The 72089-nt window shown below is 43.2% G+C and overlaps 2 protein-coding genes and 1 non-coding gene across 3 annotated transcripts in view; 2 read left to right on the forward strand and 1 right to left on the reverse strand.

Moving 5' to 3' along the window:
- The first annotated feature begins 1224 nt into the window (after nt 1-1224).
- LOC105036394 (uncharacterized) lies at nt 1225-44293 on the forward strand. Its single transcript, XM_073251776.1, has 2 exons — nt 1225-1647; nt 43463-44293. The coding sequence occupies exons 1-2, from the start codon at nt 1315-1317 to the stop codon at nt 43931-43933; spliced, it is 804 nt and encodes a 267-aa protein (XP_073107877.1). The 5' UTR covers nt 1225-1314; the 3' UTR covers nt 43934-44293.
- LOC140855950 (small nucleolar RNA R71) lies at nt 12936-13040 on the forward strand. Its single transcript, XR_012139392.1, has one exon. It is a non-coding gene; the product is annotated as a small nucleolar RNA R71 (small nucleolar RNA).
- Nucleotides 44294-65221: 20928 nt separating the features above from the next.
- LOC140855254 (uncharacterized) overlaps nt 65222-72089 on the reverse strand; it is a 105466-nt gene continuing 98598 nt past the window's right edge. Inside the window, exon 3 of the mRNA XM_073251121.1 lies at nt 65222-65379. Coding sequence (XP_073107222.1) covers nt 65222-65379 — 158 coding nt within the window. The remainder of the gene's footprint in view (nt 65380-72089) is intronic.

The raw sequence follows: 72089 nt of genomic DNA on the forward strand, positions 1-72089 counted from the left end.
TCAACTCTGTTTCAATAAATCCCTAATGAATTGAAAATAAAATGCACAAATTGAGATATTCATGTTTTTATTCTAATTTCTAAACTAGAACCAGATATATCAGCATGTTGTAAATTGAATAAAATTACATAAATTTCTTAACAGCATGCTAATTAAAATTCATATCCATATATTCATGAAGACACATAAATAAGTAGGCAGAGATATATAAGGCTCTGATACCAAATGTGGGAATAATAATAACTCTACATTGTCTAGATAGAATGTAGATTGGATCTAAATACCTTCCGCCATAGCCTCAGTTGATTAGTAACTTTGTATCTACTATTGAGAAGAAATGCAATACATGCACAAAATTCTTTCAATCTACTGTTGTCGATCTTAGATGGATAGGATACTGTAAAATATACGTAGATCAGAGACTCTGTATCTTTATTTTTATAGTGGTTAAACCTCTCTTCATCAGAAAAATACTTCCACTATCTTAGAAGTAGATATCTCCACTATGCCCTCAATCAAAACTATCTAGTCAAACTGAGTAATCGGCTTATCTTGTAGGTTATCATTTTTGATTTTGTAAAAGAGAGTAGAAAGTAGATAGGAACTATAAGGTTATTTTATGAAATTTAAATTTTAAAATTTTAATAATCTCACATTGCATAAAAGTGGAGAAATTTTTTTTAAAAAAATTTATTAAAATGATGACATCTGTGCCCGTAGAGGCTCCATTCAACATATGAAAGAGCCTGTACCGCGAACCGTCAATGAATGCGCCATGTGGATCCGAGGAACGAGGACTTGGTGGGGGGCCCTCGTTATTTATAAAGACAAAGGATACACATGGGGTTGCAAGTTCTTGAAACTCCGTGGAGCTTTGACAAAGTCAAAAAAACAAAAGTTCAAACTAAGAAAACCCACCAAAATAGGCTTGTAAAATAAAATTTCCTTCTAGTGATGATAAGATCATTGTCGGATAATGAAATAGGTTTTTGATACAAAATCTATAAAGAAAGAAGCATGATCTCTTTTCAGGATGACGGCTATATATGTGCAAGAACTTCACCCTCCTTTCTTCAGCCAGAAAAGAACTAAAGGAGAAGTCAAAGCAATGGGACAAGAAAACGTTATAGAGAAACGGGTAAGAGTTGCCTACCGACACAACAGAAAGATGGCGACTGAAGTAGATGGTATGCATTGCATCCCTCTATATAATGTATCTTCGCACTCTTGCTGGTCCAACCAAACCCAAAAACGAAGCAATTGTGTGCGGAAGGAAGGAAAAGGCCCAGGGAGAAAAGAGGGCAAGAAACCGTGATGATGCCGACGATGTTGCTTAACTTTGTCTACCCACCCCCTCCGTCCCTTTTCCTCGCGGCCACGTCCGTCATCAGCTTCACCGCCCTCTCATTCTCGGGCATCTCCGAGGTCAGCGACAAGCATCTCCAGTACTCCAAGTTCTGGAACGCCAACCCTCCCCCGCGCGCCAACCCCATCCGCCTCTCCGGCCGGACCGGAATGCTCCTGCTGTACGCGCCTGCGCTCGCGGCGGCCGTCGCCTCCTTCGCCGTGCCGGGCGTCGTCACCACCACGAGGTCCCAGTTACTCAGCTTGGCTCTTAGCCTTCACTTCTTCAAGAGAGTTTTCGAGGTATATAAATCAAATCATTTTATATTCGATTCAATGTTTTTTTTTTTTTTGCGGTTTGCTATGGCTTCTTCTTAGATTCTGGTGCTGGAGATTTTATTTTTAATTTTGGTTCCTTTGATTCTGATGGAAGCCGATGGTTTCTGTAGAATATGTTGATTTAGATATTCTTTTTGCCTGAGAACTTTGCTGTTAATTTTCCAAAGTAATCATTGTTAGCAACCTTGATTTAATATCTATTCAACTGGAATCAACTCCTATAAAATCTCCAACATCTAGATGTACTTGCTGTGCATGTTCTGATATTGTCAATCAGCTTTGATGTAAAGTGATGATCTGCTCTTTCACCAACTGGACAATGTATTGCCATTCACTGTCCTACAGTTCTAAGCTATTTTAACTTTGAACTGTCCCTTGATTTGAAAATTGCCAACCTCAGTACAATTTGAACTTTCAAGGAAATAAGTCGTGGTTTTGAGAAAACTTGTTAATATTTATTATGATCAGAGATCTATCGTAATTTTCTTGGTCAACCACACCAAACTATTATCATTTGCCCGCTGCATATGCCATTAATGACCACATGATGTTGGAGCTTGCATTATTTGAATCATTATGTTGTATCACTTTATCCTGTGATGAATTTGTAATATCCTGTCTTCCTTTAAAAAGTACTTACTGGGTGTGATAGAACATCTAAGTTGCCAATGATGATAAATTTGCTTTTCGTCAAACTTTTCCCTTTCTTTACAAAAAAAATTGAAGCATAGTTAACCTTGAGGAAGTAAAATTGAATTTGAGTAGCATGTCTATTTTTTGTCTCTCCATCAAAACAACTGTATAATTGAATTTGTCTATTTTTGTCGCACTCAAATCATATATTTTAGATGTTTTTTCATGTTAGTTCCTGTGAGCTTAATTGATGAGAGGTGCTGTTCCATGACTATAGCATCAATAAAATGCTGCCACTATGACCACTGCCAGAATTGCCTCCATTCAAAAAGAGAAGACTTGGCTCATCATATCTTCCACCACCCACATCATCTTCATACAGGGACCTCCATCCAAGTTCTTACAGCAGTGCTAGGTTAATTGGCTCCAAGCATTTGAGGCCCAGCTCCCTGCACTTAGGCTTACATACCAAATCCATCAGCTGCTGCTTTTGCATGGCATTTCCCCTTTTCCTCTGTTGGCCATTGACAATGATAACTTTCTAGAAAAACAGTGCTTTTCTTGTTATAGCAAACTCGAGAATTTCTGCAATCTTCTCAAATGAGATTCAGTGGTTATCTCAAATGTGAGTTTGCAGGATAATCTTGTCAATCTTCTTCAAATACCTTGGTGATTAAATGACTTTAATTCGATGTTGAAATCATATAAATTGCATCAAAAATAAAAGGAATCATATTAAACTATTCAGTAATCATTTCATTGCTGTACTACTTAAATCCCTTAAGATATGCTATTAAGGTAATAGAATTTGTACTTTTGCCTTCTTCAGTCTTTTGTAACTGTGTTCCAAATTTCCAATGACGTCTGTTTTGGGGCTTGGTCTCTTAACATTTTGTCAAAAAATGGATTCCTCCTAGTGTATATTTTTCCCTTAACATTATGCATCTCCCTTGGTTAGCCATGTCGATTTAATCAGTCACAAAAAAACATCAAATTTGCTAGGATTGAGAGTATCTTCTTCGAAATGCTATTTTAGTTAATTGCCACTGCATTGCAAATTTGAGTTTTAAAGCATCATCTTCACTACGATGAGTCATGAAAATTATTGCCAGGTTTGAAGAAGTGCACACTAAGTTTGTGAATTTCTAGGAGTACTATTATCGATAGCAGGATCTGAGATAATTATGATGGTAATGTGGTGAGCAGAGGTCTATCATCAACTCCATCTGCTTTTGTTAACTGTTTCTAGCCAAATAAATAAAATTTGTGTCAATTTTATTTTTTTCAGCCAACTAAGTCTTATAAATCATGCCAAGTAAATAACTCAGGCAGGGTATGGAAAATTTGTCTCCAGTTCATTTTAAAAGATAAACATGTTCATTTTGGGGAAGAAAGATAATAACTTGGATATAAAGAATAAGGACTTCAAAATACACCTTTATGAATTTATCTATCCATGACCACATCATCTCTTTGCTGTCTTGCTGTCATTGTGCCCACATTGAAATAGATTTTTCTTTGAGGATGAACTTGTGACCTTCATCATGTCTTTGATCACCTTGCTATGTGGTAATTTCAAGAGCAGAGCAACATCTTTTCAGTGGAAGTGGACAGATTTTTGTCCCACCATGAAATCGTTAATCCATACACCTGATGTTAGTGTTGTGAATAGTGTCCCAAAGTCAATCGTCAGCCTGTTGACGGTTGTACTCTTTCTTGTATTAGTATATGAATTATAAATTAATAAAAGTTATTTTGACATTTTTCATCACAAATTATTTCATCTTCTAATGAATTCTTGTATTGTGGTGAAGTCCTTAGGACTATTTAGACTCGACAAAGGAGAATTTGTCATTTAGTCCTTAAACCTGTTCACGACCAAATGATACGTTGTTACCAAGGACAACAACGTTTATCAAGCAAAGGTCGTTGTGTGCCATATGGGTTGGTTGTCCTCTTAACCAAGGAGTGTGGAGACACTGGTATGGCATACAGATGAGATGTAAGGGTACATCTGCACTGAACGTGACCGACTTCGGAGCCTTTTCTGCTGTCAAGATTTGCTCCGATGGGATATGGGTATAATTGTCCCTCCGATCTGAGACCGCCACAGTGACTTGCAAGCAACTCACTGCACTTGGGCACTGGACTACCTGAATTTCTAATTTAGTGACGGAAGGCTGCTGGGTGTAGTCAAGTACTTGACTTGTTGGTGCGTGTGTCAAGATGGGATTGACCACTCCAGTTCAGGAGCTGTGTACAGTTGTGTTTCAATTTAGCAAAACCTTGGCCAGGGTAGCCCTAGTGAGGAGTCACAGGACTGTTTGAGTTGAGCACGATTCGGATGATCTGATCAGGGTTGACAGTTTAACCCTGAGTCGTCCTAAACACAGAGGTCGAAAGGATGAATTATACAGTAACCATATTCACGTAGGTTCTGAGTGTTGCGATTGCAACTATTCGACCTATCCGGACGTCGGGTACCATTGCTAGATGGTCACTTCGATTAGTATAGGAATTGGTTCCTGTGCTACCGGCTTAGGATCGAACCTGCGAGGTTACACACATTAGAGGTTCCTATCTGATCTGATGGCTGGTGAAGAGTCCTAAGTGTCTGGGATTCTGTGATCGAGAATCAGGATTCTCTGATCATGAGTTCCACATATTTTGGGTACCGGAGTCAAAAGTTCCACTGGTTTGGGACTTTTCGATCAGGGTTTCATATCGATAAATTTTGATGTCCGATTGCCCATCGAATTTGGACTCAGTATTTATGAGAGGTTTAATTAGTGATTTGATCGCTAATTAACTCAATTTGATTGAGTAATTATTTTTGGATCAAGTCCAATTGAATTGGATTCAGTTGGGTTTGATCGATTAGGTTAAGTGTTGACCTAATCGCTAAGGTGTTTTGGTCCCTGATTTGATCAGGGGTTAGGCTTAGTCAATTTCTGATTTGATTAGGATTTTATTGAGCCTAAATAAGCCTAATTAAGTTGGGTTTAACTTAGTCTAATTGTGCTTAACCTATTTTGATTAGGTTGGTTCAATTATGATCAAACCACCTTTTGAATTCAACTCCCTGTGCCACCTCACTTCTTTGCACCCATTTGAATTCACGAGAAGCAATTTCTCATGAATTTTCCTCCACGCAGAAGGCATCCCATTCCCACCCTTGTGCGCCAATTATCTGGATAAAAATAAGTTAGTCGGCCATTCAAATTCAAAGGATGTTTAAATTTGAATGGGCAACCAACTAATCCATGCGCCAACCACCTTATCTTGTGCGTCCCTTGTTTTACACAAGAAAGAGTTTCTTGTGTAAACTCTCCATGCACAAAGAAGCCACGCCTCTTCTCTTCTCACGCCCAAAGTGGATAAGGATGAGTTGGTTTGCATTTGAATTCAAGTGTGCAACCACTTATCTTTATCCTTTCAAGCGGATAAGACACGTCTTGCACTGTTTTAAAAGAGAAAGGGAGGTGAGGCGTGCGTAGAAACTTTCCAAGAGAGAATAGTGGGTGTGAGAAAGCCTTGTGCATGAGTAGGAAGTTCAAAAACTTTCGAGAGAAAAAGAAAGAAAAGAAACAAGAGTGGGCGCAGGGTTTTCAGTGAGTAACCTAGGGTTTTTGCTTGGGGTTCGGAAAATGAGAAGGTGAGCTATGAGTGTCGTGAGCCCACCAAACTTCAGGGAGAGCTTCATCAATCTCTCTACCATCTTTGCTGAGAATCCGGAGCATCCGAGGAGTCGGCAAACATCGATCGAAGGAGTTCAATCAGCATTGGCCGTTGAAAGGACTCTACAATGAACTAGCATTCGTGAGGAGCCGATCAGACCGGGAGCTTCATGTGGACGATCTGCAGAGGCTAGACACACTGTGTGGCTGCGTTGCAATGATCAGACCTTCCAGACGGTGATCAGATTGCAGCGATCGACTACCTGCATGAAGGTAATGTGTTCTGAACACATAACAGTAAATTGTTTACTGTAGAAGTTTGAATTTCAAATTTAAATGCATGCTATATATCATATTTAGATCCTAGTGTAGGATAAATACATGTCAATTAATTAGATTAATTAATATTTTTTGCTATAAAATTATAATTTTGAAAAAGTTTTAAAATTACCGTTTTACCCCTGCACTGAAATTCACTTCAAATAGTATCAGAGCGGATTCTAAAATATGATATATATTTGCATGCGTAGATTAATGTGTAATCTAAAAGTTTAAATTTGAAATTCAAAATTCAAAATTTAAAATTCAAAATTTAAAATTTGAAATTTGTTTGAAATTTGAAATTTAAAATTTGGTTGAAATTTTAAATTTGAAATTCAAAATTTGAAATTTAAAATTCAAAATTTAAAATTCAAAAATTTGAAATTCAAAATTTGAAATTTGTTTGAAATTGGAAATTTGAAATTTGAAATTTAAAATTTAAAATTTAAATTTTGAAATTGGTATATTTAGATATACTTGATCCAAGTAGCAAGTAGTCTAATTGGGTTGGTTGCCATGGTCGTCCGGTCATAGGAGAAAAGAAGGGTTTAAAGGCCCTCTCCTCCCATTTAATGGGTCTCCTATGGCAGTAGGGGTACCGATGCAATTATATCCCATGAAGACGAAGCAGCGAAAAGACTTAATTGTAAAGATTCAATTGTTAAATTTATCATGAGTGTGTTAGATTAGATCTAAAGGAATATTCATGATTTTTTTTGATTGAGTTATTTTCTGTTATGTAATTAGCAATAGGATTGCTGTTTATGAAATGTGCTGATCCGTTTGTGAAATAAGTCAACACATTTGGTGAACATAAAATAAAACCTTTCAAATTTGAAAATTATTTTCGAAATACCAAACCTTGACCCATCAGCCCAAATACTTAATTAAAAGAATTAAGTGTTGTCTAGTTGGTCTAGAATTGTGAATTAAGACCTATGACAATTGCATGAACTTGTAGGTCAATGGGTTAGATGAATTAGGTCCATAATTGGGTTAGACCTAAGGTTAGCTTAAAGAAATGGATTAAATTAGAGTAATTGGTCAAATCTAATCAAAAGTTGAATTAGATTAGGTCAAGGATACTCTAGACTCAACTCCAATAGTTGTAGTTGAACGGGTCCATGTCTTTAACTAGACCAAGATAGACTTAATTCATGGCTACGCGGTGGAACCCTATTTACTAAGTTGATCAAATTAAAACTAATAAACCGGTTGGTGTCTAGGGTAAGTTCGGCAGTTTGACCAGTGGTTTTTAAGTGGGAGCTACTCGCATTGATTCGATCTCTGACGAGTTAATGGCATATCCCCACCACTGATCTCACTTACCTGGCCAACCTGGTGAGTTAGGTTTTGATTAGATCATTTGGTGATTAGGGCTCATCCATGTCATTAGATAAATTAGTGTGACTGATTTAGGTACTCCTAATGCCGGCTTTAATTAAATCTTTTTTAATCTGACTTGGTGAAGTCAGTGGGAGGATTAAAATTAGCTGATTAATTTCTTCTCTTCTATCCTTTAATAAAAATTCTCAAAAATTATTAGGTCCCTAAAAATGATTAAATTATAGTGATAACTAAGTCATAGCCTCCCATTAAGTGAGTGATAATGAGTCCATTAGTTTAATAATCATTGGAGGCCCAAAGGCCTGGTGCTTATTGACTAATGGAATTATCATTCATAGTATGATAATTTGGTTGAGTCTTTCTGATGGTGGTTAGGTTGGCCGGCTAAAGTCAGGCCTGATCATTTATTAGTCAGATTCACCAAATCAAGTCATGTTAATGGTTGGACCTAACCAGATCTTTTTAGTGGAGGCCAAAGTCTACTGATTAGGTTCTGGGGTAAAGTAAATTACTAGAAGTTGTTTAGAGAAACAACTGGTAATGAACCTACCCATAGATGCACATGGGTTGACCAACCAAAGTTGGGCTCATGTGTAGTCTGTGTGGATTTTAGTACCCACTAAGGAATTAAAGTAATTCCTCGAATTGGAGGTTGAGACTACTAGTTCGTAAAAATACTGGGAGAAACTTTAGACTAAAGTCCAAGTCTTTAGTATTAATAATTTATATACTAATAGAGGTATGGTTTTCCTTTATGTAGCTATGGCCGCTACCCTGTCGCTTCGGTCATTATTAGATAATGATAAGCTCATGGGATCTAATTTCGATAGCTGGTATCGAAAATTAAAAATCGTCCTTGAGCATGAGCGGATCCTTTATGTAGTAACGGATCCGGTACCTGAGGAGCCAGCCCCGAACGCTAGAGGGACGGTCCGAGACACTTACCAGAAGTGGCTCAATGACCACACCATCGTTCGGTGCATAATGCTGGCGGCAATGAATGATGAGTTCAGCCGCAAGTTTGAGAACGCTTGATGCGTAGTCGTTGATAGCATCAAAAATAACTCTACTCACTACGTAGGTAGGATGAGTCGAGATCGTATCCTCAGGGACCTTGGGCTAAGTTGAGATTACAAAATAAAAGAAAGAAGTATTGTTTTGATTTAGAAAATAAATTATCTTAAAATTTATGTAATTAGAAAATAAAGAGCTTGGGAGTTTTGAATTAATTTTGCACTAGCAGAGTTGTATCTCTTTTTTAATTAAATAGATACGATTAATCTTTAGAAAAATACCTATCTTTCCTCGGCACACTCCGTACCCGTAGATCACGGCGTGTCTCCAGAAATTACTAGGTAAACAACTCTTCTTTCCTCGGCACGCCCCGTACCCGTAGATCACGGTGTATCTTCGAAAAGTAAAAGTTGTTCCTAATATTAATCTAACAGGAAAGCATAAATAAAAGCAGATGAAAGATAGCAAATAAAGAACTCATGACGATTTAAATAAAAAGCATAATCTTTATTGCATATAAAGAAATACAAGAAAGTTTAGAACAATAAACCATTTCTGTGTCGTTACAAAATTTCTTCTCCACTCCCGAAACTGCTAGCCTAGCTGCTCATGAAGTAGTCCCTTTCTATTCCTCTATGCAAGGCTCTAGAAGAATTTCTGGGCTCCCCTTCCAATGGAAGTACAAAAGCCTTTTTATAGGTGTTAGGAGGGAGGAGTTTTATATGGTTTCCGATGTGGGACTAAAAAAAATGCTAAGGACTAAAAGATCACAAACAGATAAAGAAAATACAAATCTTTCCTCTTAAAATATTTTCAAATATTAATTTTTTTTTCTTTAATGAGCATCTGTTCGTCTGTTCGCGTCTGCCTGCCGTGCGCCCGCACCTGCACCCCCGCGACGCCGCGTCTGCACACGCCCGCGTTGCGCCTGCATGAGCCTTCTGCGCCTCACGCATGCGTTAACGCTTCAAAAAGAAACTTTTTTATTCCAAAAAAAAATTTTATTTCTTTACAATTACATCTATATCCTTTTGGATTCATTGCATAGTATCTTCATTTTCTATAATACCGTATGCATCCTTCTTTTATTTTAATTTTATTTTAAGTCTAATTTTCTTCAAACTTGAGTCTTTTTGATCTATGAATCGGACTCTTTGTATCGGCGATCATCTTTCCTGTAAAACATAAAAAGAAGCATCAAATTCTTAATAAATAAAATAAATTAAATATGATTTTCTGCTTTAAATGACTTAAATTAAGTGTTTATCACACCCTCCAACTTGGATTTTGCTCGTCCTCGAGTAAAATAGATATATCAGTATTGTGTACCGACTCGGTCTTGAATCAAAAGTTAGGTTAGGCATCCCAAAAGGTAGATGATACCTGATCAGACCATTAAAGAGATACTTCATTGGATTATTAATTTGACCCAATTAGTGGTTGAGTATTAACTAAAGAAATTTCAAGAGCTTTTCTTTCACCAACTCTCACTTTACTCTTTAAATCCTCTAACTTAATGTGAGAGAGGTTTATTATCTTCTTGCAATTTAGTCCCCTTATTATCCATTTTTTTTTTTTAACATTGCCTACCTTTTTACGCGAACCACAACACTTACTTAAACGAAGGGGCCCGGTTACTCAGTAGGAAACCAATATATATATTTTTTTTATATATATATAAATTTTAAGGAGAATTTTTGCATACCTCGATATTTCCATCCAATCTCTCATGAAGTAGATTCTTTATTGAGATCAGTAAGAAGAGGGTTGTAGAATTACTCCTAAAATTTGGTCTAGTCCAAACCCTACCATTCATTAGGTTTTCTTAATAATTTATTCCTCGGTATCTCTAAAATTATCTTGACCGTTAATCATTCATTTATTAGAATGCCTAATTGACTCTTAATCCAAATAAAATTCGAATACACAAAACTAATTATTTCTGACCATACTCGAGGATTTGATTAATTTCCATTTCCTTCCCCCCAACTTAATCTACATTGTCCTCAATGGAGTAGGAAAGCAAAGAAAATAAAAGGAGAGAGTGCACCTGGGATAATTTTGCTTCGGAAGTTGAAGATAGCTTTATTGATTAATAGGCTCTTGTTTTAAATTCCTGTAGCTACAGTAAAGTAAAAAAAAAAATATGAAATCGTTGGGTTGCCTCCCAACAAGTGCTAAGTTTTACGTCTTCAGCCAGACGTCAAGTTTATTGACAGACTCTTCCATACAGAGTGGTCCTTTATTAAAAAAAAAATGAAGATCAGTTAAAACAAAATAAAAGAAATTTGGGTTGCCTTCCAAAAAGCGCTAAGTTTAACGTCTTCAGCCAGACGTCATATGCAATAAAACCAACAAAAGGTGGGCAATGGCTCATACTTGATTGTCCATGGAGGAGTGATTTTATCGTGTGGTGTATCCAACAAGGTGTTAACTTCTTTCATATATCCCTCAAAGTCATACACTCCAAAGTGAGCCAAGCAAGTATCTAAGGGGTCTGGTGCTAGAATTGTGGGTGTTGCATCTTCTATAATGTCTTCTACTGTATCTACTTCGAAGCAACTATCCATTGATGGTCCTTGGGAAGCACCAAACATATTCAGTCTCAGTTTCTTATTCTCAAACGATACGTCCATGACTCCTGTCCTACAATTAATGCATGCATTTGCTGTAGCTAGAAAGGATCGTCCTAAGATAATGGGAATTTGTCTTGGGTTGCCACTTAGTTCCATGTCGAGAACCAGAAAATCAACTGGAAAGTAAAACTCATCTACCTTGACCAAGACATCCTCAAGCATTCCACGTGGTTCCTTAATTGATCGGTCGGCTAACTGCAGTGTGACTGATGTGGATTTCAGTTCTCTGAATTCAAAAAGTTTATACACCGAACTAGGTAAAAGATTCACACTTGCCCCTAAGTCCAGAAGAGCTTTTTCAATGTGATAATCTCCTATAATACAGGAAATGATGGGGGCTCCTGGGTCCTTAAGCTTTGGAGGAGTGGCATGCTGGAAGACAGAACTAGCCTGTTCAGTGAGGCGTACTTTCTTTGGGATTTGTGATCTAGATTTACGTTTTTGGATGCACAAATCCTTCAAAAATTTGGCATAAGTAGGGACCTGTTTGATTGCGTCTAGAAGGGGAAAATTAATTTGGACTTGCTTAAATAATTCCAACATCTCGTCGAGTCTTCCTCCCTTTTTATCTGTAGGAATAGGGGCTTTCAGGGCATCCGAAAATGAGACTTTAGGTAAATAAGATGATTCCGGTGCAGTTGGTTCATTCTCTATTTTAAGGTCCTTGTTCTTGGGTGATTTGGATTCAGTTAGAGGTTTAGGGTCGGTCTCATTGGTTTTACTAGTGTGTTTAATAACCTTCCCACTTCTCAGAGTCATGATTGATTTGGCATGTTCAGAAAAAGCTTCTGGGGTATTAGAACTCTCAATCACAAATTGCCCTCTTGGGTTGCTCTCGGGTTGGCTAGGTAATTTTCCTCCTTCCCTCCTACTGAATGCAGTCGCTAGTTGACCTATTTGGGTCTCTAGCTTAGCAATGGATTGTGTGTGGGAGTTAAGGATCTGAGTGTTGACTTCTAATCATTCTAGTGCTTTCAGAACTTTTTCCTCAAAAGCTGAGTTGTGACCAGTAGTAGACGATTGAGGAGCATTTTGAAATTGATGGTATGGTCCATGCCTATATGTTGGGTCCTGATATTGAGGTCGAGGTGCGGCAGGATCAACCATTGGTTGTGGTCTCCAGGAAAAATTTGGATGGTTTCTTCAGTCGGGGTTATAAGTGTTCGAATAAGGATCGTTTCTTGGTCTGCGAGCTTGTTGGACTTGAGCTTGCTGAACCTGCTCGTGCACAAACTCAGAAAATTGAGGTGTGGTTGGGCATTCACTAACAAAATGGTTCGGACTTGCACATAATGCACAAACTTCTTGGATTGGGTGAGGTGGAATCGGGGATTGTCCAGTATTTAGAAGACGGTCTAATTTTTGGGACAGTTCATCTACCTTACTGTGGATATCCATGACGTTTCCAATCTGATAAATTCCATTTCTTTTTTGTTGAAGCATGGGTTGTTCTCTAGAAGTGGCAGACATATGATGTAAGGAATTCTCACTGAGTGTTTCAAAGAGCTGCCAGGCTTCATCCTCACTCTTTAGCATGAATGTCCCACCACATGATGCATCAACCATTTGTCGGTGTTTCTCCGATAGACCATCATAAAAATACTGACAAAGTTGCCATTTAGGGACAGCATGGTGTGGACATTTACGAATGAGGTCCTTAACCTTTCCCATGTCTCATGAAAAAGTTCACCCTCCAATTGGAAAAAACTGGTGATAGCTTTTCTAATTTGATTTGTTTTTCTGATTGGAAAGTATTTTTTGAGAAATTCTCTCTGAAGCTGATCCCAAGTTGAAATGGTTATAGAGTCTAAGGAGTTTAACCAATGTTTGGCTTTGTCCTTAAGTGAGAAAGGGAACAGTTTCAACCTAAGGGCATCATCTGAGAAGTTTTGGAATTTTACTGTGGTACAAATTTTAAGAAATTCATCCAAATGTTTGTATGGGTCATCATTACTAAGTCCATAGAACGATGGCAACATTTGAATAATGCTAGACTTAATCTCATATTGGGTAGCTTCTACTGGAGGTGCTTGAATACATGGAGAGTAGGTATACGAGGATGGAGTGAAGTATTCTCTCAATGAGCGTGGAGGATTAGCCTCACTAGGTGCAGCCATGTTTCTAACTCGGGTAGTCCTAAAAGTCTTTTCTAATTCTTCGTCTAATGGTTGCAAGTCGGGTTTTAGTGATCGTCGACCTAACATGCAACTAAAAGGTCTATGTAGGACTATCCTAGTCTGTTAAGGATTTTTTTTTTAATTTTATTAAGAGGAGAAGAGAGGAGAGAAAAGAGTTCTAAAGAAGAGATCCTAAGAAGTCCTAAAACTAATAGAAGAATTAGTTGTGGTTAGATTTTAATTACAATCAAGTTAACACGCAGTGGACTCTCTATCCTAAAGTTATCCTAGTTCTAGACAGCTCCTAACTGTAGTTAGCCTTCAAGCCCTCCAAGTCAGAGCTTGACCAACCAACTGGCCAGGTAAGTGTAAGGTTGGTGGGAGTCCCCCCATTGCTTTCCTTAGACACCAATTAAATTGGTCAGGTCAGCGAACGGAACCAATTAAAAACTACCTTCCTTTGGGCCCAGTCATCCCGTAAACCACTTGCCTAAACACCAGCTAGCTGACCAAGTCTAACCTGGTTCAACTCTTAGGGTCACTTGTCCTAATGAGCTCGAAATTCTTAGGGGTCAACGTCTAATTAATTTTAGATTAAGGTCTAGGTTATGCAAATGCAAAGGAGTGATTTGTGGGCCAAGGAAGGGTGATCAAATCCCCACCTTATCTTAGTTAATGGGTTGCGCCCTTAAAATTAATTATGGAGATGCAATGCAAAGAAACAAGGTGTCCAATCAAGTTAGAAATTTTTATATTTGAGGTTACGCTATTTTAGTTAAGTGTTATGAAATATCAGTAGCTTTTTTTTTTTAATTCAACCGTGCCAAGGTCCCCGGCAACGGTGCCAAAATTTGATGCGTAGTCGTTGATAGCACCAAAAATAACTCTACTCACTACGTAGGTAGGATGAGTCGAGATCGTATCCTTAGGGACCTTGGGCTAAGTTGAGATTACAAAATAAAAGAAAGAAGCATTATTTTGATTTAGAAAATAAATTATCTTAAAATTTATGTAATTAGAAAATAAAGAGCTCGGAAGTTTTGAATTAATTTTGCACTAGCAGAGTTGTATCTCTTTTTTAATTAAATAGATGCGATTAATCTTAGGAAAAATATCTATCTTTCCTCGGCACACCCCGTACCCGTAGATCACGGCATGTCTCCAGAAATTACTAGGTAAACAACTCTTCTTTCCTCGGCACGTCCCGTACCCGTAGATCATGGCGCGTCTCCGAAAAGTAAAAGTTGTTCCTAATATTAATCTAACAGGAAAGCATAAATAAAAACAGATGAAAGATAGCAAATAAAGAACTCATGACGATTTAAATAAAAAGTATAATCTTTATTGCATATAAAGAAATACAAGAAAGTTTAGAACAATAAACCATCTCTGTGTCGTTACAAAATTTCTTCTCCACTCCCGAAACTGCTAGCCTAGCTGCTCATGAAGTAGTCCCTTTCTATTCCTCTATTTAAGGCTCTAGAAGAATTTCTGGACTCCCCTTCCAATGGGAGTACAAAAGCTTTTTTATAGGTGTTAGGAGGGAGGAGTTTTACATGGTTTCTGATGTGGGACTAAAAAAAATGCTAAGGACTAAAAGATCACAAACAGATAAAGAAAATACAAATCTTTTTTCTTAAAATATTTTCAAATATTAATTTTTTTTCTTTAATGAGCATCTGTTCGTCTGTTCGCGTCCGCCTGCCGCGCGCCCACACCCGCACCCCCGCGATGCCGCATCTGCACACGCCCGCGTGAGCCTTCTGCGCCTCACGCACGCGTTAACGCTTCAAAAAGAAATTTTTTTATTCCAAAAAGAAACTTTTGTTTCTTTACAATTACATCTATATCCTTTTGGGTTCCTTGCATAGTATCTTCATTTTCTATAATACCGTATGCATCCTTTTTTATTTTAATTTTATTTTAAGTCCAATTTTCTTCAAACTTGAGTCCTTTTGATCTATGAATCGGACTCTTTGTATTGGCGATCATCTTTCCTGTAAAACATAAAAAAAGCATCAAATTCTTAATAAATAAAATAAATTAAATATAATTTTTTGTTTTAAATGACTTAAATTAAGTGTTTATCAACGCCCAACCGTAGGAGATGCTTCAAATGTTGAACGACTCCTTTGGCACGCCTGACGACGTTGAAAAGTACAAAACTAGTTATGCCATGTTCAATGTTCGGATGAGGGATGGGGCCTCAGTCACCGATCATGTACTGTACATGATCGAAATGATTGAGCGCCTAAGTAAACTGGGCTTTCCTTTGCACAAGCAGCTCGGTAAGGATGTGATCCTTAATTCTTTACCCAAGTCCTTCCTCCCCTTTCTTACTCATTTTCAAATGACAAAGCCTGCAGTGAATTACCACGGCTTGTTGGGGTTGCTGCAGAACTTTGAGAAGGACCACCAGCTCCATAAGGAGTCGGTGAATGTTGTGGGAGGGTTTTCTTCTGGTCGTTGACCCTTTAAGAAAGGGAAGAAGAACAAGAAGAAGAAGAATAAGGTGCAGTCGCATGCTAGGACGTCTGCACAGGGTTAGACCAAGAAGCGCAAGCCCGACCAGAGCCAGGCGGAGTGCTTCTTTTGCAAGAAACAGGGGCACTAAAAGAGGAACTGTCCTCTATACATTGCCTCCCTGGACCCGAACAGGCCGAAGAAGAAGCAAGGTAATTATATGATAACACCTTGCAACTTTTCCATTTGTGATACTACTGCCTGGGTATTGGATATTGGAAGCCCTTATCATATTTATAATTCGATGCAGGGTCTGCAGGTCAGTAGGAGATTTGATGAAGGCGAGAGGTTCCTAAACGTTGGAGATGGAAGCAAAGTTTCAGTTCTAGCTTTAGAAATCATGAACCTTGTAATCAACTCTCGTAATGTAATTCTGAGTGAATATCACTATTGTCCAAGTTTTTTATTAAATATTATTTCTGTAGGCCTTTTGGCCATGAACAGTTATCAATTTTTAATAAAAGAAAACGTTTGCAATATCATTTTGAATGGTGTTACAATATTTGTTGGACAACTAAATAATGGAATTTACTTACTATCACAGCCTGTTAATGTGGTTCAAACCTCCGATAAATGTCCTAGAATAGATAATGTGTCAGAAGTCTCCCTTTGGCACTATAGGCTAGGTCATATCAATAAAAACAGGATAAACAGGTTGGCTCAAGAAGGAATTCTTGAAGTACGTGATTGTGAATCACTTCCAACCTGTGAGTCCTATCTTCTTGGGAAGATGACCAAGTCACCTTTTACTGGAAAAGGTGAGAGAATCAGTGAACTCTTGGGTCTGGTACATTTTGATGTATGTGGACCCATGAGCTCAAATGCAAGAGGTGGATATTTCTACTTCATAACCTTCACAGACGACCTATCTAGGTATGGGTATGTCTACTTAATGAAGCATAAGTCGGAGTCGTTTGAAATGTTCAAACTATTCCGAAATGAGGTAGAAAAACAAACTGGGAAGTGTATTAAAACTCTTCGATCTGATCGAGGAGGTGAATACCTTTTCAATGATTTTTTGACATATTTTGGGGAGAATGGAATTCTCTCTCAGTGGATTCCTCCTGGAACACCACAGCATAATTGTGTCTGAAAGGAGGAATCGGATCTTGTTGGACATGGTTCGATTCATGATGGGGTTTGCTGGTCTGCCGATCTCTCTCTGGGGATATGCACTCGAATCGGCTTGTTACCTTCTAAATAGGGTTCCGAGTAAGTCTGTAATCAAAACGCCATATGAGATATGGATAGGACGTAAGTCAGTACTCTCGCACCTTAGGGTTTGGGGGTGTCCGGCTTATGTTAAACATTTAATTATGGACAAGCTTGGACCTAGGTTTGACAAGTGTAATTTCATAGGATACCCAAAAGAGACCAAAGGGTATTATTTCTACCTAGTTGATGAGCAAAAGGTGTTTGTTAGTCTTAAGTTAATCTTTTTGGAAAAGGAGTTTCTTGGTGAAAGGACTGTTATCTCTAAGGTCGAACTTGAGGAAGAGGGGTGCAGACGGAAAGGTGGAAACCTATAAAGTTCGTCTGGTTGTCAAAGGATATCGTCAACGTTATGGTATAGACTATGACGAGATGTTTTCTTCTGTGGCAATGCTCAAATCCATTCGGATTATGCTTGCGATAGCTGTCCATCTGGACTATGAAATCTGGCAGATGGATGTGAAGTCAGTTTTCCTAAATGGAGAGCTGGACGAAGAGGTATATATGATACAACCTGAAGGATTCACATCCACAGATGAGTCTAAGGTGTGCAGGCTACAGAGGTCCATTTATGGACTTAAGCAGGCATCCCGGAGTTGGAACATACGTTTTGATAGGACGATCAAGATGTATGGCTTCATTAAGAACGGAGAAGAGCCTTGCATTTATAAGTGGGCTAATGATCCAGTTGTGGTATTTCTTGTATTGTATATGGATGACATTCTCTTAATCGGGAATGATGTCCCTGCATTACAGGGAATAAAGATTTGGCTATCGTCACAATTCTCCATGAAGGATCTGGGAGAAGCTTCCTACATCCTAGGGATGAGGATCTATAAGGATAGATCTAAAAGGTTGCTTGGCTTATCCCAGTCCACGTATATTGATACTATGCTGAAGAGGTTCAGCATGGAGAATTTCAAGAAAGGCTATCTACCGATAGGCCATGGAATTTTTCTCTCGAAGAGAGATTGTCCGACAACACCTCAAGAGAGAGAGCGTATGGGTAGAATTCCATATGCTTCGACAGTGGGATCTATCATGTACGCCATGACATGTACACGACCAGATGTGGCATACTCACTATGGATAGTGAGTAGATACCAATCTAATCCAGGGGAGAATCACTGGAAGGTTGTTAAAACCATCCTGAAGTATTTAAGAAATACTAAGGATCAGTGGCTTGTTTATGGTGAATCGGACTTGAGACTTATAGGGTTTACAGACTCTAGTTTCCAGTTTGATCATGATGACAGCAAGAGTGTATCGGGATTTATTTTATCCTTAATGGTGGGGCTGTCTGCTGGAAGAGTTCCAAGTAGCACACAGTGGCTGATTCAGTTTGCGAGGCAGAGTATGTCGCTGCATCAGATGCTGCCAAAGAAGCGGTGTGGCTGAGGAAATTCATCATCAAGCTTGGAGTAGCACTCTCCTTTGTTGGTCCAATTCTGCTCTACTGTGACAGCTCTGGAGCCATTGCTCAGGCGAAGGAACCAAAGGCACACCAGCGGATGAAGCATATTCTACGCCGCTACCATCTCATCTAAGAAATCGTAGATCGAGGTGACATCGACCTTCAAAAGATCGATGGGAAGGAGAACCTGGCCGATCCATTCACTAAAGCCATTGCGGTGAAGGAGTTCGACGACTTCAAGTCGAAGATGGGTATTAGATACTGCACCGATTGGCTTTAGGCCAAGTGGGAGATTGTTGGGAATAGTATCCCAAAGTCAATCGTCAGTCTGTTGACGGTTGTGCTCTTTCTTGTATTAGTATATGAATTATAAATTAATAAAAATTATTTTGGCATTTTTCATCACAAATTGTTTCATCTTCTAATGAACTCCTGTATTGTGGTGAAGTTCTTAGGACTATTTAGACTCGACAAAGGAGGATTTGTCGTTTAGTCCTTAAATCTATTCGCGATCAAATGATACGTTGTTACCAAGGACAACAACGTTTATCAAGCATAGGTCGTTGTGTGCCATATGGGTTGGTTGTCCTCTTAACCAAGGAGTGTGGAGACATTGGTATGGCATACAGATGAGATGTAAGGGTACATCTGCACTGAACGTGACCGACTCCGGAGCCTTTTTTGCTGTCAAGATTTGCTCCGATGGGATATGGGTATAATTGTCCCTCCGACCTGAGACCGCCACGGTGACTTGCAAGCAACTCACTGCACTTAGGCACTGGACTACCTGAATTTCTAATTCAGTGACGGAAGGCTGCTGGGTGTAGTCAAGTACTTGACTTGTCGGTGCGTGTGTCAAGATGGGATTGACCACTCCAGTTCAGGAGCTGTGTACAGTCGTGTTTCAATTTAGCAAAACCTTGGCTAGGGTAGTCCTAGTGAGGAGTCACAGGACTGTTTGAGTTAAGCACGATTCGGATGACTGATCAGGGTTGACAGTTTAACCCTGAATCATCCTAAACATAGGGGTCAAAAAGATGAATTATACCGTAACCATATTCACGTAGGTTCTGAGTGTTGCGATTGTGACTATTCGATCTATCCGGACGTCGGGTACCATTGCTAGATGGTCACTTCGATTAGTACAGGAATTGGTTTTTGTGCTACCGGCTTAGGATTGAACCCGCGAGGTCACACACATTAGAGGTTCTTATCTGATCTGATGGCTGGTGAAGAGTCCTAAGTGTCTGGGATTCTGTGATCGAGAATCAGGATTCTCTGATCACGAGTTCCACACATTTTGGATATCGAGGTCAAAAGTCCCACTGGTTTGGGACTTTTCGATCAGAATTTCATCTCGATGAATTCTGATGCTCGATTGCCCATCGAATTTGGACTCAGTATTTATGAGAGGTTTAATTAGTGATTTGATCGCAAATTAACTCAATTTGATTGAGTAATTATTTTTGGATCAAGTCCAATTGAATTGGATTCAGTTGGATTTGATCCGATTAGGTTAAGTGTTGACCTAATCGCTAAGGTGTTTTGGTCCCTGATCTGATCAGGAGTTGGGCTTAGTTAATTCCTGATTTGATTAGGATTTTATTGAGCCTAAATAAGCCTTATTAAGTTGGGTTTAACTTAGTCTAATTGTGCTTAACCTATTTTGATTAGGTTGGTTCAATTATGATCAAACCACCTTTTTGAATTCAACTCCCTGCACCACCTCACTTCTCTGCGCCCATTTGAATTCACGAGAAGCAACTTCTCGTGAATTTTCTCCCATGCAGAAGGCATCCCACGCCCACCCTTGTGCGCCAATTATCTGGATAAAAATAAGTTAGTTGGCCATTCAAATTCAAAGGATGTTTGAATTTGAATGGGTAACCAACTAATCCATGCACCACCAACCTTATCTTGTGCGCCCCTTGCTTTACACGAGAAAGAGTTTCTCATGTAAACTCTCCACACACAAAGAAGCCACGCCTCCTCTCTTCTCACGTCCAGAGTGGATAAGGATGAGTTGGTTTGCATTTGAATTCAAATTCGATTTGAATTCAAGTGTGCAACCACTTATCTTTATCCTTTCACGCGGATAAGACACGTCTTGCACTGTTTTAAAAGAGAAAGGGAGGTGGGGCGTGCGTAGAAATTTTCCAAGAGAGAATAGTGGGTATGAGGAAGCCTTGTGCGTGAGTAGGAAGTTCAAAAACTTCCAAGAGAAAAAGAAAGAAAAGAAACAAGAGTGGGCGCAGGGTTTTCAGTGAGTAACCTAGGGTTTTTGCCTGGGGTTCGGGAAGTGAGAAGGTGAGCTACGAGTGTCGTGAGCCCACCAAACTTCAGGGAGAGCTTCATCAACCTCTCTACCATCTTTGCTGACGATCCAAAGCATCCGAGGATTCGGCAAACATCGATCGAAGGAGTTCGATCAGCATCGGCCGTCGAAAAGGCTCTGCAACGAACTAGCATTCATGAGGAGCTGATCAGATTGGGAGCTTCGTGTGGACGATCTGCGGAGGCTAGACACACTGTGTGGCTACGTTGCAATGATCAGACCTTTCAGACGGTCATCAGATTGCAGCGATCGACTACCTGCATGAAGGTAATGTGTTCTGAACACATAACAGTAAATTATTTACTGTAGAAGTTTGAATTTCAAATTTAAATGCATGCTATATATCATATTTAGATCCTAGTGTAGGATAAACACATGTTAATTAATTAGATTAATTAATTTTTTTTGCTGTAAAATTATAATTTTGAAAAAATTTTAAAATTATCGTTTTACCCCTGCACTAAAATTCACTTCAGTTAGATGTGTGTCCTAGATGCCAAATTGGCTGACACATTCTTGTATAAATGTAAGGATAAATTTATAATTTTTACTATAAATAAATAAAAAGGTTATTCTACTATCACATTGTATACATTATGTTTGTGATACATCCTTTGAATTAGTAGAAATGTTAATTCATATTTTCAAGAGTTGAAAATTTAAGGCATGAATTTACATAACAACTCATAAACAGCTCCTGACCATAGGATCATCATGAGGATGGTGATCGATCCGAAAGGTTGGTGTACGATCGCTTTCTTAGGGTAGATGTGTCTTGAGTCTATAATGTGGAGACACCGGAGCGAGAGTACAGGTATTCGTTGAGAACGAGAGTACTGAGCGTGACCACCTCAAGCAGTCATAAGGAAATCTACCTTCTCGTCGATGACTAGCTCGATGCTGCAGCTGTGTGTCTAGTTCTTTGATCTGAGGTACATCAACAGTTCACCTTGAGTGTGTTATGGTTTGACTACATCATAACTCGATCTCCTAGCCATTCGGAATCCTGAGGTGTATGTTGGCTGTAGCATATTCATTGTAGGAATCAAATTGCATCAAGATGGGATCTATCAACCTCAGTAGATAAGAGGAGTAGTTCTATGATGATCAAAAGATTGAGTCCTTAAGCCCATGGCCATGACAGAGTGAAATAATGAAAAAGAGTTTTTCATTAAGGTTTCACATTGGACTTGGATCGATCGATTGATTCATATGACTGATGTTGGATTTGACGAGTTCACCTTAATCCTAATTCAGTCGAGACTCATGATAGAGGAACTCAATCACACAGGTAGCTGCACTGAGAGGTTCATCTTCATTTCTGATGGGTTGCCACCATATATTGCTAGGTGTGACTGGTGGATTTTGGGAGCAATTAGAATGATCTTGATGATTGATCATTCTAATTGTCTGAATCAGAAGAGTTCTGGTTCATCGAAAGGAGTTTCGATGATGTCGATGATGAGATCACGACATGTCTTATTACTATATGGAAATGAACCTAACTGGATCACACAAACAAGAGTTAGGGTCTGGATGTCATCAATTGAGCTAGCTCAGTTCGATTGATTTGGATTAGATCCAATTAGGTTCAAGAAAATCGTGCTAGCACACGATTGAGCCTAACTTTCTCCTCATGTAATCTTTTCTATCTCGATTAAGTCAAATATGATTTGACTCACCCAGAGAACCTTGAGAAGGTCTCTCACAGTCTGATTGGAGCCAGTCCAGCTCAGAAAGGATTTGTCTTAATTCATGAGATGAATTTAAGGCAACACCTGCTAATTCCTGTCATCTGTCATTTTCGTTTTAGGACATTGGTCAAACGTTGACCAATGGACCTTGGACTGAAGGCCACTTGGCAAGAGATTATTGGAGATTTTTTTTTGTGGAGTGTCCGCCTGCTAAATTGGGCCTCAAAGTAGGCGCCATATTCAGATTGGGCGTGCGCCCCAAGTGGATAAGGATAGAGTCCCATGAGATGAGGACTCTGATCCCTTGATCAACTTGGACTGTGGGGTGCAAATCTCGCTGTGCTTATCCAGTGTTGGCGCCAACAGTAGGAGGGATTGTGGGGATTCTTATCTGATATGATCAGATGACATCACCCCATCAATCAGAATTTTTTCAGAATTAATTAAAATTTTTTGATTAGTCGAATGATGTAGCACTGCATGGCGCAGCAGGGTCTATTTAAACCCTGTCTGCGCCTAGGGTTTAGAGACTGCGCAATAACCAACAAAAGCCTAAATCCTCTCCACTTCTCCATGCCCCCTCTGCTCCTTTCCCTCCCCTCTTCACGTCCAAGAGGTTGGGCGTCCATCTGGTGCTTGTCCAAGGCATGGTGGCTTTCTAATTAGAAGGCTGCAGAGATTTATCGAGAAGCTGCTGCTCCAGCTTCAGAAGATCTTTTGAAGATCTTCCAGATCAGATCCAGATCTGATTTTTGGAGTAAAGATTCGCGAGGAGAAGATGATCCAGATCCTGCTTGAGTGGATACCGATAGAGGCCAGGCGACTGCGTGGCTATTTTAGAACCTCGGGTATTGCTGCGATCATCTACAAGATAATCTAGTTACCCTAGAGGTATTTCTCTATTCTTCATATTTTTAGATTTAATTTTAGATTTAATATCAGATAATAGAAATTAGATCTAATAGATCTTAGATCTGAAATATCATAGGATAATTTTTGAAATATTTTGCCCCAGATCTCATTAGATCTGGAAGATCCTACAAGAAAAAAGTCGGTTTTTTCTTCAACTGGTATCAGAGCTAGGTTGATGGTTATATTTTAGATCTAATTTAGATCTAATTTTTATTTTTATTTATCTGATATTAATAGATTTTAAATGTCACATCAGATGTGATAGTATCTGAAATCAGAAAAATTTAAAATTAAATCTAAGTAGATCTAACATGTATGAAATGCATGACTAGACTAGGAGTAGTTTGATCTATGAATAGTCTTATAGTTTTATGTTTTAATGTGATTAAAATATAAATTAGATCTAATTTATTCTTTATTTTTCTGATGTTATAAATGTTATATTCAGATAAGAAAATAGAAAATAAAATTTTAATTAATACATAAGATTGATCTGTTGCATGTCTAGACTAGTTGTAGAATTGTTCTAGTAACTGTCTAGAATAGATTTTATATTGAATAGTTCAATTTAAATCTTATATTTCAGATGTTATATGTGATGTATCAGATCTGAAAGCATACTAATTAGATCAGATTTTAATACATGAGATGTATGCAAAGCATGTATAAGTTAGATCTGAAATTATATATGTGATATGTAATTTAGATCTAACTAGTTTTGTAGTTAAATTAATATTTCTGATTAAGGTGTTCCTCATGGCCATCCGGTCATAAGAACAGAGTAGGGTTTAAGACCCTCTCCTCTCATTCAATGGGGTTTTCTTATGGCATGTAGAGGTGCTGCGCGTTCATCCTTAATCAGAAATCAAAATTTACTTTTCTGCAAAATCCTAGATCCTGAAACCTTAGGATTTATTTACCTATTTTGTTTATGAATCCAAGACTTAATTAATGAATTAAGCTTATGAAATTAAATTAGATCTAAAATTGAGAATTTCAAATCTAAGCCATTTTCATAAAATTGGGTTCGGGCTTGGATAGCTCAATTAGGTCTAGCGGTTGATCAAACCGAATCAAAAGTTGGTTAGGTGGGATCATGAAAGCTAATAATTGACCAGCCTAATAGGATTAAGTCTAGGTCAAGGTCGAATCACATTTAGATGTGATTCGATCAAGTTAAGACCTAATTTGGCTCAGTGGTTAGAGCCTGGATTGTAGACTAACCCAATTGGTTCTGGTTTGACAATTTGGTGTCTAAGGTAAGTTGGGCAATTGCGACCGACTGGTTTTTAATTGGGAGCTACTCGATTTGAATGCGTTCTTGTCAAGTTAATGGCATATCCCTCCCACCGGTCTCACTTACCTGACCATATATGTCAACCCAGTTCTGATTTGAGGTGGCTAACAATTCGAGCTAACCCATGTCACTAGGTTAGTCATAATTGTTATGACTATATCAAGTCAAGTTTAATGAGACCTAAATCAAATCTCCTTAAGAAAATATTAAGTCTAAGGTCTTCTACCATTGTGGATGTGCGGACCCTTCCCAGGGTTGATTGTTCTCGGCCGGTTACAGTGGCTCAGTTGCACCGGAAAGATGCAACCATGTCCATTAGGCATTGGATGCTACGGATTAGAGGATGGATTGTGCTCAATATTTCGGATACGGTGAGAGACCCAATCAGGAATCTAATTCGTGCAAATGGTGGGTCTGACTTAACTAAGGATTGGAGCAATATTCCGAGCACGGTGAGCTTCATGAATTAGAGACCAAGTTTTGGATGCACCATGATTAGAGAATCATTGGATCAGAGTTGTCCACTCATCAGTTGATCCATCACCAATAACTGTTAGGTGAGGTGGTGAGCCAGTCGGTGAGATCGCACCACCCACTAGAAATCACTAATCACAGAGATTTTCACATCTTTACCTAGGGAGTGTAGGGATCTGAGAAAATAGTGGAAGCCTAATTTGTTTAAAAATAAAACTCCTAAACAAATTGATTAAGTCTGATTACAAAATCTAACTAGAAACTTTTGACTCTCTACAGGAAACATGTCGGCGTCCAACCTCCCGACCGAATACTAGACACTCACAAATTGACTGGACCTAATTTCAAGGACTGATTGAGGAACTACAGAATTGTTCTGGGTTCCAAGAAACTGACTCATGTCTTGGACCAGGACCCACCTGCCATACCAGCACGTCCGACTGCTGAACAGAGAGCATCTCTGAAAAAGTGGACGGATGACGATAACAAAGCCAGTACTACATGTTGGGTGTCATGTCTGATGACTTGCAACGCCAGCATGAGAACATTATGACTACCCACCAAATGTTGGCTCACCTACAAGAGTTGTTTGGTGAACAAAGTCGCACAGCCAAGTATCAAGTCTGCCAAAAACTTTTTAAGGCTAAAATGTATGATGGGCAGTCAGTCCAAGATCATTGTTTGTTAATGATCAAGGATCTTGAGGAGCTTGAGAAGCTCGGTGTCATCTTAGACAGGGATTTTCAGATTGATGTGATCCTTCAATCCTTGTCTGATGCATATTGTCAGTTCATCATGAACTTCCATATGCATAAGATGCAGTGTACCTTGGCTGAGTTAATGAACATGTTGGTTACGGCTGAGCTTTCTTTGAATGGTTCAAAAGGCTCAGTCCTTACTGTGGAGCGGACTTCTTCCAAGAGAAAGTCTTTTGAAAGGAAGAAGAAATCTGCGAAGAAGTAGAAGGTGGATGGGAAGAAGAAGAAGACGGAACCGAAGAAGAAGGCTGCTGAAAAGGAAAAATATTTTCATTGCAATTCAGACGGCCATTAGAAGCAGAACTGTCCTCAGTACTTGGCCACCCTGAAGAACAAGAAGGATGGTCCTTTTGGAGGAATGCTCGTTATAGAATCTAATCTTACGGTTTCTTCTGCATCCAGTTGGGTACTTGACTCTGGGTCTAGTGCTCATTTGTGCACTTCTATGCAGGATCTTAAGGAGAGCAGGAAGTTGAGGAATGGAGATATGATCCTATGCATCGGAAATGGAGCAAGAGTTGCTGCTGTGGCCGTGGGAACCTACCCTCTGCGATTACCGTTAGGATTAGATTTAGTTCTTAGAGATTGTTATTCTGTGCCTGCAGCAAGCAAGAATTTGATTTCTGTTTCATGTTTAGCACAAGAAGGCTATGTGATTAGCTTTCATAAGAACCATTGTAATATATTTTATGAAAATAATAAAGTTGCAAATAGTTTTCTTATTAATGGTCTCTATCAGCTACATATTGATGTATCTGTATTTCATATCGAGCAAAATGTGAGTACCTTAGTCGGGAGTTCCTAGATTATTTTTAGGATAATGGCATAGTCTCTCAATGGACTCCACTTGGAATGCCACAACTCAACGGGATTTCAGAACGGAGGAATCGGACCCTATTAGATATGGTCCGTTCCATGATGAGCTTCACGAACCTCCCTGAGTTTCTTTGGGGATATTGTCTCATGACAGCAATATATGTATTGAATAGGGTTCCCTCTAAACTGTTCCTACCACACCGTATGAGATATGGCATGGTAAGAAGCCAAGTCTGTGTCATCTCAGGATTTGGGGTTGTCCGGCTCATGTCAAGAAATAGCAGGCGGACAAGTTAGAGTTCAGATCTTTTAGAGCTCGGTTCATAGGATATCCTAAAGAGTCATTAGGATACTATTTCTATATTCCAGAAAATCACAATGTGATTGTGAATCGACATACTATTTTTCTTGAAAAATAGTTTATTCAAGATAGTGGCATCGGAAGAATAATTAAGCTCAAGGAGAATGTCTCCCAAGAGCAACGAGCTAAGAAACCTGAGGAACCAAATCAATTAGAACCAGTCCTAACACAACCTCTTCCACCTCGTAGATCGACTAGGATTTTCCATCCTCCTGAAAGGTACTTAGGTACTATACAAGAGGAAGTAGAAAAAATATTCCTCACGGGAAATGGGACTCATGGTGATGACCCCAAGACCTATGATGAGGCGATATCAGATATTGACTCAGAGAAATGGTTAGAGGCAATGAGATCAAAAATTGACTTGATGCACTTAAACCAAGTCTTGACCTTGGTAGATCCACCTGAAGGTATTGTACTTATTAGATGTAAATGGATCTTCAAGAGAAAGATAGGTGCAGATGGGAATATGGAGACATTCAAGGCTAGGCTCGTAGCGAAAGGTTATAGTCAGCGCGAAGGCATTGACTATTAGGATACCTTTTCGCCCGTAGCCATGCTAAAATCCATCCGCACATTACTTGCTATTTCGATTATGAAATATGGTAGATGGACGTGAAAACGGCATTCTTAAATGGATATCTTGAGGAAGATATCTATATGGAACAGTCGCTTGGTTTCACATCCAGTGATGATGATCACAAGATCTGTAAGCTGCAAAGATCCATTTACGGATTTAAGCAAGCATCTCGGAGCTGGAATACTCGTTTCAATGATGTGATCAAAATGTTTGGTTTCATCAAGAACGAGGAGGAATCATGTGTGTTCAAGAAGGTCGGTGGGAGCGCAGTTGTCTTCCTCGTACTGTACGTAGATGACATCCTCCTGATTGGGAATGATATTTCCATATTGACCTCAGTCAAAATATGTTGTCTAAGGAGTTCTCTATGAAAGATCTAGGAGAGGCATCCTTTATACTGGGTATTAAGGTCTATAGAGATAGACCAAATAGGATGCTGGAACTCTCACAGAAGATGTACATAGAGGAGGTGCTAAAAAGGTTTAGCATGGAAAACTCCAAAAGAGGTTTAGTATCTTTTAGACATGGCATTCATCTCTCCAAGAAGATGTGCCCTAGCACACCTGAGGAGATTGAACGCATGAGCAAGATCCCTTATGCTTCGGCAATAGAAAGCCTCATGTATGCCATGTTATGTACATGACCTGATATAGCCCATGCTGTGAGTGTCACAACCAGATATCAGTCGAATCTAGGCGAAGAGCACTGGACTTCTGTGAAATGTATTCTTAAGTACTTGAGAAGGACTAAGGATATGTTTCTAGTCTTTGGGAATGGAGAACTCCAGGTTCAGAGATTTACAGACTCAGACTTTATGTCTGATATAGATGATCGAAAGTCGACATCTGGAAGTCTGTTCATTTGCAATGGTGGTGCAGTTAGCTGGAAGAGTTCCAAGCAGACGGTGATTGCTGATTCCATCATGGAGGCAGAGTACATTGCTGCATCGGAAGCTGCGAAGGAGATATTCTGGTACAAGAAGTTTGCCGCAGAACTTGGAGTGATGTCATCGGATACCATCCCTCTTTACTGCGATAATAATGGCGCCATAGCCCTAGCTAAGGAGCCAAGGTCTCACTAGAAGTCCAAGTATATCGAGCGATGATTCCATCTGATCTGTGATTACTTCAAAAAAGGTTATGTCAAGGTTAAGAGAGTCGACTCCACAAACAATGTGACAGACCCACTGACAAAGCTATTAGGCCAACAGAAGATCGAAGCCCACCTTGAGAAGATGGGACTTAGATATGTATGTAGGAACCAGATCTAGGGTTTCAGGGTTAGATCTTGAAAAAGAGGGTTAGATCTTGAAACTTTTTCAAGATCATACAGCGGAAGACTAAAATAAATCAAAATTTATTTTCTAAGATCAGAAAATCCCTAGATCTAAGATCCTATTACATGATTATTACATGGTATTAAATCAGAAATTAAAATATATAAATATAGCATGAACTACATGTTGATCATATCAACATGTTTCTATACTACATCTAATTTATGTATTAAACAATAGATCAGATCTATTACATTGCAAGTTAGACGTTCTAACCTTGTTGATCTGGGCTTGAGGATGATGTTGCAAGCCGCACACGCGTCCGACCTCTAGGAGTCGTCCACACGAGCCCACGAATCTCGATCAGAAGTCCTGCTTCAGGAAATCAGCACAGTATGCTAGTACTGCGCTGATCCTTCTTTGATGGTTGATCAGGTGCCTCCTTCTTGATTTGGACTCTTCCAAAGATGGAAAGTAGAAGGAGGAATTTCAGATCTGAGATGCTCTCAGAAAACTCAAGATGGAAGGAGGAAAGATATGAAAATAAAAACCCTAGAAGAAGACCCTCTTCTTCTTCACGTTTTTCTCTCTAGACACCCAAACTTGCGTCTTTTATATCTCCACGACCCAAAGGTATTTCTCTCTGATTTTTGGATGGCAGAAAGGTCTCTCAAATATCTATCTCCCCTTAAATTTCACGAAGAAACTCGTCTTATATAGAGAGATATGATAGAGTCCTTGTCTAGGTCAAACACCTAGTCAAGGCTTATCCAAACATGGCAAGTAAAGGGACGCCCAACTCTTGAGCACCTCCTTCATATTTTTGTGGATAGATCACCAGAAAAGGGTGCACAATATAAATCCTAAAAGCCACTAAAATTTCAAAAAAAATTTGGATAAATTCGGTGCAAAATTGAAAGAGTTTTGGATTTCTAAAACTCTATCTCATAGAATTCGAAATTCAAACTTATTCCTTTTAGATTTGATCCAAACCACCTTCCATGTAAGAAAGAAGAGAGGAGACCTTTTGTGAACGTGAGAGAGATCTGGGAGAGGGCTTTTGTCGCACAAAATAAGTGGAGATTGGCGTTGAATAAGAGAGAGGGCGTGGTGAAGGTTTATGTGGCGCAAGGTGGAATCCTAGTCCTACTAGGATTCTGTCTCATAACTTGTTTTAATTTGGTTTCCCAAACCAAATCAAATCAAAATTAGATCAACCCAATTAAAATAGGTCTTAACCCAATTAAGAACCTAATTTAATCAGATTAAATTAGATTTAAATCTGATTTAATTTTCTAATCAAATTAGAAATTAGATTGACCCAAGTCCTAGTTGAACTAGGACTAGTTTTTCCTTGCACTTGGCTTATCCAATAAACCAATTGGACTTGATCCAATCAAGTCCAAAATAAATCTAATTAAATCATATTTAATTAGACTTAATCTCAGCCCATTGGCTTAATCAAATTAAGCCAATTAGCAATCGAATTGCTAATCGATCCTCCTGCAACACTTGCACTGGGTTAAATATCAATCGTATTGATCATCTAACCCTAGAACGATTCTTAATCGTTGATCAACCATCTGATCGGATCATGAACTCTAATGTGTTGACCTCATAGGTCCGAACCTAAGCCGGTAGCATAGGAACAAATTCCTATACCAATCGAAGTGACCATCTAGCAATGGTACCCGACGACCGGATAGGTCGAATATGTAGAACAACATCCTTAGAACCCATGCGGATATAGTTTTCATATAATTCATCCCCTTGACCAAAATGATCATAGGACACCCCAGAGCTCAACTGTCAACTCTGATCAGGTTGTCCACATTGTATTTCAAAATATCAAATCCATCTGATGGATTACCCTGGCCAAGGTTTTGCTAAATTGAAATACAGCGACTCATTCTTCTCCAACTCTTGGAGTGGTCAATCCCATCTCGATCACACTCTGACTTCGCAAGTACTTGACTGTGTCCAGAAGCCTTCCGTCCCTGAATTAGAAATTCAGTTAGTCCAGTACCAAAGCACAGTGAGTTGCTTGCAAGTCACTGAGGGATCTCAAGTCTAAGGGACACTTATACCTATATCCCATCAGAGACATTCTCGACAGCAGAATGCTCTGGAGTTGGTCACGTTCAATGACGATGTACCCTTACATCTCACCTGTATGCCATACCAGTGTCTCCACACTCCTTGGTTAAGAGGACAACCAACCCATATGGCCTACAGCGACCTATGCTCGATAGAAGCTGTCGTCCTTATTAACAGCCTATCATTTGGTCGTGAACAGTTTTAAGGACTAATCGATAAATCCTCTCTTTATCGAACTTAAATAGTCCTAAGGACTTCATCATAACAACGGAGTTCATTAGAAGATGAAAGCTTATGATGAAGATGCCAAATATATTTTATTTATTAACAAATCAATTACAATACTTGGTTGCTCAACCGTCAACAGCTTGACGATTGGCTTTTTGGGACACATTTCCCAACAACTCCCACTTGTCCTAAAGCCACTCGGCACAGTATCTAATATCCATCTTCGACTTGTGGTTGTCGAACTCCTTTATTGCCAGGGCTTTAGTGAAGGGGTCGCTAGGTTCTCTTTTCCGTCGATCTTCTGAAGGTCGACGTCACCTCGATCCACGATCTCTCAGATCAGGTGGAAGTGGCGCAAGATGTGCTTCGTCCGCTAATGTGCTTTGGGTTCCTTCACCTGAGCTATGGCACCAGTGCTGTCGCAGTAGAGCAGGACTGGACCATCGAGGGAGGGTGCTACTTCGAGCTCGTTGATGAATTTTCTCAGCCACACAGCTTCCTTCGCGGCATCTGATGCTGCGATATACTCCGCTTCACAAACAGAGTCTGCCACAGTATGCTGCTTGGAACTCTTCCAGCAGATGGCTCCACCATTCAGAGTAAAGATATAACCCGACACGCTCCTGCTGTCATCATGGTCAGATTGGAAGCTGGAGTCTGTGAACCCCACAAGTTTCAGATCTGACTCGCCATAAACCAACCATTGGTCTTTAGTATTTCTCAAATACTTAAGGATGGCTTTAACCACTTTCCAGTGATTTTCTCCAGGATCAGATTGGTATCTACTCACTACTCCTAGTGAGTATGCCACATCTGGTCTTGTACATGTCATGGCGTACATGATAGATCCCACAGCTGAAGCATATGGGACTCTACTCATACGCTCTCTCTCTTCAGGAGTTGTCGGACAATCCTTCTTAGAGAGAGAAATTCCATGGCCTATCGGTAGATAGCCCTTCTTGGAATTCTCCATGCTGAACCTCTTCAGCACAGTGTCTATGTACATGGACTGGGATAACCCAAGCATCCTTTTAGATCTATCCCTATAGATCTTCATCCCTAGGATGTAGGATGCTTCACCCAAGTCCTTCATGGAGAACTGTGATGACAACCAAACTTTTATTCCCTGTAGTGCGGGGATGTCATTCCCGATTAAGAGAATGTCATCCACGTACAAGACAAAAATACCACAACTGGACTATTTGCCCATTTATAGATGCAGGGCTCTTCTCCATTCTCAATGAAGCCATACGTTTTGATCACCTTATCAAAACGCATGTTCCAACTCCGAGAAGCTTGCTTCAGTCCATAAATGGATCTCTGAAGCTTGCACACCTTGGACTCATCTGTGGATGTAAACCCTTCAGGTTGTATCATATACACCTCTTCAGTCAGCTCTCCATTCAGAAAAGCTGTCTTTACATCCATCTGCCAGATCTCATAATCCAGATGGGCAGCTATTGCAAGCATTATCCGAATAGATTTGAGCATTGCCACAGGGAAAACATCTCGTCATAGTCAATACCATAACGTTGACGATATCCCTTGGCAACCAGATGGGCTTTATAGGTCTCCACCTTTCCGTCTGCGCCCCTCTTCCTTTTGAAGACCCATTTACACCCAATGGGTTTAACCCCTTCAGGTGGGTCAACCAATGTCCATACATAGTTGACCTTCATGGACTCCATTTCGGATTTCATGGCTTCAAGCCATTTCTCGGAATCAGGTCTCTGCATAGCATCCATATAGGTGATCGGATCCTCATTATTCTCATCAAGTTCGATGGGATCACCGTCCCGGACCAAGAAACCGTAGTATCTGTCCGGCTGACGCGGTACTCTACCGGATCGCCTTAATGGTGCAGGTATATTGGGCTCTGGATCTGATCTAATCATATCCGACTCAGGTTCAGCTATTGGTGTCGGTCCTTCTACCTGTTGAACTTCATTAAGTTCAACCTTAGAGGCAACGGTTCCTTCACCAAGGAACTCCTTTTCTAAAAAGATTGCCTTAAGGCTGATGAACACCTTTTGTTCATCAGCATGGTAGAAAAAATATCCTTTTGTCTCTTTAGGGGTACCCTATGAATGAGCATTTGTCAGACCTAGGTCCAAGTTTGTCTGTGACTAATCGTTTGACATAGGCCGGGCACCCCCAGACCCTAAAGTGTGAAAGTACTGGCTTACGCCCTGTCCATATCTCATATGGAGTCTTAATTACAGACTTACTTGGAATCCTATTTAACAGATAACAGGCCGATTCGAGTGCATATCCCCAGAAGGATATCAGCAAGCTAGCAAAAACCCATCATGGATCGGACCATGTTAACAAAGTCCGATTCCTCCTTTCAAACACACCATTATGCTGTGGTGTTCCTGGAGGAGTCCATTGGGAGAGAATCCCATTCTCTCCTAGATATGTGGGAAACTCACTAGAAAGATATTCTCCTCCTCGATCAGATCGAAGAGTTTTAATACTCTTCCCAGTTTATTTTTCTACTTCACTTCAGAATCGTTTGAACATTTCAAATGAATCCGACTTATGTTTCATCAGATAGACATATCCATATCGGGATAGGTCATCCGTGAAAGTTATGAAGTAGAAATATCCACCTCTAGCACTGGTGCTCATGGGCCCACATACATCAGTATGTACTAGGCTCAAGTAGCTCTCTCACCTTTTCAGTAAAAGGTGACTTGGTCATTTTACCAAGAAGACAGGACTCACAGTTTGGAAGTGATTCACAATCACTAACTTCGAGGATTCCCTCTTGAGTCAACCTGTTTATTCTGTTCTTGTTTATATGACCTAGCCTACAGTGCCATAAGTAGATATCTGACACACTATCTAATCTAGGGTGCTTGCCAGTAGAATAGACTCTTATCAGGCTTGACCTTTTTGGTCTGGCTCTGCACTGATGTCCTAGCTTGAACTTGCACCTTCTTTACTTTCTTCTTCTTGTTCTTCTTCCCTTTCTTAAAAGGTCGAGAACCAGAAGACGAACCTCCCACTAAATTCACCGACTCCTTGTGAAGTTGGTGATCCTTCTCAAAGTTCTGAAGCAACCCCAGTAACCCGTGGTAGTTCTCTTCAGACTTTGTCATTCTATAATGAGTGAGGAATGGGAGATAAGACTTGGGCAGCGAGTTCAGTATTGCATCTTTCCCAAGCTGCTCATGCAAGGAAAAGTCGAGCTTGCTCAATCATTCCATCAGCTCGATCATGTACAATACATAATCAGTGACAGAGGCACCATCCCGCATTTTGGCGTTGAAGATGGCACAACTAGTCTTGTGCCTCTCCACGTCATCGGGTGTGCCAAAGGCATCCTCCAACACTTGAAGCTTGTCCTTTGGCTGAGCCGTCTCGAATCTACGACTGAACTCGTCGCTCATGATAGCCAGCATGATACAGCGCACCGTGGTCCAATCACTGAGCCACTTCTGGTAAGTGTCTCTGATTGTTCCACGTGCATTGACAGCTGGCTCCTCAGGTGCAGGATCTATTATCACATATAGGATCCGTTCATGCTCCAGGACTATCTTCAACTTTCGGTACCAGCTACCGAAGTGGGTCCCACCAACTTATCATTGTCCAACAATGATCGGAGCGATAGGGAAGTGGCCATATTTGCACAAAGGAGAACCATAACCTAATTAGTAATTGATTCATTAAACCTAAAGATTTGGACTTTAATCAAAAAGTTTCTCCCACTATTTTATTCGAATTGGTAGCCTCTACCTCCAACTCGAGGAATTACCCTAATTCCTTAGCGGGTACTAGAATCCACTTAGACTGCACACAAGCCCAACTTTGGTTGGTCAACCCATGTACATCTAAGGGTAGGTTCATAACCAATTGTTTCTCTAAACAATTTCTAGTAATTTTAATTTTGCCCCAGAAACCTAATCAGTAGGCTTTGGCCTCCACTGTAAGGATCCGGTTAGGTCCAACCATTAACATGATCATACTTGGTGTATCTAACCAACGAATGATTAAGCCCAACTTTGGTTGGCTCACCTAACCACCATTAGAGAGACACTTCCAAGTCATCATATGATGAGTGATAATTCCATTAGTCAACAAGCACCAGGCCTTTGGGTCTGCAATAATTATTGAGTTAATGGATTCATTATCAAACACCTTAATGGGAGGCTATGACTCAGTTATCTCCATAACTTTATCATTTTAAGGACCTAATAATTTTAGAGGATTTAAATAATTTAGAGGATGAGGTCAGATGAACCAGCTTATCATGATCCTCCCACTGGCTTCACCAAGTCAGCTTAAGGGAGACCAGGGCTGGTCTAGGAGCACCTAAATCAGTCACACTGATTTACCTAGCTGACATGGGTCAGCTCGAATAGTCAAGTGATCCGATCAAAACATAATTTCATCAAGAGGCCAGGTAAGTTCGATCAGTGGGAGGGTCTGCCAAAGCTTGTCTTAGACACCATCAGAAATGGCCAGGTAAGCGGGCTCCCAATTAAAAACCACCGGTCTGGTTTACCTTAGACACCAACTGGTTTAATTAGTTTCGATTAGATCAACCTAACAGTTCGTGCTAGACCGCTTAGCCAAGAATCAAGTCCATTTGGTTCTCGTTAAAGACATGGACTTGACCAACTACAACTATTGTAATTGATCTAGAGAATCCTTGACCTAATCTAAGACAACAATTGATTAGATTTAGTCAATTCTCTAATTAAGTCCATCTTTAATCTAACCATAGGTCTAACCCAATTAATGGACCTAATTCCCACTAACCCATTAACCCAATGTGTTATGATTTGTGTCTTAGGTTCTTCAATTCACAATCCTAGAACCTAATCAAACAACTTCTTAATTCTTAATTAAGTTTTGGGCTGAGGGTTGGGTTCGACTTTTCAAAAAATAATTTTCATATTTGTAAAATAATTTTACAATATGATTCTACCAACCATATTGCATGTTTGATTCATAATCAAGATGCAAGTGAAATAAACATGAAACTACTTTAGATCTAATCTAAACAGGTTCATGTAATTGAAACAATTTCAACTTTAAACAATTTCTTTGCACAAAAATTATTAACAAAGAGATTTTATTTCAGATTTAAACATCTTTTAAATCTAATAAATCATAAATTTAATCTAGATCATATCTAATAAATTTATGATTAAAGATAGATCTACACAAACTAGGACAACCTTTGCACTGTAAGGGGTAAACCTTACAGCAGGACAACCTTGCAGTTTGTGATTGATCTAAAATTTTAATTTCAGATTTAATAATCAGATTATAAATTAGATCTAATCTAAAAAATAATCTAAGCATGTATAAATAATCATGTAATAAAGAACCTAGGCTCTGATATCAATTGTAGGAACCAGATCTAGGGTTTCAGGGTTAGATCTTGAAAAAGAGGGTTAGATCTTGAAACTTTTTCAAGATCATACAGCGGAAGACTAAAATAAATCAAAATTTATTTTCTAAGATCAGAAAATCCCTAGATCTAAGATCCTATTACATGATTATTACATGGTATTAAATCAGAAATTAAAATATATAAATATAGCATGAACTACATGTTGATCATATCAACATGTTTCTATACTACATCTAATGTATGTATTAAACAATAGATCAGATCTATTACATTGCAAGTTAGACGTTCTAACCTTGTTAATCTGGGCTTGAGGATGATGTTGCAAGCCGCACACGCGTCCGACCTCTAGGAGTCGTCCACACGAGCCCACGAATCTCGATCAGAAGTCCTGCTTCAGGAAATCAGCACAGTATGCTAGTACTGCGCTGATCCTTCTTTGATGGTTGATCAGGTGCCTCCTTCTTCTTGATTTGGACTCTTCCAAAGATGGAAAGTAGGAGGAATTTTAGATCTGAGACGCTCTCAGGAAACTCAAGATGGAAGGAGGAAAGATATGAAAATAAAAACCCTAGAAGAAGACCCTCTTCTTCTTCACGTTTTTCTCTCTAGACACCCAAACTTGTGTCTTTTATATCTCCACGACCCAAAGGTATTTCTCTCTGATTTTTGGATGGCAGAAAGGTCTCTCAAATATCTATCTCCCCCTTAAATTTCACGAAGAAACTCATCTTATATAGAGAGATATGATAGAGTCCTTGTCTAGGTCAAACACCTAGTCAAGGCTTATCCAAACATGGCAAGTAAAGGGACGCCCAACTCTTGAGCACCTCCTTCATATTTTTGTAGATGGATCACCAGAAAAGGGTGCACAATATAAATCCTAAAAGCCACGAAAATTTCAAAAAAAAATTGGATAAATTCGGTGCAAAATTGAAAGAGTTTTGGATTTCTAAAACTCTATCTCATAGAATTCGAAATCCAAACTTATTCCTTTTAGATTTGATCCAAACCACCTTCCATGTAAGAAAGAAGAGAGGAGACCTTTTGTGAACGTGCGAGAGATCTGGGAGAGGGCTTTTGTCGCACAAAATAAGTGGAGATTGGCGTTGAATAAGAGAGAGGGCGTGGTGAAGGTTTATGTGGCGCAAGGTGGAATCCTAGTCCTACTAGGATTCTGTCTCATAACTTGTTTTAATTTGGTTTTCCAAACCAAATCAAATCAAAATTAGATCAACCCAATTAAAATAGGTCTTAACCCAATTAAGAACCTAATTTAATCAGATTAAATTAGATTTAAATCTGATTTAATTTTCTAATCAAATTAGAAATTAGATTGACCCAAGTCCTAGTTGAACTAGGACTAGTTTTTCCTTGCACTTGGCTTATCCAATAAACCAATTGGACTTGATCCAATCAAGTCCAAAATAAATCTAATTAAATCATATTTAATAAGACTTAATCTCAGCCCATTGGCTTAATCAAATTAAGTCAATTAGCAATCGAATTGCTAATCGATCCTCCTGCAACACTTGCACTGGGTTAAATATCAATCGTATTGATCATCTAACCCTAGAACGATTCTTAATCGTTGATCAACCATCTGATCGGATCATGAACTCTAATGTGTCTGACCTCGTAGGTCCGAACCTAAGCCGGTAGCATAGGAACAAATTCCTATACCAATCGAAGTGACCATCTAGCAATGGTACCCGACGACCGGATAGGTCGAATGTGTAGAACAACATCCTTAGAACCCATGCGGATATAGTTTTCATATAATTCATCCCCTTGACCAAAATGATCATAGGACACCCCAGAGCTCAACTGTCAACTCTGATCAGGTTGTCCACATTGTATTTCAAAATATCAAATCCATCTGATGGATTACCCTGGCCAAGGTTTTGCTAAATTGAAATACAGCGACTCATTCTTCTCCAACTCTTGGAGTGGTCAATCCCATCTCGATCACACTCTGACTTCGCAAGTATTTGACTGTGCCCAGAAGCCTTCCGTCCCTGAATTAGAAATTCAGTTAGTCCAGTACCAAAGCACAGTGAGTTGCTTGCAAGTCACTGAGGTGATCTCAAGTCTAAGGGACACTTATACCTATATCCCATCAGAGACATTCTCGACAGCAGAATGCTCTGGAGTTGGTCACGTTCAATGACGATGTACCCTTACATCTCACCTGTATGTCATACTAGTGTCTCCACACTCCTTGGTTAAGAAGACAACCAACCCATATGGCCTACAGCGACCTATGCTCGATAGAAGCTGTCGTCCTTATTAACAGCCTATCATTTGGTCGTGAACAGTTTTAAGGACTAATCGATAAATCTTCTCTTTATCAAACTTAAATAGTCCTAAGGACTTCATCATAACAACGGAGTTCATTAGAAGATGAAAGCTTATGATGAAGATGCCAAATATATTTTATTTATTAACAAATCAATTACAATACTTGGTTGCTCAACCGTCAACAGCTTGACGATTGGCTTTTTGGGACACATTTTCCAACAATGTAGCTAATTGGCATTAGGTCAAGTGGGAGTTTGTTAGATGTGTGTCCTAGATGCCAGATTGACTGACACATTCCTGTACAAATGTAAGGGCAAATTTATAATTTTGACTATAAATAAATAAAAGGGTTATTCTACTATCACATTATGTACATTATGTCTATGATATATCCTTTGAGTTAGTAGGAATGTTAATTTATATTTTCAAGAGTTGAAAATTTAAGACATGAATTTACATAACTAACTCATAAATAGCTCCTGACCATAGGATCATCATGAGGATGGTGATCAATCTAGAAGGTTGGCGTACGATTGCTTCCTTAGGATAGATGTGTCTTGAGTCTATGGTGTAGAGACACCGAAGTGAGAGTACAGGTATTCGTGGAGAACGAGAGTACTGAGCGTGACCACCTCGAGCAGTCATAAGAAAATCTACCTTCTCGTCGATGACTAGCTCGATGCTGCAGCTATGTGTCTAGTTCTTTGACCTGAGGTACATCGACAGTTCACCTTGAGTGTGTTATAGTTTGACTATACCATAACTCGGTCTCCTAGCCATTCGGAACCCTGAGGTGTATGTTGGCTGTAGCATATTCATTGTAGGAACTAGATTGCACCAAGATGGGATCTATCAACCTTGGTAGATAAGCGGAGTAGTCTTATGATGATCGAAAGATTGAGTTCTTAAGCCCATGGCCATGGCAGAGTGAAATAATGAAAAAGAGTTTCATTAAGGTTTCACATCGAACTTGGATCGATCGATTGATTCATATGATTGATGTTGGGTTTGACGAGTTCACCTTAACCTTAATTCAGTCGGGACTCATGATAGAGGAACTCAATCACACAGGTAGCTGCACCGAGAGGTTCGTCTTCATTTCTGATGGATTGCCACCATATACTGCTAGGTGTCACTGGTGGATTTTGGGAGCAATTAGAATGATCTTGATGATCGATCATTCTAATTGTCTGAATCAGAAGAGTTCTGGTCTATCGAAAGGAGTTTCGATAATGTCGATGATGAGATCACGACATGTCTCATTACCATACAGAAATGAACCTAACTGGGTCACACAAACAAGAATTAGGGTCTGGATGTCATCAATTGAGCTAGTCCAGTTCGATTGATTTGGATTAGATCCAATTAGGTTCAAGAAAATCGTGCTAGCACACGATTGAGTCTAACTTTCTCCTCGTGTAATCTTTTCTATCTCGACTGAGCCAAATGTGATTTGACTCATCCAGAGAACCTTGAGAAGGTCTCTTACAGTCTGACTGGCTCAGCTGGATTTGTCTTAATTCATGAGATGAATTTAAGACAACACCTGCTAATTCCTGTCACCTGCCATTTTCGTTTTAGGATATTGATCAAATGTTGACCCATGGACCTTGGACTAAAGGCCACTTGGCAAGAAGTTATTGGAGATTTTTTTTTGTGGAGTGTCCACCTGCAAAATTGGGCCTCAAAGTGGGTGCCATATTCAAATTGGGCGTGCACCCCAAGTGGATAAGGATAGAGTCCCATGAGATGAGGACTCTGATTTCTTGATCAACTTGGACTGTGGGGCGCAAGTCTCACTATGCTTATCCAGTGTTGGTGCCAACAGTAGGAGGGATTGTGGGGATTCTTATCTGATATGATCAGATGACATCACTTCACCAATCAGAATTTTTTCAGAATTAATTGAAATTTTCTGATTGGTCGAATGATGTGGCACTGCATGGCACAGCAGGGTCTATTTAAACCCTGTCTGTGCCTAAGGTTTAGAGACTCTGCGCAATAACCAACAAAAGCCTGAATCCTCTCCACTTCTCCACGCCCCCTCTGCTCTTTTCCCTTCCCTCTTCACGTCCAAGAGGTTGGGCGTCCATCTGGTGCTTGTCCAAAGTATGGTGGCTTCCTGATTAGAAGGTTGCAGAGATTTATCGAGAAGCTGCTGCTCCAGCTTCAGAAGATCTTTTGAAGATCTTCCAGATCAGATCCAGATCTGATTTTTGGAGCAAAGATTCGCGAGGAGAAGACGATCCAGATCCTGCTCGAGTAGATACCGGTAGAGGCCAGGCGACTGCGTTGCTATTTTAGAACCTCAGGCATTGCTGCGATCATCTACAGGATAATCTAGTTACCCTAGAGATATTTTTCTATTCCTCATGTTTTTAGATTTAATTTTAGATTTAATATCAGATAATAGGAATTAGATCTAATAGATCTTAGATCTGAAATATCGTAGAATAATTTTTGAAATATTCGGTCCCAGATCTCATTAGATTTGGAAGATCCTACAAGGAAAAGGCCGATTTTTCCTTCACCTGATAGATTATCAAACAGCGTCCGCTCTTGGAGATCCAGAAGTTCAACCAATTAATAGAGTTTGTCGCAGTAGTCTTTTGCAGTGAGTTATCATGTTCTCTTCCAAATTTGCATTGAGTTTTGAAAATGACTAAATATATCATCAGCAATTTATTGGTGCATTTATTTGTCCTTATTTTTGTTTACCTTCCTTTTCTTGATTAGAATCTCTTTCTCCTTCCTTTGTGCCTCAGTTCAGCCTCTTTAGAAGGCCTAAGCTTCTTTGGGAGTAGTTAGGGAAACAAAAGATCAAGAGGAGTGAGATTGATGAGAGAAAGGAAATACAGTGAGGGAGAGGAGGGTGACAATTAGGTTGGAGAGGTGGGTTGTATGTTAGAGAGAGAGAGGTGCCGAGAGGAGGGTGGATTGTTGAAGGTGGAGAACTCTCATCTCTGTCTTTCAACACTGGTTCAGTGAGGTGCAAATTTGCCATTAAATGCATATGAATGGTATCATGGATCTGGCTACCAATTTATTTGGCTGATTTGGAAGTAAGGAAAAGAAAGAGTGTTGTTTTAGAAGCCCTAAAATCTAGGTGATTGTCTAAAATTATCCAATAGATGTCAATAAAGTTCTTATAATCATCAGATACTTATGTAATGCCAAATGATTATTACTTGATTTCCTAACTTAGTTGACTAAGTAGATTTCTTAGCATGTTATCAGCGCTAGCTATTTTCAGTTTCATCACTTCATGCTCCTACATTATGCTAGTGAGTGGACAGTAATTGCTGATATCTAGAGCTTGAACTCAGGTTCAGCTCAACCCTAACTTGACCAACACAACGTACTTATTGGGATTTGTTGATATTTTAAAAGTTTGGTCGGGACTCTGAAAACTTCTTAACCTAGTCCTAGCTTGCGTTGTGTTGGGCTTCATCCCATCCCAAATGGATGCCAACCCAATCTGAATTCTTTCGAAATAATAAAAAATATTGTGCATGTATCTTCGCGTATGCTTATGTACATTTATATTTCATGTATATACTTATATATTTGAGCCTTTCAGGCTTATGTGAATTCTCTCATTATATTTCATGTATATACTTATATACTCATTTGCCACCATCTCTGCAATCTGTCGGTCAAAATTTATGGACTCTTAAGGGTGCCATCTAGTGTAGTTAGTAAAATCAGTTGGGATTTGACTAATGATCTTGGTTCAGGTCCTATCGTCCCCCAATTTTCAGCCAGGTTTCCTCCCATCTTGGTTAAAATGATATTGATGATGATGATGATGGACTGTTACGACTTCACCGATCAATTTGTACGGAGGCAGATCTTTGTTTGGTCTTCAGGCCAGCCTAACCTGCCCAAATTGTAGTCCACTAATATCTCATTTATTATCATTTTATGAATAGTTGGCTTGGCCTGGTAATGGCAATAGATTTTACACTGGTTAAAACCTATCATTGGTTTCATGTCTTCTATTTACTCCTCGGTAAATTTCAGAATGGATCTATATGATTAGGAAATGCAGGAGAGACTTAGCTGAAGCATCCCTCAGTAGGCCTTTAGATAGTAATAGCAGTTCCTTCCCAAAAATGATACTTTAATATATCTCCTGCAATAATCTGCATACAATGTGCAGTGCAGCAAATTATAGGCCAAATCCAAGGCCAAATGAGAGCAGGATTTCAGGCTGATAGTTGTCTAAATGTCCATGCTATATTTATGCTCTTTCATATCTGAACTTCACAGCTTGAGTATGTAATTTAATTGAAAGAACCATGTTATAATCCATATTAGAGTTAAACTTTACTAAATTTATTAAGGTGACTAATAAAAAGCTCATCTTTCCTCTTGATTTATTTTTCCAGGTCTTGTTTATTCATCAGTTTAGTGGGCAGATGGTTCTTGACTCAGCTATTTTAATATCGTCTAGTTATTTCATCGGCACTGTGAGCATGATCTATGCTCAATATCTGACTCAGGGCATTTCAGAACCAGCCATCAATTTGGAGTATGCGGGGGTTGTGCTTTTTCTGGTAGGCATCATGGGTAACTTCTACCACCACTTCCTCCTCTCGAAGCTTAGGGTGAAGGGTGACAAGGGATACAAAATACCAAAGAGAGGTCTCTTTAATTTGGTGATATGCCCACATTATCTCTTTGAAATCGTAGATTTCGTGGGTGTTTCTTTGATCTCTCCAACAGTGTTTTCGTGGTCTTTCACCTTTGGCACTTTCTTTTATCTGATGGGTAGGAGTTATGCAACTAGAAAGTGGTACCTCTCCAAGTTCCCAAATTTCCCTAAAAATGTCAAGTCATTGATACCCTATATTTTCTAAGAAACTTAAGTTTGTGATTTCTAATGAATAGAATTCACAAAGAATGATTGTAACAAATAGACATCCCATGTGAGGAAAGGGAATCTCGTTATCCAGATGGTTAGATGTGGATTTCATTGTCCAAATCACTGGTGGCATGAATTGTAGCTGGAAACTCTATAGCTGAAAGATGTCTAATCTCTGGCTGTGAAGCTTCGTTGTTGTCTACCCTCTTCAGATGTGAGATAGTTTTTTAGCTGAGAACTCTATATCTGAGAATACGTTATTTGTTTTGCAAGTTTGGATTCAGATCTGTCTTGCATGCATCCTTTTCCTTTTGTATTGTTTTTGTTCTATCAATGAAGCAAATTGGTTCTCCTATCCATTTTCTCATATAAATAAAAAAAATGAAATAAATGAAAATAAGTTTTGATGTTGTTGGAAGTTAACCAGCTTTGGTTAAGACGAGATTCCTTTTATAAACTTATCTTTTACTTCCTTTTCTTTTGGTGTTGAAATTGTAGAAGAAATTGTGTAGTTGTATGTATGTGTGTGTGTGTGTGTGTGTGTGTGTGGGTGTAAGGAAAAGTGGTCGCATGTAAGTTAATATGGTACGTTTATATATTTTGGATAATGCTACAAAGTCAATACTGCTATTTGAGTATCAACTATTTGCATTACTTAAAGGTGATGGCACATTTATTCCCATGTAAACCATAGTAACTCTGGTACAGCAGTTCGAACTTAATGCCACTCGAGTCGGTTCACAAGCCTCTTCAGATGTGCCCATGCTAGGTGCTACAGTGATGCTGGTGGAAGCAGGTTTACATGGTGCAAATTTAATCAGTGGATATATTTTGGGAGGAAATAGTTTTATGTTCATTGGACCTCTGAACAGTTCAGCCTAGTTACTGCAATTAGTTTGAGAGCTCAAGCATTGACATTGGTCGTGTTTACATTGGGAATCTCATGGTGAGAAATTGGCTCAGCTGTTATTTTTTTCTTGACAAGCCCTAAGCCTATAATTATTCTAGAGAAGTCTGTCTGGCCAATTTCCATACCCATTGGATGGGAAATCTTGACAAGTTTCCTTCCCCATAGAATGCGAAAATATTGAAATAGCAGCACGGAAGAATGAAGATACCATCTGTTGCTGAACTCGCATTGTTCAATGTGTAAGTGTTTATCATGTTCAGGGATTGGCCTACGTTTTTTGTGTGTGTTTGAGATAAACCCCATGGTAACCCTTATTGCCCTGAATTAATCTTCTTTGCAATGTTCACAATTCAAGGGTGGCAATGTTTTAACTTGATTCAATCAGTCGTACGTTGTCTTGAACTATCTCTATAATAAACTTGTTGAAATCAAATTTGATTTTTTTTTTATTTAATAAATAGATCAGATTTAAGTTGATCGATCTTGCATCAGATCTGTTTTAAATCTGATCCAATTTGACTTGATTGTCACTCCAACCCTGAATCATTTTGAGATGTATCTATCGTATTGGCCACCTACGGCTTATGCCTGCATCTTATTTTTAAATTATTGCAAGCACGTGCACGATAGTAGAACGTGGACGTCCAATATCCATTAAGTTGACGCCCCAAACTCTTGCCAATACCCACCAAATGAAACAATGAAATGTACTTCTACCGAACAAACACCTAGGCCCAGAGTGCAAGAATGCTGATTAAATGCTGTATTGTTATAGGAGTGAGGGAAAGTAAAGGTAGTGAGGAAAATGACAAGAAAAACAAAGGAAAAAATATATATTATATATATATATATATATATATATATATATATATATATATATATATGAAGAGAGGGTAACCGTCATAATTTGTTCTATAAAGCCTATCATTTTTCTTCCTTGACAGAAATCATCAAAAAAGAAAAAAAAAAAAGAAGAATATGAGAGGTCATAATTTACTCTACAGCAGCTCTTCATTATTCATGGACATATCATGATTGGAGGTCTGCCGACGCGCTTCCATTTCTATGTGCGGCGTTAACTACCATCAGTCTGGTGCTTCAGCAAACCTTGGGGAAATAAGTCTAGCACTTTGCTCCTTGAACCTTGATCCTTGGTCTTGTAATGTGGCCTTCAAATTCAGAATGTGCTAGCTAAACATTGTTCTTGTTGTGATCCAGATGGTGTGCCCAAGACCTAGGGGACCAAGGCTAAGGCCAAGGTCCATCATTCATGAGGGCTTCATGGAGGCTCTAGGGCCAGTTGGACCCTAGGTTGAAAGGCTGTGGGCCTTTCGGGTTCTTGAGGTCTAGGTTATGTGGGCCTCAAGGGACCAATTCTTTATGGGTCAGGTCTGAGCCCAGGATAGGTGAGATTAGGTCGAGTCATGGGTGTACATGGGCTTGGGTTAACCTAATCTCCCATAGAGTTGGTCAAGGGAGTTTTGGGTTTGGGTCACTTGACCCTGTGTTTATATATACATACACTGTATAGGTTTGATTAAGCTAAGGAATACGAAACTCTTTCTCTCAAGTCTCTCTCTCTCTCTTCTCCCTCTTTCTCCAGCTGTTCACCATGCCCCAGGAGCAAGAAACCCTAGGGTTTCTTGCCGCCAGGTCCCAAAAAAGGAAAGAAAAGCAAGGGAGGCGCTAGCCCCTCCCCCCTTGGTGCCGCCAACCCTTTTCTTTCTCCCTCTCTTGCAGCCACCCAAACATCAGGTCCAGGACCTGAAATCTCTTGAGAAGAGATTGGTACAAGTTCCTCTCAGATCTGGAGTTGATCTGAGGTCGTTTGAGGCGCGGGTGAGATCTCCATCAACAGATCTACAGAAAAGGTTACAGCAGGACAGATCTGCCAGGTCTGGTTCTATCTACCTTCTTCTCTATCTAGAACGTCCCGATTCGAGATCTACGAATTGAAAGACCTCGATCCAGGCCTGATCTGGTTGGGTACCAGATCTTGAATTTTTTAGAGATGATCTTAGAGGCGTTCTTCATCTGGAACGAAAGGCTGACGAAGAAGACAGCAACCAGGTTGATTTCGTCAAGGGCCTTAGATCGAGTTCAGAAATCTCCAGATTTGTTCGTTGTTGGTTCCGCTGCACCCAAAGTTCGTGGGAGGAGCCGGGATCGTGCTCCAATAGTTGGTATCAGAGCCACGGTGGTGAGGAAGTGGTTCCAAGCATGAGAAATTGAAGATCCCAAGTGCTGAAAATTTTCAGCAAGGTACCATCAAGGTATATTCTACACCTCTTGATTTTATATTGCTTGTTTGGCTTGGATCCAGTCATGGGCAGCAATATGAAGGTCGATGTCGAGAAGTTTGATGGCAAGAAAAATTTGCAATGTGAAAAATTCGGGTGGAGGATCTTCTGGTGCAAGCAAATCTAGATCAGGCTTTGGATAAGAAGCCTGAGGGAATGACAGATGGACAGTGGGCATCGTTGGAGAAGAAAGCATGCTCGGTGATCAAAAGATGTTTGGCGGATGCGGCGTTGTATTTGGTGCTGGAAGAAAAGACCCCGAAGGGCCTTTGGTCGAAGTTGCACACCATGTATATGGGAAGAATATGTGCAACAAGCTAATGCTGAAGAAGAGGTTGTACAGTCTTCGGATGCAGGAGGGATCTGATGTGATTGGCCACATTCAGAGGTTCGACTAGTTGTGCACGGAGTTGATGAATATCGGGGTGAAGCTGGATGAGGAGGACAAGTCCCTGTTGCTTTTGTGTTCGCTGCCAGGATCATATGACTCTTTGGTGACTACACTGCTCTACGGCAAGGAGACTCTATAATATGAGGACATGGTCTCGGTGTTGAGGTCTAATGAGCAAGGGAAAAGTTGACCAGAGATCGGGCTCCCCAGGAGGGTTTGACAGTAGGGGAGAGGACAGGTAGAGGCAGAGGCAGAAGCAAGTCCAGGGCACGGTCCAAGTCCAGGAAGGGAAAGAAAGAGATGAAATGCTTCAAGTGCAACGAGTTCGGGCACTTCAAGCGAGAATGTCCACTATGAAAAAGCAAGAAGGGAGAAAGAAGTGGCTCAGAATCAGTGAGTGCAGTTGCTGGGCAGCAAGTGGAGGATGATCTACTTGTGGTATTAGATGGTCACAGACATTACACAGAGGAGTGGACATTAGACTCTGCATGCTCACATCACTACACACCATACAGGTCTTGGTTTGCGACATACACCAAGACAGATGAGGGATCAGTGACTTTAGGCGACAATCATCTTTGCAAGGTGGCTGGGATAGGGATAGTCAGGGTGAGGATGTTTGATGGAATTGTGAGGATATTGACAAATGTAAAGCACATCTCAGAGCTGGAAAAGAATCTGGTATCACTAGGCTACTTAGAGTGCAGTGGATACAGCTTCAGCAGTAGGGCTAGAAGTGGAGTACTTAGCATCTCCAATGGAGCTATGTAGTAATGAGAGGCAGGAGGTTGGACAATAACCTCTATCGCATGGAGGGATCTGTGGTGACCGAAGAGTCTGATGCAGCAGCTGCAGCACAGGACCAGCAGGGGGCTTACAGGATGTGGCACTACCGCCTAAGCCACATGGGTGACAAGGGGCTGAGGGAGTTGAGCAGGAGAGGACTCATCTCTGATCTGGAGGATGGTGCTACAGGGGAGATCTGTGAGCCTTGCCAGATGGGAGAGCAGAGGAGAGTTCAGTTCAACATCAGTACAGCCCACAGTGCAGCCCCTCTGGAGTTAGTACACACGGATGTGTGGGGACCAGCCCCAGTTTTAGCTAGGAATGGGGCCAGACACTTCATGATCCTGATTGATGATTTCTCAAGGAAACTCTGGATTTACTTCATGAGAGAGAAGTCAGAGGTCTTCACCAAGTTCAAGATCTGGAGAGCTGAGGTGGAGAAAGAGCAGGAGAGGAGCGTGAAGTGTCTGAGGTCAGACAATGGTGGGGAGTACACCAGCAGAGAGTTCCAGGACTACTGTGAGGAATGTGGGATCAGGAGACACTTCTCAGTTAAGGAGACTCCACAGCAGAATGGGGTGGCCGAGAGGATGAACAGAACACTTCTGGAAAAGGCACGATGCATGAGGCTGCGGGCAGGGCTTCCAAAGGAGTTCTGGGTTGACATAGTTGACGCAGCGGGTTACTTGGTCAATCGGTCACCTCACACCAGGTTGGATGGCAGGCTTCCAGAGGAGGTGTGGTCTGGGAGGACAGTTGGGCTGGACCATCTACAGGTATTTGGGTGCACGGCCTATGTGCACATTGGAGCTGGTGAGCGGAGCAAGATAGATGCCAGATTACGCAAGATGGTGTTTCTAGACTATCTGCGAGGAGTTAAGGGATACAGGCTATGGGATCCCTTAGAAAAGAAGGTCATCATTAGTCGGGATGTGACTTTTGATGAGGAGTCAGTCCTACGGAGGTGAGCAGGCATGGAGGAGCAGTAGGAGCAGGAGGAGGTCCAGTAGGGAGCTGCTGGACAGCTTACCTCTTTGATTTTACCTCTTGCAGGTACTACGGGAGGACATGACATTCAGGTGGAGAACCTACCTAAGGTGTCTCCACAGGTGTAGAGGACTCGGACGGATGATCGAGGTGGAAAGGTCTAGCAGGAGCGAGCTGGACCAAGGACTGATATCGGTGTTGCCCTACACAAGCCCAAGAGGACCATCAGGCAACCAGACCGATATGGCTTCGAGGAGATGCTGTCATATGCCCTGGTGATAGCGAATGGAGACCCATATACGTATCAGGAGGCTATTGAGAGCCAGGACAGAGAGCGGTGGGTCCAGACGATGTCCGAGGAGATGCAGTCTCTCCACCAGAACCAGACATGGCGATTGGTGCAGTTGCCACAGGGGAAGAGGCCCATTGGCTGCAAATGGGTCTACAGTCGCAAGGAAGGGCCTTCAGAGCAGGGAGGTATCAGATTCAAGGCAAGGTTAGTGGCCAAGGGATACTCCCAGAAGGAAGGCATTGACTTCAGCGAGGTCTTCTCTCCCGTCGTCAGACATACTTCCATCAGAGTGTTGCTGAGTATTGTAGCAGCTCAGGATTTAGAGCTAGAGCAGATGGATGTCAAGACGACATTCCTCCATGGGCATTTGGAGGAGAGGATTTACATGGAGCAGCCATCCAGTTTCAGGGATCCAGGATTAGAGGTGTTGGTGCAGAAATTCGCTCGCGCCGGAGAAGCTGGAGTCGAGGGAGTTACGGTTGCCACCGGGACCTGCAAAGGAAGTCTAAACCGGAGGTGGGGTTGCTCCGGCAAGACCCTCCGACGCTCAAGTCAGTTCTCTGCCTCAACAAGAATGGAGTGCTCGAACAGAGAATTTAGCAGAGTTTTTAGGTAAAAAATGAGAGCTTATCGAATAACGTATCTGGGGCCCCCTTTTATAGGCGGAGGGGGCAGTAGTCTGATAGCGATATCTGTAACCGTCTGGCAGTGGGCTGCCCAGGGTCAGGCGGAGTTTGTTGCGAAGAGTAGTGGAGTGGATCCGTGGCTATCACCGGGGCGTGCCACGTGGAGTCTGCCGTGGAGAGTGGAGCGGCGTCTGTTGTCGCGACTTGCCAGCGGATGGGAGAATCGCGTGGTATCCATCGCAGTAAGTGGAGCAGGATCGTGGCCATTATTGTGGCCTGCCAGGGAGTAGTGGAGCTGTGCGGGATCCGTCGTAGGAAGTGGAGCAGTGCTGTGACCGTTACTGCGGTCTGTCAGGGAGTGATGGAGCTGCGCGGAATCCACCGTAGGAAGTGGAGCAGGATCGTGGCCATTATTGTGGCCTGCCTGGGAGTGCAGATCCGTCGGCTGAAGTTCGACAGCGGTCGGAGCTGATGACGGAGTCCGGCTCCCGTAGGAGTCCGGGCGGAGACCTCCTTGTGGTTGGAGTCGTGGGTGGAGCACGGCTCCCGTGGGAGTCCGAGCGGAGTCCTCTCGGGGTTGAAGTCGCGGGCGGAGCCCGGCTCCCGTAGGAGTCCGGGCGGAGTCCTCTCGGAGTTGAAGTCGCAGGCGGAGCCCGACTCCCATAGGAGTCCGGGCGGAGTCCCCTGCAATCAAAGTCAGGTGCGAAGTCCGGCTCCTGTAGGAGTCCGAACGGATCTTACCGGCGGTTGAAGTTGGCGACGGAGTCCGGCTCCCGTAGGAGTCCGGGCGGAGTCCTCCTTGCGGTTGGAGTCGTGGGCGGAGCCCGGCTCCCGTGGGAGTCCGGGCGGAGTCCTCTCGGAGTTGAAGTCGCAGGCGGAGCCCGGCTCCCGTAGGAGTCCGGGCGGAGTCCTCTCGGAGTTGAAGTCGCGGGCGGAGCCCGGCTCCCGTAGGAGTCCGAGCGGAGTCCCCTGCAATCAAAGTCATGTGCGAAGTCTGGCTCCCGTAGGAGTCCGGATGGATCTTACCGGCGGTTGAAGTTGGCGACGGAGCCCGGCTCCCGTAGGAGTCCGGGCGGAGTCCTCCTTGCGGTTGGAGTCGTGGGCGGAGTCTCGCTCCCGTGGGAGTCCGGGCGGTCCTCTCGGAGTTGAAGTCGCGGGCGGAGCCCGGCTCCCGTAGGAGTCTGGGCGGAGTCCCCTGCAATCAAAGTCAGGTGCGAAGTCCGGCTCCCGTAGGAGTCCGGACGGATCTTACCGGCGGTTGAAGTTGGCGACGGAGCCCGGCTCCCGTAGGAGTCCGGGCGCAGTCCTCCTTGCGGTTGGAGTCGTGGGCGGAGCCCGACTCTCGTGGGAGTCCGGGCGGAGTCCTCTCGGAGTTGAAGTCGCGGGCGGAGCCCGGCTCCCGTAGGAGTCCGGGCGGAGTCCTCTCGGAGTTGAAGTCACGGGCGGAGCCCGGCTCCCGTAGGAGTCCGGGAGGAGTCCCCTGCAATCAAAGTCAGGTGCGAAGCCCGACTCCCGTAGGAGTCCGGACGGATCTTACCGGTGGTTGAAGTTGATGATGGAGCCCGGCTTCCGTAGGAGTCCGTGCGGAGTCCTCCTTGCGGTTGGAGTCGTGGGCGGAGCCCGGCTCCCGTGGGAGTCCGGGCGGAGTCCTCTCGGAGTTGAAGTCGCAGGCGGAGCCCGGCTCCCGTAGGAGTCCGGGCGGAGTCCCCTGCAATCAAAGTCAGGTGCGAAGTCCGGCTCCCGTAGGAGTCCGGACGGATCTTACCGGCGGTTGAAGTTGGCGACGGAGCCCGGCTCCCGTAGGAGTCCGGACGGAGTCCTCCTTGCGGTTGGAGTCGTGGGCGGAGCCCGGCTCTCATGGGAGTCCGGGCAGAGTCCTCTCAGAGTTGAAGTCGCGGGCGGAGCCCGGCTCCCGTAGGAGTCCGGGCGGAGTCCTCTCGGAGTTGAAGTCGCGGGCGGAGCCCGGCTCCCGTAGGAGTCCGGGCGGAGTCCCTTGCAATCAAAGTCAGGTGCGAAGTCCGGCTCCTGTAGGAGTCCGGACGGATCTTACCGGTGGTTGAAGTTGGCGATGGAGCTCGGCTCCCATAGGAGTCCGGACGGAGTCCTCCTTGCGGTTGGAGTCGTGGGCGGAGCCCGGCTCTCGTGGGAGTCCGAGCGGAGTCCTCTCGGAGTTGAAGTTGCGGTCGGAGCCCGACTCCCATAGGAGTCCGGGCGGAGTCCTCTCGGAGTTGAAGTCGTGGGCGGAGCCCGGCTCCCGTAGGAGTCCGGGCGGAGTCCTCTCGGAGTTGATTCTGCCGAGAACTTCGGCTGTGGGTATTTTATACCCAACACCAGTCCCCCTACTTCCGAGTTTGAATTTCGAATGAAGGAAGTACAGAGAGATTGGCATAGCCAAAGTTGTCTTCTCGAATCCTGTGCACGGCCGCCCCCACATATCTTGGCATTAAATGTGCGCGTGCTGGAGTCTTTTCGAATCGGGGCGATACGAAGGGACCTTCGAAATTCCCGCCGGTACACTGGTCCAGGTACGGTGCCATAATGGCTCTGTCGATTCGTCAGCCGCTTTTAGCCGCCCGCCCGGGGGAGTGGGACATGTGTCGGGCGCGGGCTGGCCTGGGGGGATTCGCGATCATTATGGCGCCGGATCTCAGGATCTATTTAAACCCGTCCTTCCACCTTTAGGGGCCCTATTCCGTTCTAGAGTTTTATCAGTGTCTGCCTTCCCTTCGAGAGCCCTGATTCAGTTGGTATCTTCTCGAGCCGTAGGCGCCCTCCAAATCATCCCTGTCTTTATCCCTCTGGTCCCTCAAAGCGATCTAGGTTAGTTCCAGCATCTTCATCCTTCTTCTCACTGCTTAGGGACTTCTTCTTTGCCATTATTTTTTATATTCCTCCGAGTTGGTTTCCGGTAACCCCTCGCCCCTCATCCTGTCCGTCTTCTTCGGGATCTTTAGAGCCCTCATTCGAAGCTACTCGAAATGTCGTCCGATTCTTCTGCTCCCTATAGTTTCGGGAGTTCTTCCGCCTCAAACCCCCAGGTCCCTTGCTCTGTAGACGAACCCGCGTCTGGGACTGGGCTCCGCCCAATTTTTGCACCGGGCGCCATTCCATGTTCCCTGACTCCGGAGGAACTCCTTCTGATAAGGGTTCAGTACGGAGTTCCTCCGGAGTACGACCTGGAGCTGCCTAGCCCTTCTGACCAGGCTAGCACTCCCCCGTCCGATCATTTTTGTCTGTATCAGGAGGCGTTCCGTGCCGGACTCCGGCTTCCACTTCCTTCCTTTGTTGTTGCCCTCTTCTGCTTCTTAGACATCTCCTTGGCTTCTATGGCCCCGAATTCTTTTAGGTTTTTGATAGGATTTCTCTCCCTTTGCCACGTAGTCGAGGTCCAACCGTCCCTCTCCCTGTTTAGGCACTTTTATACTTTCAAGCGCCATCCTTCGGCGAAGGACTGGTGGTACTTCTCCCCCCAGTTCGACAAGAAGGGGTTGCTAAAAGGTGCCCCTTCTTCAATCCACAATTGGAAGGAGAAATACCTCTTCGTCCACTGCCCGACCCTGAGGCTGGGCCTGCCCCCTTGGGGCTCTCTAAGGGATTCTGTCCGTCGGGCCCCCAGCCTGGGGGAGGATGATCTCCAGACTGCCCAGAAGCTTCTTGCCTATTCCGCTCCTTCCCTTCCCAACTTCTGAGGGAGCAATTTCTGTTCAACATTGACCTGAGCCCCCAGGATCCTGCGAGTATTTCATCTTTTCCTTTATCTTCTTTTTTCATGCCTTTCTTCTTTTTCTTTCTCTTTTTTACTTCTTCTTCCTTCTCTCTCCTTTTCTTCTCTCTTTCTTCTTTTCTTCTCTTTTCTCTCTTCTTTTTCTTTTTCTTTCTCTTTTTTTTTTTTTGATTTCTGGCTCTTGATTGATTGGTTTGCTTCTTTTTCTTCTTCTCCTTTTTTTTTTTTTTAAGGAATGGACGCCGAAGCAGCGTGGATGCTTGCTAGGGGCCTCAGGGCCCACAAAAGAAAGGGTGTCGCGACCTCCGGATCAGCGAAGAGGGCCAGGGCGGAGGAGTCGAGCTTGGCCGCACCTGCCCAGGTGGCTCCAGCAATTGACATTCCCTCGGATGTCGAGGCAACGGCTCCCCGGGCCTCCTCGAGGAGTCCGCCGACTGGGGCCCCTGCTTCGGGGGTCCGCTCCATGGAGGCGCCCATGGCCGAGAGGGGGAAGAGAAGGAAGTCGGTGGCTCGCAGGGTGAGTAGCCGTCGAACTGCCGCTGACGAGTCCCTCTGCTCCGAAGAGGGGCCGGAGAATCCTTTCAATGACAGGGACTTTATCAGGTGGTTGATCGACGGCTGCATTCTGCCCGACATCGTCGAGAGGATCGACCGCGTCGATCCTGAGCAGCGGGCCTGGGACTCTTTAGGGTCCTTCCTTGAGGTAAGCAAATGTTTATTTATGTGACTATTCGGCCTTTGTTCTGATCCCCTAGCCGCCCTTGCAGATTGGGCACCAACTCCTCGCCAATATCGAGGCGGTGAACCATGCGAGGAGGGACATCCTCCAGGTGGAGGAGCACTGTCGGGCCGAGGTTGCCCGCCTCCAAGCAAAGACGGCCGAAGTAGCCGCCCTCCAAGAGGCCCTGGAAAGGGAGAAACAAGCCCGAGAGGAGGAGAGGCAGACCTTGGAGGAATCGGCGAGGAAGGTGGAGGCCGAGGTCACCAACTTGGCTGAGCAGATTTCGGTCCTGGTCTCGGAGGCCAGAGTCCTTGCGGTAGAGGAATTCAAGGCCTCCGCAGAGATGAGGGACCTGAAGGTCCAATTTGGCCAGGAGGCATTCATCAAGGGGTTCGAGCTCTACCAAGAGAAGGTGGCCAGAAAATTTTCGGAGCTCGACCTCAGCTTCCTAGGCGAGGAGTCCGAAGATGAGGCCAGTCCCTCGCCAGCCACCACTGCCATCGCAGCCCCCTTGCCAGGGACGCCGAGTTCTCCAACCCCCGCCCCTGAGGTCTGAGACCTCCGATCCTGTATTTTTATTTCATCGCAATTTTTTTTTCTTTTTTTGTCTTCAAAAATCATCCAATCAATAAAGTTGAATTTTTTGTCGCGGATGGCTTCTCCTCCCTCCCCTTCTTCTCTCTACTTTTCTTCCTGCGATGAGTCGTGCTTTGACGCTTTTGCTTTCCGACGGTAGTGTCCTGCAGAAGCACTTCCCCTGCCCCTGGGGATCCCGCTGAAGTCGATGATCCAGCGGCTGAAGAAGGAAGTCCTTCACTTGACAAAGAAGTCAAAGAGGATGGAGGGCGAGCTTCGCAAATTGAGGGAAGGTCATTCTGAAGCCACCGCGGAGGCCACCCATTTTCGAAATCTCCACGTGAAGGGGATCATGGAGTATAGCCGAAGGAAGGCGAATTTTGCGAAGGAGCTTGAGGAATGCAAGAAGAGCGCCAGCGACCGAATTTGGGCTCAGGCCACCAGGATTAGCTCAAGGTGGAACTGTCAGCTGCGAAGGGGAAGATCGGCCAGCTGGAAGGAAGTTCGTCCCGGCTCTTGGCCCGGGTCGACGGCGATCAGGAGTGGTCTAGGAAGGTCTCCGACCTTCAGCAGCAGCTTCAGGATGCCGAGATGAGCCATGACGTGCATCGGGCCAGCTGGCGTAGGCAGGTAGAGGAATATAAAGGGAGACTCAGGGCGGCGACCGACGAAGTCGCCCGTCTCCAGAGGCAGCTGGCCAACAGGGCTCAGCTTACTTCCGCCCGGGATTCTGATGAGCTCCGTCCCTAAGGGAAACCGTTGAAGGGATTTCTGTCACCCTCGGGGACAAGACAGCCGAGCTGCAACAACTGAAGATCCAACTGGCATACGAGCAGCGGGCCATCGCGGATGCGGAGGCGAAATCCGAGGTCTTGAGGAAGAGGCATCGAGAGGCGGAGGCCGAGAGCCAGCGACTTCGCCGGGCGCTCCAGGATGCGCTGCAGAGAAGGGGGGAGCTAGAAGAAGAAATTGAGAATCTAAGGCAGTCCTGGATGAGGGGTGGAGCAAATAACTCTAGGTCGGAGGGAGCAGAGCCTCCTTAGAGCTCTTTTCGTCCTTCCATCTTTTTATGTATATACTTCCCTTTTTGTTGTTTTATCCCACTTTTATCGTTTTGCTTTTCTTTCCTTGGCCTTTCGGGCTTTGTAGTGTGTATTTTGGAAATGGAATGAGAAGGGTGTTTTGTGTTACCCCATCCGTGCGTTGTCTTAAATTATCATCCGCCGAACTTTTCTTGTCGTTCGACTTGTCTGATGCTGATGTCGTTGGGAGGCGCTCGGTCGTCGATGCGTTAGCTTGCCTTCTTCGTCGTATATGGCTGCAAGCCCGAGCTTGGCGGTCCGGACTCTGCATTACTTCGAAGACGTCGCTGTCTTCCTGACCTGTGTAGGGAGTCTTCTTAGAGGCCGGGGGTGTTTGGTAGGAACTCCCTGTCTTTGTTGGGACGAAGTTCTTTAGGTCTCTGGTGCGGTCCGTCCTTCATCTGTTTCCGTCGTAGCTTGTCACCCTTTCTTTTTAATTTTTCTCCTCTTCTCAGAGTGAGGGCCCTACCCTCGCTTTTTGCGAGGTTGCATAGGAGCGTGGAGGTGCCGCTGAGGGGCTTTTTTCCTTCATCCGATCTTGTTGGGCGATCGGGTTTCATCACCATCAGGACGAGGTTCTCCCTCCGTTCCCGTGGGGGCATGTAAGGGCCATTGCCAGGGCGGGTGGAGCTTCCCTTGCTGCAGAAGTCACGGACGGAGCCAGGCTCCCGTAGGAGTCCGGGTGGAGTCTCCCTTGCTGCAGAAGTCACGGATGGAGCCCGGCTCCTGTAGGAGTCCGGGTGGAGTCTCCCTCGCTGCAGAAGTCACGAATGGAGCCCGGCTCCCGTAGGAGTCCGGGTGGAGTCTCCCTTGCTGCAGAAGTCACGAACGGAGCCTGGCTCCCGTAGGAGTCCGGATGGAGTCTCCCTTGCTGCAGAAGTCACGGACGGAGCCCGACTCCCGTAGGAGTCCGGGTGGAGTCTCCCTTGCTGCAGAAGTCACGGACGGAGCCCGGCTCCCGTAGGAGTCCGGGTGGAGTCTCCCTTGCTGCAGAAGTCACGGACGGAGCCTGACTCCCGTAGGGGTCCGGGCCTTCGACCTTGCTCAAGTCAGGGCGGGGTTCTCCTCCTATTCCTGACATGGCTGTGGGGGCACGTTAGGGCACTGTAAGGCCCTCCCTCCATCCGATCTAAAAGAACCGGGCCTTTGACTTTGCTCATGTCAGGACGAGGTCCTCCTCCTGTTCCTGACATGGCTGTGGGGGCACATTAGGGCGCTGTAAGGCCTCTCCCCCCATCCGGTCTAAAAGAACCGGGCCTTTGACTTTGCTCATGTCAGGACGAGGTTCTCCTCCTGTTTCTGACATGGCTGTGGGGGCACATTAGGGCGCTGTAAGGCCTCTCCCCCCATCTGGTCTAAAAGAACCGGGCCTTTGACTTTGCTCATGTCAGGACGAGGTCCTCCTCCTGTTCCTGACATGGCCGTGGGGGCACGTTAGGATGCTGTAAGGCCTCTCCCCCTATCCGGTCTAAAAGAACTAGGCCTTTGACTTTGCTCATGTCAGGATGAGGTCCTCCTCCTGTTCCTGACATGGCTGTGGGGGCACATTAGGGCGCTGTAAGGCCTCTCCCCCCATCCGGTCTAAAAGAATCGGACCTTCATTTTAGGCATGTTAGGATGAGGTTCTCCCCCCGTTCCTAACATAACTTTGTTTCAGGCATTTGAAGGGGTTATATCCAGTCGTGACAAATCCATGCCGAATGGGAAGAGTACGTCAAGTAAAAAGAAATTTAGATTCAAGGTGAAATCGTAAGTGATACATTTACAAGTTTCTCGAGTTCCACGGTTGCGGAAGGTCTGCTCCTCCTTGAGGCCCTCCAGTGATGGAGTCGATAGTCTCGATGGGAGGTCGGTCCCCGGGCTGCTCCTCCCTTCTTGGTGGTTCGGGTTGCGGAAGGGCCCTTGGCCGATCTCCTCTACCCTCAGGCCTGCGTCGGACGAACCTGTCGAGTCAACCTCGCCGGATGAGTTCCTCGATCTCGTCTCGGAGCTGGATGCATTCCTCCGTGTCGTGGCCGTGGTCGCGGTGGTAGAGACAGAACTTGTTGGGGTTGTGCTTCCCGGGGTGTGTGCGCATCCTCTCCGGCCTAGGGAGCTGCTCCCTGACCTCCATCAGTACCTGGGCCTTCGAGGCGTTGAGGGGGGCGTAGTTGCAGAATCTCCCCGATGGAGAACCCCACCGAGCCCCGCGATCCGGACTTCTCTGCCTACGCATCCAGGGTGGAGTATGGGCACGCTTGTGCCCAGGAGGGGATCGAGAACGCGGTCGGGCTTCTCTTGGCCTTTTTTCGATCGCGGGCTTACTCGAGTCTCCCGCCTGCCGCTCCCTCGCTGTCTCTTCATCCTTCATTTTGAAGGCTTCTTCCGCTCAGGCGTATCCTTCAGCCCGAGCCAGTAAATCAGCAAAATCTTTGGGGTACTTCTTCTCCAGGGAGAACAAAAGGTCATTCTTCTGAAGGCCACCCTTCAGGATGGCCATTGCGACTGATTGGTCCAAGTTCCAGACCTCCAGTGCCGCGACGTTGAAGCGGTTGATGTAGGCCCGAATGGACTCTCCTTCCCTCTGCTTGATATTGATGAGGGACTCCAAACCTTTCCGGGGGCGCTGGCTGCTGACAAAATGAGCCACAAATTGGTGGCTCATTTGATCGAAGGAAAAGATGGTACCCGGTTTCAAAGCCGAGTACCAGTTCCTCGCCGCTCCCTTCAAGGTGGATAGGAAGGCCCGGCATAGAATGGCGTCAGGAGCACTGTGAAGCAGCATCATTATCCGGAAGGCCTCCAGATGATCAACCAGGTTCGAAGTCCCGTCGTAGCTTTCGAACTGGGGGAGCTTGAAGTTTGGCGGGATCGGTTCCTGCATGATCATTTGAGAGAAGGGAGGGTCAGTACAAATATCCTCACCATAAGCGGGGGGAGCATGGCGGAGTTCTTAGATCCGCCGGTTCATCTCCTGGAGCCTCCGGTCCAGGAAATCCTCTCGACTTCGAGTCTCGAGGGTCCTCTGGCAGAATGGGGGCAGGGATCTTCCAGGGGTGGAGTCGTGGTCCGATTGAGGGCTCTCCACCCTCGGGTTCATTTTCTCAGGAAGGATGGGGCGGCTGGCCTAGGTGGCCCGCCCCGCCGCTGGATTTTGGTGTTCCGGGGACACCCTTTCCAGGCATACTGATGCCTGCGGCTGCTGCTGTTGCATGGCCTGCACAGCTTCTGTGAGGCCCTTGACCTGCTGTGCCAGCAGGTCAAACTGCTCCGCGCCGACCGCCGCCGCTGGAGGAGGAGGAGGAGGTTGAGAAACAGGAGGGGAGGCCGGAGCCTGAGATCTGGCCACGGAGGCCATGGACCGTCATGTGGACGCCTTGCGGGGAGGCATCAAGTAAGGATCCCGTGGGGGAAACAGGGAGTGGGTGCCGGAGGAGACGATCGGAGGCGGCTCCGTTGAGCGCTCCTTTAAGAACAAGGGTACTGCGAAGACACAGGGCCCTTCCTCTAGCGCCAATCCTGTTGGTGCAGAAATTCGCTCGCACCGAATAAGCTGGAGTCGAGGGAGTTACGGTCGCCGTCGGGACCTGCAAAGGAAGTCTAAATCGGAGGTGGGGTTACTCCGGCAAGACCCTCCGACGCTCAAGTTAGTTCTCTGCCTCAACAAGAATGGAGTGCTCGAACGGAGAATTTAACAGAGTTTTTAGGTAAAAAATGAGAGCTTATCGAATAACGTATCTGGGGCTCCCTTTTATAGGCGGAGGGGGCAGTAGCCTGATAGCGATATCTGTAACCGTCTGGCAGTGGGCTACCCAGGGTCAGGCAGAGTTTGTTGCGAAGAGTAGGGGAGTGGACCCGTGGCTATCACCGGGGCGTGCCACGTGGAGTCTGCCGCGGGGAGTGGAGCGGCGTCTGTTGTTGCGACTTGCCAGCGGATGGGAGAATCACGTGGTATCCGTCGCAGGAAGTGGAGCAGGATCGTGGCCGTTATTGTGGCCTGCCAGAGAGTAGTGGAGCTGCACGGGATCCGTCGTAGGAAGTGGAGCAGTGCTGTGACCGTTACTGCGGCCTGTCAAAGAGTGATGGAGCTGTGCGAAATCCACCGCAAGAAGTGGAGCAAGATCGTGGCCGTTATTGTGGCCTGCCTGGGAGTGAAGATCCGTCGGCTGAAGTTCGACAGCGGTCGGAGCTGATGACGGAGTCTGGCTCCCGTAGGAGTCCGGGCGGAGTCCTCCTTGCGGTTGGAGTCGTGGGCGGAGCCCGGCTCCCATGGGAGTCCAGGCGGAGTCCTCTCGGGGTTGAAGTCGCGGGCGGAGCCTGGCTCCCGTAGGAGTCCGGGCGGAGTCCTCTCGGAGTTGAAGTCGCGGGCGGAGCCCGGCTCCCGTAGGAGTCCGTGTGGAGTCCCCTGCAATCAAAGTCAGGTGCGAAGTCCGGCTTCCGTAGGAGTCCGGACGGATCTTACCGGCGGTTGAAGTTGGCGACGGAGCCCGGCTCCCGTAGGAGTCCGGGCGTAGTCCTCCTTGCAGTTGGAGTCGTTGGCGGAGCCCGGCTCCCGTGGGAGTCCGGGCGGAGTCCTCTCGGAGTTGAAGTCGTGGGCGGAGCCCGGCTCCCGTAGGAGTCCGGGCGGAGTCCTCTCGGAGTTGAAGTTGCGGGCGGAGCCCGGCTCCCGTAGGAGTCCGGGCGGAGTCCCCTGCAATCAAAGTCAGGTGCGAAGTCCGGCTCCCGTAGGAGTCCGGACGGATCTTACCGGCGGTTGAAGTTGGCGACGGAGCCCGGCTCCCGTAGGAGTCCGGGCGGAGTCCTCCTTGCGGTTGGAGTCGTGGGCGGAGCCCGACTCCCGTGGGAGTCCGGGCGGAGTCCTCTCGGAGTTGAAGTCGCGGGCGGAGCCCGACTCCCGTAGGAGTCCGGGCGGAGTCCCCTGCAATCAAAGTCAGGTGCGAAGTCCGGCTCCCATAGGAGTCCGGACGGATCTTACCGGCGGTTGAAGTTGGCGACGGAGCCCGGCTCCCGTAGGAGTCCGGACGGAGTCCTCCTTGCGGTTGGAGTCGTGGGCGGAGCCCGGCTCCCGTGGGAGTCTGGGCGGAGTCCTCTCGGAGTTGAAGTCGCGGGCGGAGCCCGGCTCCCGTAGGAGTCCGGGCGGACTCCTCTCGGAGTTGAGGTCGCGGGCGTAGCCCGGCTCCCGTTGGAGTCCGGGCGGAGTCCCCTGCAATCAAAGTCAGGTGCGAAGCCCAGCTCCCGTAGGAGTCCGGACGGATCTTATCGGCAGTTGAAGTTGGCGACGGAGCCCGGCTCCCGTAGGAGTCCGGGCAGAGTCCTCCTTGCGGTTGGAGTCGTGGGCAGAGCCCGGCTCCCGTGGGAGTCCGGGCGGAGTCCTCTCAGAGTTGAAGTCGCGGGCGGAGCCCGGCTCCCGTAGGAGTCCGGGAGGAGTCCTCTCGGAGTTGAAGTCGCGGGCAGAGCTCGGCTCCCGTAGGAGTCCGGGCGGAGTCCTCTCGGAGTTGAAGTCGCGGGCGGAGCCCGGCTCCCGTAGGAGTCCGGGCGGAGTCTCCTGCAATCAAAGTCAGGTGCGAAGTCCGACTCCCATAGGAGTCCGGACGGATCTTACCGACGGTTGAAGTTGGCGACGGAGCCCGGCTCCCGTAGGAGTCCGGACGGAGTCCTCCTTGTGGTTGGAGTCATGGGCGGAGCCCGGCTCTCGTGGAAGTCTGGGCGGAGTCCTCTCGGAGTTGAAGTCGCGGGCGGAGCCCGGCTCCCGTAGGAGTCCGGGCGGAGTCCTCTCGGAGTTGAAGTCGCGGGCGGAGCCCGGCTCCCATAGGAGTCCGGGCGGAGTCCTCTCGGAGTTGATTCTGTTGAGAACTTCGGCTGTGGGTATTTTATACCCAACAAGAGGAAAAGGTTTGTCTGTTGCAGAAGTCGCTGTACGGGCTGAAGCAGTCACCGAGGTAATGGTACAAGCGGTTCGACTCCTATGTGCGCAGCATTGAACTTTTCAGGTGCGAGTTTGATCTCTGTGTTTATGTTCAGTCTCTTGAGGATGGTTCTAGGGTGTTCCTACTCTTGTATGTGGATGACATGCTTATAACATGCAAGAGTAAGAAGGTTGTGCAGGATCTGAAGGCATCCTTATCTCGGGAGTTTGAGATGAAGGATTTGGGCCCTGCAAAGAAGATCCTAGGCATGGAGATTTTCAGAGACCGAGCCCGGAGGGTGCTGCATCTATCTCAGGGGGGCTACATACAGAAGGTCTTAGAGAGGTTCGGGATGAAGGGAGCAAAGCCGGTGGAGCTGCCAGTTGCCGGTCACTTCGGACTCTCGAAGACCATGGCGCCACAGACTGAGGTGGAGGCTCAGGAGATGGAGACGGTTCCTTATGCTTCAGGAGTTGAGAGCTTGATGTATGCGATGGTCTGTTGTAGGTCAGACATCGCTCATGCAGTGAGTCAGGTTGGCAGGTTCATGGTGCAGCTTGGCAGGGAGCACTGGAGAGCTCTGAAGTGGATATTCAGATACCTGGTGGGTTCAGTTGGAGTTGGCATCTGCTACGGATAGTGAGGAGGTGCAGTGGGATACTCTGACATGTCCAGGGAGGCTCAGGGGCTGATTGGTGGTTATGTAGATGCAGACTTCGGTGGAGATGTGGATACCCAGAGGTCTACAATAGGCTTCATCTTTAGCCTGTATGGAGGTCCTATTTCTTGAAGATCGAGTCTGCAGCCTATCACGGCCCTATCCACTACAGAGGCGGAGTACATCGGGCTGACAGAAGCAGCTAAGGAGGCAATTTGGCTGAAGGGTTTGTCGACGGAGATGGGCCTTACTCAGGAGGCCATTAGAGTGCACTGTGATAGCTAGAGTGCACTTCTATTAGCACAGAACTCAGTCTATCATGCAAGAATAAAGTACATCGACATTCGGTATCATCGGATTAGGGAGCTTGTGGAGGATGGCGAGGTGGAGCTGGTAAAGGTACACACCAAGGAGAATCCAGTTGATGCACTTACGAAGATACTTCCACGGGACAACTTTCAGAGATGTGTTGAGCTGATTCGGCTGATGGATAGAGTGGAGCTGGTTGAGGCCTTGGGACACCAAGGTGGAGATTGTTGTGATCCAGGTGGTGTGCCCAAGGCCCAAGGGACCAAGACTAAGGTCAAGGTCCATCATTCATGAGGGCTTTATGGAGGCTCTAGGGCCAGTTGGGCCCTAGGTTGAAAGGCTGTGGGCCTTTCGAGTTCTTGAGGTCTAGGTTATGTGGGCCTCAAGGGACCAACTCTTTATGGGCCAGGTTTGGGCCCAGGATAGGTGAGATTAGGTCGAGTCATGGGTGTACATGGGCTTGGGTTAACCTAATCTCCCATAGAGTTGGTCAAGGGAGTTTTGGGTTTGGGTCACTTGACCCTATGTTTATATATACATACACTATATAGGTTTGATTAAGCCAAGGAATGCGAAACTCTTTCTCCCAAGTCTCTCTCTCTCTTCTCCCTCTCTCTCCAGCTGTTCACCACACCCCAGGAGCAAGAAACCCTCGGGTTTCTTGCCGCCAGGTCCCAAAAAATGAAAGAAAAGCAAGGGAGGCGCTAACCCCTCCCCCCTTGGTGCCGCCAACCCTTTTCTTTCTCCCTCTCTTGCAGCCGCCCAAACATCAGGTCCAGGACCTGAAATCTCTTGAGAAGAGGTTGGTACAAGATTCTCTCAGATCTGGAGTTGATCTGAGGTCGTTTGAGGCGCGGGTGAGATCTCCATCAACAGATTTACAGGAAAGGCTGCAGCAGGACAGATCTGTCAGGTCTGGTTCTATCTACCTTCTTCCCTATTTATAATGCCCCGATTCGAGATCTACAAATTGAAAGATCTCGGTCCAGGCCTGATCTAGTTGGGTACCAGATCTTGGATTTTTTAGAGGTGATCTTAGAGACGTTCTTCATCTGGAACGAAAGGCTGACGAAGAAGACAGCAACTAGGCTGATTTCGTCAAGGGCCTTAGATCGAGTCCAAAAGTCTCCAGATTTGTTCGTTGCTGGTTCCGCTGCATCCAAGGTCCGTGGGAGGAGCCGGGATTTTTCTCCAACAGTTCTACTCCGGGTCCTCTTGTTCCACTTTATGCAAAATATAAAATTGAACTTGATATCTCCCTGTCAAATCTCTTGCCCATTGCGTAACAATCCAGGATCTTTCTCAAAAAAAGATTGCAGAAAGGAAGTACAAGTATCCGTGATATCTCCAAAAATGAAGAAAGTGTAATGGTGGAACACTTTACTCCTTGGACTTTGATCCCTAGTCTTATGTTTGACCTTCAAATTTAGAATGTGCTAGCTAATCATTCTTTCATGCCTCGTACATTTGCTTCTCTTTATGGAAAATTGACAGTTGAAATCTTCTTGTTCAATCTCTTGCTATTGTATAATGATCCGCGATCTTTTCCAAAAAACCTAGCTAAAACATTGTAAATCACCGTCAGAATATTTTTATTATCTGTTCTTCGGGTTGTCCTGGCATGTTTGAACTGACTGTTTTGATTCTGTAAAGCTGTAAACACCATCTACCCTTCAGCATGTTTTTTCTCCCTCTGTTAGACCTGTTGGGGGCAGCTTTTGCTGTTGTTTTTGTTTATTATTTCATGCTTCTTTATCTTCCTCCCATCTTTCTCCTTCTTTCGTAAATTTTACTTCTGTCCTTAATAAAGCCTCCTTTTATCCTCCAAACAAAATTAAAAAAAAAAAGATTTTTTTGATTTACTCAACATCTTTCAGCATCCAATCTATCTCGGGCAGGCTGTGCCATATTTGATCTCCCCCTTTCCAAATGGAAGTAGATTCCACAAAAACAGAAGTTATCTAATCATGGGATCCACTTGTCATTACATCTTTAAATGAGGTGCAAAAGTGTCGTTGGCTTGCCTCATCCAAGTCTCAGCACTGCACGGAAAAGTCCACACCTACCCAAAATGATGTGGGAGATGGATTGCTATTAGAGGCAGTGGGGGAAAATTCGCATTTCTGAAAGGCACGAAAGTAAACCATCGAGGGAGTACGCGAAGTTCCCCGGGCCGCGAAGTTCCCTGGGCCACCTGGCAAGTAAAACGGCTTCAGCTGAAGGATCAGATGATGCACCGAATGGATTCGGACCAGATATAGTGAAATTTAAAAAAAAAAATACAGATCCAACATACCTTGTATAGATCTAAAATAGATTAATTAAATATATTTTATATCAGTATATAAAATAAAAATCAGCATGCAAAAAGAGAGAGATGATCTCATCACCTTGCGCAAGTAGATGAACATCTGAAAAATATGAATTTAAAAGAGATTCACTGGTTGAGCCGTGCAAGTGCCCAACCTCCACAGATATCTATCGAAATCAACCTCAGATCGTCTTTCTCGAGAGCCTTTCTGGATCAACTCTTGATCTCCTTCCTTCGATCTCGACCCTTGAGACTTTTTTGGCACAAGAGGGATTTGCCTAACAACTTTAGGTACGTGGGAATGTAATCACCCAACTCTTGGGCATTGGATAGAGTGAAGAGGGAGAGTAGGCATGAAGATAAAAAAAGGGTGTATGAAAATCATATTTTTATGTAACCCTTGAACCTAAGAAGAAACTCTTAAATAACGCATTCATAAGTCCAAATTCAAATCCAATCAGAGTTTAAAAGGATGGAAATTATCATATAATAATTCTTCCTTTTACTCTGATTTTCTTTCCAAGATAAACCAGCCCAAATAGAATGTGATCACCTCAAAGAAAGAAAAGAAAGTGGGCGCCAATACTTGGCAGCCACTTATCCTTTTCTTGGCAAGAGAGAGGTGGCGTGTGCCCTCTCTATCTCCTCATGCTGAATTCAGAGAGGGGCGTGTGCCCCTCTCATTCATCCATACAATTCCATGTAGTGAGCACATAAGGACATCCTAAGAGAGAGGAGGTGTGTCTCCACTAATCCCTTTTCAAAAATTCTACGCCAAGTATGGATAGGTTTAGGAAAAAAATTGGGAAATGAGCCAACTAATTTGGCTTGACCCAATCTCATCAAGGTGCCCAATGTGGTGCCCCCTAAACCCAAATGGATTAGGCTATTAATATGACTTAAACTTTATCAAATAAGGAACCAAATACAGAGAAGAATTAAGGTTTAACCATATACTAGCATAGTATATCTAAACCCAATAGGATTTCACCAAATCCTAATCCAATTATGACTTCACAAGCCCAATTGAATCAATCTAAGATTAAATTTCTTATTATGTGACTCCATAGATTCAATTCTGTCTGGTAGTCAGATATACCATCATAGTATCATTGAAACTCCTTTCAATGGATTGAAACAATTCCAACTCACATCTATCAAGAATCATTGATCCATCATGATTCTAGTAAGCTCTCACAATCCACCGGTGACATCTCACAATACGTGATGGCAAGCTGGCAGTACTAAAGAGATGATCTTCTAGGTGCAGTTACCGTGTGATCCGATTCTTCTATCGTGAGTCCCGACAGGATCGAGGTCAAGGTTAACTCGTCAAACATCATCACTATCATATGATAGAATCATTCGATTCGAGTCCGATATGAAATCCAATAGAAACATTATTTTATCTTTCATAATACCATGGCCATAGACTTGTGGACTCAATCTCATGATCTACATAGGACTACTCCTCTATCGAGGTTGATAGATCCCATTTTGGTACAACACAAATCCTACAATGAACATACTACAACCAACATACACCTCAAGGCTCCGTATGGCTAGAAGACTGAGTTATAGTATAATCAAACTACAGCACCCTTAAGGTGAATGGCCGATGCACCTCAGGTCAGAGAACTAAACACACAACCGTAGCTATGAATATGTCACTGATGAGAAGGTAGATTTTCTTATGACTATTCATAAATAGTCACACTCAGTATCCTTGTTCTCAACAAGTACTTGTACTTTCACTCTGGTATCTTCATACTGTAAATTCAAGACTCATCTATCCAAAGGAAGCAATCATACATCAATCTTTCGAATCGATCATCATTCCCATGATAATCCTACAATCAGGAGTAATTTATGAGTTAATTATAATAACATATATCTCAAATTCTCAACTCTTGAGAATATATATTATCATATCCATTGACTCAGCAGATGATTCACAAACACTATTAAACACAATGTGAATGGAAATAACTCAATTTTATTAATATCAAAATTAAATTACAAATTATATCTAAAGAATATTTTATAAGTATCAGCCAATCTGATTCTTAGGACATACATTCAACAAACTCCTACTTGCAGTAAAGCTAATTAACTACAAATCTAAGTCCCATCTTCTCAAGGTGAGATTCAGTCTTTTGCTGGCTCAATTACTTCGTCAGTGGGTCAGCCACATTATCCATGGAATCAACTCTCTTTACCTCGACGTATCCTTTCTTAAGATAATCATGGATCAGGTGGAATTGCCACTCAATATGTTTGATTTTCTGGTGCGATCTCGGCTCTTTAGCTAGAGCAATGGCACCGTTGTTGTCACAATAGAGTAGGACGGCATCTGATGGCATCACACCTAGCTCTACAATAAATTTTTTGAACCAGAATACCCCCTTCGCAGCTTCCGACGTGGCGATGTATTTTGCTTCTATGATGGAGTTTGTAATCACAGTCTGCTTGAAACTCTTCCAGCTGACAGCACCATCATTGCATAAGAAGATGCTTCCTAACATAGACTTTCAATCATCAGTATCAAATATAAAGTCTGAATCTGTATACCCCTGCACTTTAAGTTCTCCATTCCGAAAGATCAAAAATATATCCTTAGTTCTTTGCAAGTACTTAAAGATATATTTCACAGAAGTCTAGTACTCTTCATTTCGATTCGACTGTTATCTGCTAGTGACACTCACAGCATGGGCGATATCAAGTCATGTATAAAGCATGGTATATCTGAGGCTTCCTATAGCTGAAACATAAGGGATCTTGCTTATGCGTTCAATCTCTTCCAGTGTGTTGGGACACATTTTCTTGGAGAGATGAAAGCTATATTTGAAGAGTACTAGATCCCTCTTGGAGTTCTCCATGCTGAACCTCTTCAGCACCTCCTCAATATGCATCTTCTATGACAATCCTAACATCCTCCTAGATCTATCTCTATAGACCTTGATCTTCAAAATAAAGGATACCTCTTCTATATCTTTCATGAAAAACTCTTTAGATAATCAAACTTTGACCGAGGTTAGCATGGGAATATTATTTCCAATCAAGAGGATGTCATCCACATACAATATGAGGAAAGTAATAGCGCTCTTACTAATCTTTTTAAAGACACACAGTTCCTCCTCATTCTTGATGAAACCAAACAATTGATTATATCATTGAAATGAGCATTCCAACTCTGAAATGCTTGCTTAAGTCCATAAATGGATCTTTGCAATTTGCAAACCCCATGAGCACTATCATTGAAAGTGAAACCAAATGGCTGTTCTATATAGATATCTTCCTCAAGATATCCATTTAAGAATACTTGTTGCTTCATGAATTAATTTTGATGATTACAATACATTGAGGGGGTTACTAATGATTTTGGCTTGAAAAAAGATTTATTATATTTTAGGAGCAAAATCGTAATTTTACCAAGTTCTGATTTGAGAGCTTCAAAAGTAAGAACAGAAGATTTGTAATCTATTGAAGGTAATTTTATATTTTTTGGATATATATTTTGAGAGAAAATCAAGTTTAAAGAAAAGAATCGACCTTATGAGTCGACTCCTATCAAAAGGGGCTGAACGGCATGCTATTTTTGGCTGGCACACCCAAAGGAGATGACCCTATGAGTCGACCTCTGTTGCTGTGTAGGTCAAAGATATAAAACAGTGACTTTCTATTCTGCACCATAGAGGTCGACTCATAGGAGTCGACCCCTGTGCAGAGGTTGACCCTATGAGTCGACCCCTGTGACTGAAATTCTCCGTAATGGTTAGTTTTCAGCTCATTTTGATCATATTTAATCTCATTTAATGTACTCCAATGGCTCTATTTCAGTCCAGATTTGTCTCTAGCATCTATTGAAGATATAAAGGCACTTAAAGGAGGAAAAAATACAAGAGATTCAAGCATTCATTTCAGTCTTAAGTAAAAAGTCCTCTTCAAGCAAAAGAAGCTTTCATTTCAAGCTCACCAACCCCTCAAGAGCTCATTCAAGTCTTCAACAATCTTGAAAAAAATCAGAAAAGCTTCTTCCTTATTGTGTAAAGTGTATTTAAGATTTTATTTGCTCATTAAAAGAGCTAAACTTATATTTCTTGTCATTAAATCTCTTACTCTGCTTTTGTCTTAATTTTTAGTTTTGGAAGGATTCCAAAACTTGGATAGATTGATCCGAATCTTGAATCGGATTGTATTGGATTGGCTTGTATCCAAAAAATAAGTGTTCTAGCTTGGGTTAGCTAGAGTCGGAGGTACCAACGTTATATTCTTGTTGAATACATTTTAGTGAATTTAAATTTTCAAGTAGGAGTTTGAGGAGTGGATGTAGGTGCAAGGTTGGCACCGAACCACTATAAATTTTGTTTGTTTATGGTGTGCATACTTGCTCTCTATCTAAATTTTCTTATTTTCTTGCATTCTTGTATCTCATTTCTACACTTAGCTTAAACCACTTACTACATATAACTTGTTTATTACTATTTAATCCTTGTGATTCTAAATTAACTTTAAATTTTAAAAACTCAATTCACCCCCCTCTTGGGTTGTATAGCTGGGCAACAAGTGGTATCAGAGCATGGTGCTCTAGCCCTACTTTGATTTAACCATCAAAGAGCTAAAGATCTATGACAACTCAAGTTAATGCTTCACTAGCCGAGGGGCAATCCACAAATCAATCTTCACTTTTCAATGGGTCAAACTACACCTATTGGAAGGCTCGGATAAAAATCTTTATTCAAGCACTTGACTATGATATGTGGAGTATCATAGTAAATGGACAACACACACCCACTAAGATAATTGATGGTGTAGAATCAACCAAATCTGAAAGAGAATGGGATGAGGCTGATAAGAAAATGGCTCAACTCAATGCTAAAGTCATGAATGTTTTACATTGTGCTTTAGATGCTAATGAGTTTAATCATATTTCAACATGTATGTCTGCTAAAAAATATGAGATAGGTTAGATGTAACACATGAAGGTACTAATCAAGTTAAAAAATCAAAATCAACATGCTTGTGCATAAATATGAACTCTTTAAAATGAAGCATGATGAATCAATAACTGAAATGTTTACTCGCTTTACGGATATTATTAATAATTTAAAAGTCTTGGTAATCATACTCTAACAGCGATCTTGTGAGAAAGATTCTTAGATCTTTACCAAAGACTTGGAGGCTAAAGTGGCCACAATCCAAGAAGCCAAAGATCTGAATATTTTATCCTTGGAGGAGCTTCTAGGATCGCTAATGACACACGAGCTAAGCATGAAACAACATCAAAAAGAAGATGTCAAGAAGAAGAGGACAATCACCCTCAAATCCACTATTCAACTTGATGAGAAATTCGATGAAACAGAAAATAAAGAGCAAGATGAAGAAATAGCCCTCATCACTAGAAAGTTTAAAAGATTTATGAAGAAAAAAAAACAAGGGATGAGGAAGAGGCCACCTACAAAAGGAGAGCATAGCAAGGAGAAGGATAAGGAGCAGCTCCTTATTTGTTATGAATGTAAAAAGTTGGAGCACTTTAGGTCTGAATTGAAGGAACCAGATCTAGAGTTTCAGGGTTAGATCTTGAAACTTTTTTAAAATCAGGCAACGAAAGACTAAAATAAATCAAAATTTATCTTATAAAATTAGAGAATCTCTAGATCTAAGATCCTATTATATGATTATTATATGGTATTAAATCAAAAATTAAAAATATGAAGAGCAAGAACTACATGTTGATCATATTAACATGTTTCTATACTACATCTAATGTATGCAAAATATAATAGATCAGATCTATTACCTTACAAGTTAGACATTCTAACTTTGTTGATCCGGGCTTGAGGATGATGTTGTGAGCTACACATGCATCCAGCCTCTAGGAGTCATCCATACGAGCTCACGAATCACGATCAAAAATTTTGGTCCAAGAAATCAGCACAGTACACTAGTACTGTGCTGATCCTCTTCGATGGTCGATCAGATGTCTCTTTCTTCTTGATTTGGACTTTTTCAAAATGAAAAGTAGGAGAAGGGTTTTAGATTGAGACACTCTCAGAAACTCACAGATGGAGGAAGAGAAGAGGTAAACTTAGCAACCCTAGAGAAGATCCTCTCCTTCTTCTCTTTGCTCTAACCCAGACACTTAGTCTTGTATCTATTATATCTCCATGCCCTAATACTATTTCTTCCTAATTTTCACATGCTCTAAAGGTCTCTCAATGCTCTATAATCCATAAAAATCTTAAGAGAAATTCATCTTAATAAAGAGATATGAAGAATCCTTGTTTAGGTCAAATACCTAGTCAAGAAAAATCAAACAGGGCAAGATAAGTGGTGCTCAACTCTTGGGCACCCCTTCCTTCTTTTTCTATCATGGACCACTAGAAAGGATGCACAATATGTGCCATAAAATTCATAAAAATTTCAAAAAAATCTGAGTAAATCAGTGCCATAAGGAAAGAGTTTTGGTTTCCTAAATTCTATCTCATAGAATTTGAAATCCAAACTAATTTCTACTTTGACTTGGTCTACAACTACATTCCATGTAAGAGAGAACGAGTGAAAAGCTTTGGGCATGTGTGAAGGCCTGGGAG

Source organism: Elaeis guineensis, chromosome 2 (assembly GCF_000442705.2).
Source record: "Elaeis guineensis isolate ETL-2024a chromosome 2, EG11, whole genome shotgun sequence".
In the NCBI taxonomy this organism is placed as follows: Eukaryota; Viridiplantae; Streptophyta; class Magnoliopsida; order Arecales; family Arecaceae; genus Elaeis; species Elaeis guineensis.

Coding starts and splice junctions, on each gene's coding strand:
- LOC105036394 (XM_073251776.1), top strand. CDS start 1,315: ATGATGCCGACGATGTTGCTTAACTTTGTCTACCCACCCCCTCCGTCC. Junction 1,648..43,462: donor TCTTCAAGAGAGTTTTCGAG/GTATATAAATCA, acceptor TTATTTTTCCAG/GTCTTGTTTATTCATCAGTT.